General features: G+C 36.4%; 1 protein-coding gene across 1 annotated transcript; it reads left to right on the top strand.

The window, feature by feature from the left end:
• The first annotated feature begins 35,128 nt into the window (after nt 1-35,128).
• Nucleotides 35,129-43,743, top strand: LOC131616820 (DNA repair RAD52-like protein 1, mitochondrial). The gene is made up of 4 exons (XM_058888265.1): nt 35,129-35,436; nt 35,534-35,571; nt 36,458-36,552; nt 43,253-43,743. The coding sequence occupies exons 1-4, from the start codon at nt 35,159-35,161 to the stop codon at nt 43,394-43,396; spliced, it is 555 nt and encodes a 184-aa protein (XP_058744248.1). The 5' UTR covers nt 35,129-35,158; the 3' UTR covers nt 43,397-43,743.
• The last annotated feature ends 28,346 nt before the right edge of the window (nt 43,744-72,089 follow it).

The following is a 72,089-nucleotide window of genomic DNA, read 5'->3' as shown; positions in this document are numbered from 1 at the left end:
TCCTCCAACGTAGGCATGAGCTGATAATCTGGAAAGGTGAAGCAGTGATACGTTGGATCGTAAAACTGTACCAAGGTGGGAAGGATCCCATCCACAATGTTGGTATTGAGCAAAGGCAGAAGTTTTCCATACTTCTCCTTGAAAGCCTGGGGGTTGACCACCAGTTTTCCGAGCTTTTCCAATTCCTCAACCTTAGGAATTTTGAAGGTGTATTTCCTAGCTCTCTTTCTCCCATAATCCGTGGTATAGATCCTTAAGTCCTTTCTCCGTTTCTCTCTTTCTATGAAGTTCAAAACGTTCGTTATTTAGTTTCCTTGAAAAACGACTCGAAAAAGACTCTTTTTGGTTTTAGTTGTTATTAATGAATGATGCATGAATGCATGAATGCACACACAAGAGTTTTAAACAAACATGGCGTTGAAGGGTATAGTGGTCATGAAGTCAAAACGCAAACCTCGCCCCAATGGTAAACTAAGGTTAAGGATTTTTGTACCTGTAGAACGGGTTCTAGGGGTCTCAGAGTTTTTGCTCAACCTTAAAGATACGTTGATTGGTATCTATAAGAGAGTTTTCTCTGAGTGTAGTATCTGCGTGACAATTACTTCCGTAATCACCGCTCTACATCCTAAAAAGGCTTTAAGTGGGGTTAATGTGTTTCTAGGTCCTCCTGGTACAAATCAGTCTCGGAATGCAGTGGCGCAGTTAATCACAACCAGCCAGGCAAATCCCAAGAGTAGAATTGTGAACCAAGATTAGAGGGTCTTCACCGGGAAGACATCCTCCATCCTATCTTATGTTGCACTCAAATCCGGGTATAGGATTTCTCACCACAAGGGGGAATCAAGCCCTTTCCCGATACAGAATAAACAAAATAAACAAATATAAATGCAGCAAACACATGAAATGACATAGAGGTTAGGCAGAACCTCTCTGGTTTGAGGGGGAATTTGGCATCCCTAATTCCTCATTGGGGCTGGACCAGCAACAGGTCAACCATTGGTTTGGATGAAAAACCAAGGTTTTGAACACTTATATCCCCAGCAGAGTCGCCATTTTTCTGTGGTTGTCGTTTTTTTTACCTCCCCGTTTCACTTGGGAGGACGGCACGCTAGACCCTTCACGCGAAATTTGGAAGGAGAATGCGCCCGTGGTGGGATGAATTTTGTTTCAGTTCTTCCTACGATATCACACGAACTTTCTTATTTGTCCTACGAGTAGGAAAGGGGAAAAAAGATCTCAACTAAACCCTAGGAGTTTGCTAAGTGTGGGGATTCACCTAGACTAGAAATTCTGGAGTCCGGGAGGTCGGTTATACATAGGGAAGTGTTTAAACACCCTACATATCTGTAGTACTCTACAGGAACCTTCTCTGTGTCTAAATGTGTTTGTGCTGCTAATGATTATTGGGAAAGTTTCTCCTTTGTATTAGGAGAAGGAATTGAATTGAATAAAAGAAAGACAGACAGACTGACTGACTATTTTTGGTATTTTATTAGCTCGCTGAGATTCCTTGTGAACCTCATGCCTACATATCCCTAATGGAAGTCAGAGCTTAATGTAGTTCGGGGAACTAATTAATTATTAATTATTTTTGGGTGCCTTGCTTGAAGCTCAAGGTTGAAGCTTGAATTAAATCTCTGTTTATAGTAAAGAGACATGAAGTCATCTTTATAGAGAAGTATTTCTACTATTCCACCACAAACATTAAAAGAGTGACAGAATAACTGAATTCATTTCATTCAAGAGGGGGACCTTACTTGTGTATGTGCAAGTATACCAGTCAAATGCCTCTTAAATGAAAGAAAGATGCTCATCCAAATTAGGGAAAGTTACCACATGTCTGGGTTTTACTGCCAGCTCATGCCTTTCAAAATCCTAAATGGGAGACTTGATAATTAAAATGAAATGATGTAATGTTTGTTTGTTTGAATGTGGTGAGATAGAAGAAAATCTCTCTATAGAGATAAGCTATGTCTATCTACTGTATAAAAGATTTGATTTTTAACTGGCTTGTATGAGGCTCAAGCTTGAGGCTTTTTGATTGATGGATTATTATTATGACTCTGGGAGAAAACTCCACTGGGGATTAATTTACAAGGGATTTTTATGTTCTGTACAAAGCCCAGAATTGAGGCTGACTCTACTTAGGGAAAAACTATTTTGATGGGTTTTATTTGGTGTTCTGTACAAAGCCCAGAATTGAGGCTGACTCTAACTAGGGGAAATATTATTTTCTGCCTTGTATGAAGCCCGAGGTTGTGGCGGACTCTTAAATAAATTGAGTATGGATGACTCTATGGGAAAAGATCCTAGATGTTAGGAATCTTTGACACACGACATATGGTTTATCTGCCTTGTACAAAGCCCAAGGTTGTGGCTACTGAACAATGAAGGACTTACTAGGGGAGACTCTATTATCTGCCTTGTACAATGCCCAAGGTTGAGGCTGACTATTAATAGGGGAATTTATTGTTTTTTTTGGTGCCTTGTATGAAGCCCAAGGTTGAGGCTAACTGTTTTTTATTGGATTTTGACTCTACTGGAGAATTTATCTATTAAAAGACTGATTTTTTTGGAAGCTAACCCTTTCCAGGGAATTTGACTCAGCTGGAGAAATTGTCTGTTAAAAGACTGATTTTTGTCATGTTTTTGGAGGCTGACCCTTTCCAGGGGTTTTGACTCTTTTGGGGAAATTATCTCCTAAGAGAAATGAATCTTTGGTTTTTGAAGAAGTGATTTTGGAGGCTAACCCTTTCCAGGGGTTTTTATTAAGATGATTGGCAGAAAGATTATCTAGTGAGACTTCTTGTTTAAAGCCCAAGATGAAGGCTGACACTGACTGAGGATAAGCAAACATGGATCCTAGACTCTGCTAAGGAAGATTAATGAAGATAAGGGTGACAAAGACTGTCCATGTCTCTCATTCCAAAAGGTGTACTCAATGTAAAATTGAGACAAACTTAGCTTGTTTAAAGTCTGGTTTAAATTGGAAGAAACTCACCAGGGTATGTTAAAAGGTGACTAAAGACCTGTTCCTATGTTTATAAGAAACCTGATGGGTCCTTGTATAAAAGCTCAAGAGGAAGCTGGAAATGCTTTTAAGAAGCCTGTGGGTCCTTGTACAAAGCCCAAGAGGAGGCTAATCGAGGGTCATCGAGGGTCCTTGTTATAGCACAAGAGAAAGCTATGTAGTTTTGAACTTATTTTGGCTTTAAGCAAATGGGTAAGAGGTTTCACCGGGAATAATTCCTCTTTGGGTGGATGTGTCCTATTTTTTTGGATTCTAAGGTTTTTGCCAAGATGTTTCACCGGGAATAATTCATCTTGGGGGTTTGAACTACAGATCTCTAATTAGGAAAGAGCCTTCACCGGGAAGACATTCTCAATCCTAGGTCATATTCCTATAATATATATATATATATATAGTTTAACTGTCCTAAGGTTTATGCTCAAACGTAGTTCTAAACTAATATATATGCACAGTTTATATTTGACAGTAATTTAAATAAAAACTGTAAATGGAAAGCTTGTAAAGCCTAACCTGGATGGAGTGGAGGCCTTTGAAGAAGTATGTACAAAGCCTTACCAGTAATTGGTGGATAACAGTTGAATATATATATGATAAACAGTTAATGGTTTTTGAAAACAGAAGAAGTGAAGATGGACATAGGTCACATAGGTATCTGAAGAGTTTCACCGGGAATAATGCCCTTCAAATACCAGAAGAATGTTTTGAAAACAGAAAGAAGATTTTGAAAATACAGTTTTGAAAACAAGCTAAGAAGAGAAGAAGGTGTTGGGACTTACACTCTATTAGAGGCCCATTTAAAAATGATTTACTGTTTATGAGAAACAGTTGAAAAAGATTGAAATGATATAAGGTTTTGTTGTTTGAAAACCTTAATCATCTGTTTAATCAGAGATTGAAAACAGTTTTGAATATTGACAAAAGTCAACTTAATTAAGGCAAAGATGAAATCTATACCTAATTAAGACCTAAATAATTAGGGTTTTATCATAAAATTATTCACAAAGTAATTAGGTTAAAACAAAATGAAAATATATATTTTAAAGTATTTAAGAAAACACTTAAAACATACTACTTTAAACCTAATTAAAATACATGAAATAAATAATATTTTTATGATTTTTTTTATTATTCATAAAATAGGTATATTAAATAACAAGTGTGTGAAAAATGAAGTGAAAATGGATTAATTTGATAGGTTAAATAATTATGTGAAGTTTGTGAATAAAACAAAGGAAAATAGTGATAAAAAATTTGGGTTTGTCTCCTTCAAGGCTTGAACCCACGCCCTATAGATTACCAAACAAAACAAATACCAACTGGGCCACGCGCGTGGCTTGTTTAAGAAGGGAGCCCATATGATTATATGTAGAACAAAAGCAATGAATGAGCTAAAAAAGAAAATAAATGAACAAAAGGTCTGAGGGGGGGATCGAACCCCAGACCTAAGGCAAGGCAAGGCTTTTGGACGCGCGCTGTAACCATTGGGACACTACGATGAATTCGTAGATAACACACCCATCACTCAAAATAAAATAAACTCGTTTCTGGGAAATTCAAAAAATGGCGCCACCATCTTCATCTTCAACCTCAAGCTTCAAATTTTTGAATTTGCTATCTCCTTCGTTTCTCAACCAAACTTAAAGATGTAAACATGGATTTTGCTCGTTTTTGAACGAGGATCATGATGGTGTCCTTTAATTTTATTTATTTTCAGTATAACATAAAATTCGCAAGCATGAACACTAAGAACCCTAAAACTGAAATTAAACATGAAATACTATATATGCATGATTTGATGCAATTGATTGAGGGCTAATGATCTATGAAGGTGCAGAAACCAACTGGTAACTTCATTTTAAATTTATCATGCGTGAATCATAGAGTTTGAAGCTTTTGAAACTTACCTGAAAAATGAAGATTTGGCTCTGATCAAAAGGTGTTACAGAGCTGTTGTAACGATCCAGATAGCTTCAATGACTCCTTTGGAAGGTGTTGAGATGCCTGGCTTGGACTGAAAGTGCCCAGAACTTCTTGCTCGACCCCAACTGCAACAGCTCCCACAATGCCCTCAAAAACCCTAATTCCCGACTTTTTGCTCCTTGATGATTCTTCTTGAATTTCTTTAGTCAAATGACTTTGATATCCATATATTGATGATATTGATCTTTGAAAGTAATGGTTTACCAAAAATCTTAAAAGTCAAAGGTGATCCCATACAGTTGACTTTTTCCAGATAAGGTGAGATTTTGGACTTTTGTGTGGAATTAAGATCTTCTCCTCAAATGAGTGATGTAAATGGGTTATATTGAGGTAGTAGAGGTTCTTGAATCATGTCTTGAGTTTTGGATCCATGCCCTGATTAAAAGTCAACTATCCAGATGAATTAGGTTAAAAACCCTAATTGTCGACCAGATGAAATTGGTGACTGTGGATCTTGAATTGAGGCGTGATGTCCAGTGGATCTTATTGTATGGATCATTTGAAGATGATTGAAGTCTTTAATAGATGTCCTGGAGCTTTTTAGGGTTTCCCAAAGGTGATCCCTGATTTCAGTCCTTGATAGGCTCAAAAACCCTAGTCTGGTGACCTGAGTAAACCTGTACTCAGATGACTGAGTGTCTAATCAATCATAGGTGAATATAAAAGTGAAGCTTTTGAGTCCTATGATTGTGTTAGAGACCAATCCTTCTATTGATTGATCCTTTGCCTGAGTTTTCTTGTCTTTGAACATCCTTGATTAAATGCCAAATGAAGAAGTGACTGCTCTGGGTACTTGCTTTGACCTGATGAAAATCCTGAAGATATGTCATCTCAGGGGGGTAAAAAATTAGGGTATGACACCATGGACGTTATCGAACTCGATCACTAACCCTCAACACAAGAATGATTATGTGTAATTGTGTTGGAGATGATGAAGAACGAAGATGAGAAGCCTTTGTGTATCTTTCAGTTGTTGGTGTTGATCAGCAATAATGAACCTTGGACAATATATATGAGAGCTTATCAGTTGGAGCAGAGAAAACCAGAAATTTTGGCATTTTTGATCAAATAGGTCGACCTCTTGTAGGCTTAGGTCGACCTAACAGAGCTGCATATCCTTTGGATGTCATTTGTTCCCAGTTAGGTCGACCTGTTAAAGAAGTAGGTCGACCAGAATCCACTTCAGATGCGTTTTGGGGACCTTTCCTCAGATTAGGTCGACCTAGTTGTTGTGTAGGTCGACCTAGCAGAATGATATATAAATTTCTTCATTTTAGGTCGACCTGGGTTAGGAGTAGGTCGACCTGACTGCTATTTTTCTGAGTTGCTCTTATTTTGCTTGTGTTGAGTCGACCTATATGCATAGTAGGTCGACCTGCTCTGTCATGAGTGACCAATGCTTGCTTTTCTTTGAGTTCTTCTGCTTGTGCCTTGTTGCTTGTATGCTTGTTGAGTTTGCCATGAATCATAAACATCTTTGTGAGTGTGATCTTGTATTTACAATTACTTGTGGTGAAATTGGGTATTTGGGCAGAGAAGCCAGTATTTTGTGCACTTCGACCCACTGAACCAACATTTGGCGAAAACGTCGCATTGTTAGTTGTAGCATATGTAGGTCCTGCCCCTCATACGCCTGTTCCATATGGATATGGCATTCCGTATGGGTAGTTTGGCCTCCATTCGAACGCAGAGTTCGACCCTGGGTTGAATAAGTTATTTGCAGCATTTGTCGAGAAAAGTGGTATCTCGTTTGCGCTTGTGGATGAAGGTGCGGTAGTCGACACTGAAACTGGAATAGTCCCTGATGGTTCTGTATTATTCTCAGGTATAACCTGGGAACTATCCGTGGGTCTCGATCCATTTGGACCCGGTGTATCCCGCGCTCCTTGAGTAGAAGTCGAAACATGCGCAGAATTTGCCGCTCCTGATCCTGAGCCTTGTGGGGGATCTTGGTTATACACGTAAATATAACTTCAGCGAAAGGTAAGTCAAGATAAAACATAAGATAAATACTGTAAAAGTGCAAGAATCTTAAAGTGCAGAAATGTTAAATACTTCAAAGATAAATGACATGAAAATAAAGAGTGCAGGAATGTAAATGGAAAGAAGTAAATGAAATGCAATAATATCGAAAGATACTTGAAAATAAAGGAAAATACACATGTATTAAAATGGTGGTGGTGTCATACGTACATTTCTCAGCGAACTCTTTCTCTTAACACTTGATACTTGAGTAAGATGTGAGTGATTTGTACAAAATGAACACACGGAATCCTAACATTAGAACCCTTATTTATACTAGTTTCGACCCTAACGGTCCTACGCTAATCTAATGCCACATTTCTCATGAGAATCCCCGAAAAGCCATCTGTCTCTGGACAGTTATGCAAACTTCTTCGAATTTCAAATCCTCCCGCCTGAATCCTCCTCCGACGCGTGGCAATATAACTTAACATTAAAATACCACGAAAACACGCTAAGCATCAGTACTTAACATATTTCGTAAAATTTGTCTAAGTCTCGAAGATATACACTCCTACTAGCTTCAGCATTCACTATCTTCGTTATGACTTAAAATTCTTCATCCTCGAAACATGGCCATCAGGAGCCATTTTATCTTCAAAGACAGTCATCAGCAACCATCCTCCTTCGAGTCCTCACCCTTCGAAGGATCATATTTGCAAAATGAAATCTTCAGCTAACAGTACCCCGACTATAATTTGGAGGAGGAGGAATCAAAGATTAAAAACTCATAAATAAGAAGAAGCACCTTGGGTCAAATAAGGCGTAAATTAAGGGATAGAAAGTCCTCTCTCTCCCTCTAAAGGCACAACCAATATCAAGTCAACAACAAGCATCGAATGATGCCCCCTTCCATCTTCCTCAAACACCCTCAATGACATGCATGAAGACTAGAAACTAATGATAGAGATGCATAGGAGGACACACTCAAAGCTCTTCAAACTCATCAAGAAGCTAGAAAAAAATCATCTCTCATATCTCCAATTGTGTTTAGTGAGGATGATGATGAAATGATGAATTAGTCTCTTACCTATTTTCTCTTGTTGTGTTACTTTTGTGTGTTTTTCCTTTTTTGTTGCAATTTCCCTCCTGTATTCCAATATGCTTTGAATGAAATAAAATGTTTGTTTTTCCATTTCTAAATGCTTATATGACAATGTGTTTGCATATTTAAGTTTGTGCTTTGCATCTTTACCCTCCTTTTTTATTATGACAAAATAGGAGAAATATACTCTCAAGGGCGTAGAGTATACTCTCTACTCATGTGAGGGGGAGTTTAAACACTCTAATTTATTGATATGTATTTTAATTTACCACCTCCTTGAAAGATATGTTGTCATCGTCAAAAAGGGGGATAATATGGAACTATGTGCTTGCAAGATTAATCACGAATAGATCAGAGATAAACAAGACATGCATAGACCTGTCAACATCTTGGTTTGATCGTGACAAAGGTGAAAAATGACTTTGATGATAACTCATAAATATGTAACTTAAATTTTATGGAAACAAATTATAAGGACAAACAGATGCTAAAATTGTTTCAAGCAATTAAAGATGCACAAGATAGTTTAATTAAGCTCTTTCTTAGAATAAAGTCGAAGATTTAGGGTTTAATGATCAGTGTGATATCCTTTGATGATGGAGTCAAACTAGAAGATATATCAATCCAATCTCCAAGAAGACTCAAGAAAAGTGCTTGTGTGATTGGTATATTCAGAAAAAGACTTAAAGCTTCATAGAGTAAAAAAGAGAAAGTGTGAAAATTCGTCTGATCGTGTATGAGTGATTAGTGTTTTGTAAAATCACAAGGGTATTTTTGTAAAGTAATAAGGATAAATCATACACTCAATAAATGTAACACCCATTTAAATTATTTAATTCATAGAGTATTATGTTATTATTATTGTATGTTTTATGGTTGTGTGAGAGGAAAGACCTTTGGGCGTAAGGTAGTTCCCTTAAATTAATCGAGTTCCATAAGGTTAGGATTTAATTAAGTGTAGAGTGATATAATTAAAGTGTTAGAATCTGAGGAGTGGGGGTGTGAAAGAAAATATTGAGAGACATGGGGTCTAAAAGAAGAGGAGAAATTAATAGTAATAATAATATAGTTTTATAAGATATAATAATAGTAAAGTTTGACATTATTTGTATTTAAAAATATTATATTATATTTGTAGCTATAATAATAGATATTGTAATTATTATTTAATATTAGATTTTGTTGTTATTAGAATAATAATAATAATAATAATAATAATAATAATAATAATAATAATAATAATAATAATAATAATAATAATAATAATAATAATAAAATATTAGATTTAGTGGGGAGGTTATAAGAAGAGAATAGAGAGAAAAGAGAGGATTTTTTTTCCAGCTACGTGAAAAAGAAAGGAGAAAGAGAAGAACCAAGGGAATAGGGAGCTAGGACAAAGGAGTCTTGCAAGAGAATCACCATTGTTGCAAAAGCTAAGGAAAACCAAAGGTAGGGGATTTCTATTCTAGTAAAATTTTGACATTAGAGGGTAGTGAGGGTCCTTCCCTCTTAGGTTTTGTAAATTGTATGATTTTGGATTGAATTGATGTTTGTTTGTGTGAAATTGAATTTGTTGATGTTTATTGATGATTAGTGATGTTATAATGATTGATTGTGCAAATTGCAATGGTTGGGTATGCTGGTTTTTTTTAAGGTGAAATTTGTTCATGATGAACATGGTATGAAAGTTGCAATATGTTATTGAATGATTGTGATTATGAAGGGAGTATTATATGATGATTATGAGTGTTTAGAGAACACTACAATGCAGTGTTTCTATTTTTAAGGGGAATTTTTTGGGCATTTGCAATTGGTTAATTCGTGTTGAATTTTTTTATAAAATAGTTGTTTTTCAGAATTGCGGGCCTGTACGATTTTTAGCATAACTTTTGATTTGTATAATATTTTTGAGTGGGGTTTGAAGTTTGATTCAACTTACTCAGTAAGCTATAACTTTGTTTTTGGAAGTTTTTTGTTTTGTCAGTTTTATCTAACATTGGTTTCAAATGGGAAAGAAGGGTTTCCTGAAATGCTTTATAAGTAAGATTTTTTATGATGATGGGATTGATGTGTATGATTTCTCAAACCAATGTATTTGTCGATGTTGATGGTTGTGCAGAAGGGTGGAATACCGAGTGCATGATTATACTCGGGTGATCGATTGTGGATTACATATTATTATTATAACGACTTGTGTCGGTTGCATAAAACATGTTATGCATTCATGTGCTGTTTTGGTGGAGATAAGGTCTATCTGGAACTTCAGAGGGGAACATAAGGTCTATCCGGAACTTCAAAGGAGAAGTTCAGGATTCCGAAGGGGGAATCAGATTCTTATAAAGAATCATAGATGATAAAATGGTACCACATGCATTGAGTCAAGTAATAGTGTCTCATTGCATCATAATTAGGTGTTAGCATATTGTGGTGTGAATTATCATAGTGTGATTTGTGATAATTAATTATGATACTACTTCTTAGCATGTTATAACACTGATTATTATTTACATATGAATCTCAACCCTCTTGTGTTAATGTGTTTGTGCTCTTCGGAGTATAGATAAGCAGGTATTTGAGTAATTGGAGAGGCACCACTATGAAGCCCAAATTCATACCAGATGTTTGCTTTAAATAGAAGATAACAAACCTAATTGAAGAGTAGAACTTACGGTGTTTTAGGCTAGGGTTTGTGTGTTAATTGTGAGCCTATCTAATATCATTCTTGATAGAAACGTAGGATTGTTTTCATGGTGTTGTAAGTTCTGTCATTCATTCATAAACTATTAATTATTGAATGTTTGTATGTCACTTAGGAATCATTGATACATAGTTCTAAGTGTGTGTTTCTTGGTTCTCAAGCTATTATTCTTGATCGAAGCTTTTAAACAAGATCAAGTATTTTTCTAGATTAAGAAGTTCTTAATCTAGCATCGTTTGTAATTGAAGATGGAGGTAAAGGACGGTCAATATCAGTAATTGGGATTGTTATTGTGAGACATCACTGGAGTGATTAGAAGTGAGAGGAGTTTCTCATATCTAAGAGGTTTCTAGGTAGAAGTTGCACTGGGTAGGGATTAAGTGAAAAGTTGTAACCGAAGGTTGTTTAATTTTGAATTGATACTACTAATAGTGGATTTCCTTCCTGTCTTAGTAGCCCCCAGAGTAGGTGTTGTTGTAACACTCTTCTAAACCCCGCGGTAATTAAATAAATATTTAAGAGTAACATGAAAACAAGGGTGCCACAATTCATATTTAAAACCAATACCATATATCATTGTCATGCATTCAGCGAGGAATCCATCATAATACATAATAGTTCATGCTAACACAGCGGAAATTAAATCATACGGATAAGTTCAACATCTTTTAAAACTTTATCCTTCAAACTCAAACAAACAATTAGAGTTATAAAACATAAACTCAAAACATCACGTTCCCCAGTGTTACACTATATCAGAGCATGACACTTGACGCTAAACTAAAACGCACTGACTCATGAGCTAATCCTCACCAAGTCGGAAAGCCGCTACCTCAATCTAAAAATAACAACATGTAAGGGTGAGTCTCATCACAATTAACAAATATTATTGCATCATAAATAATAACACCTCATAGTTATATCATTCACCCAATAGTATTATATTCAGACAATTTCAACAAACACACGAGTAGCACATCATCAATTCATAACACTGAAACACATTCAATCATGTTATGAAAATCATGCATATGTAATGACTGACACTATGCATGTGGTACCAAACATCATCAATGGGAATAACCCACCGACCGATCCAACATCTTCAAGATACGGCTCTGCCAGCACAAATTCCACACAATGGGAATTATGCCCTTCACTGAATCCCCACATCATTAGGATTCAGCCCTCAACAAATGCTTATGAATGAATGCATCATATATAACATACTTATACCATCATCATCATCATCAAGTATGTTTAAATATATATTAGCATCATTCAAATATCATCCAATTATCATCATCATACAATTCATAAGTCATCACACGAATATTACTTCAAACATAGCATGTCATTAACATATCGCATCACATATATGTATAGTCAAGAAATAAATCATGTTTCAAAATAATTCGAGTTACACCTCATTTCATCATTTATACACATAGGTTATCCCATGAGGTTCACCGTATTCGAAACGACACTAAAAATAGACCAACGGTTCAAAAGATACGTCATTTTCAAGTTTGGACAATTTTCTACACAGCAAGGTCCGCTCAGCGGGCCACTAGCGACGTTAGACAGAAGCGAACTTCCTTCAGACCTCCGCTTAGCGGACCACTAGCGACCCTGAACAGAAACTAGCTAGGTCAGGTCCTCCGCTTAGCAGACCCCCCTCCGCTTAGCGGACCTGCGATTTTACCAATTCTCAGGCCTGCGACAGACCCTACGATTTCACACATTTTGAGTCCAAAATCGATTCTAACATCATATACAGCCAATTAATCGTCAATTACATCATCATACATCATTATACATCAAAACAACACATTATTAACCATTAATCTATGCAATTTCATCAATCATAACCTCCCTAAACCTAACATACAATCCAATTGACACAAACAACATCCCTAATCACTATCATTATCTAAGAATGCGATAATAAATGCTAACCGGAGAGTCCCCCCTTACCTTAGCAAAATTCTTGATTTTGGTTTCTTCCTCTTCCGTTCCTCTTTACGTTCTTCAGCTCTTCCCTTCAACTTCTTCTTTTTCACGTTCTGCTCTTTCTTTCCCAATTCCTTATTATTTTATGAAAAATAATATTTTAATTTAGTAACGGACTTTACTACACAACACCACCTCACTTGCTAATCTCTCACATGGCCCAATGCCATAAACCATCCTTCTCCAATTATTTTCATAAAACTCATAATACTTCTAATTTTTAATTAAATTTCCAAATTAAAATAAAAATAAAAATATACGGGTGTTACAACTCTCCCCCACTAAAAGAAGTAAAGAGTTCCGGATATGAGTCTTTCATTTGGCCTTCTAGCTCCCAGGTGACATTCCCATCAGCCGGTCCTCCCCAGGCTACTCTGACCAAAGCTATCTCCTTGCCACGCAATTGTTTCAGCTTTCGATCTTCAATCCTCACAGGTAACGCCGAGCTGCTAGAGTTTTTGCTGTTTGTAGAAGTACCTGCTCATGTGGAGGTACCTGATGTTATGAAGGTACCTGTGTCGGATGAGCAGGTTCTTGTTGCTACTATGGAGGTACCTGAGCTAGTTGAGCAGGTTCATGTTGATGTTAAGGAGGTACCTGTCCCGATTGAGCAAGTTCCTGTTGCTGTTGGGGAGGTGCATGTGTTGGCTGAGCAGGTTCTTATTGCTGATGAGGAGGTTCCTATGTTGGCTGAATACGTTTCAATTGTCGATGATGATGCTACTCCTACTGATACATAGGTCATGACTCATGCTTCCATAGAGGTATCTATTCATATATATATGAATCCTTCCCGAGAGGACCTAGTGACCGATCTGTGCTCACAGGGTAGTCTGACCATGTCGCATATAGAGTATGACAGGGGGAGGTATATATGTTATATTTTTTATTTGCAAAATATTTATTATGATTCGATGATGTGTTGAAAGGTTACAAGTAATTTTTAAAACTTGTTTCCTACAGGAGAGTCTAACGCTGAAGGTCGCATCCCATTATTCAAATTTCAAGGATTTCCCCTAAGTCCGATGCCTGCACAGGTCAGGGGTATTGTTTTTTATTTCAGTCTCATGGATTTTGCAAACTGCTCATTAACCATGCTCGACGCCTCCCTTTTGTATGCTTTTGTTGAGCGGTGGCCCTCAGAGACATTTTCCTTTCATCTTCCATTTAGGGAGATGACTATCACTTTGGATGATGTCTCCTCGTTGTTTCATCTTTCCATTGCCGGTAGATTCTTTACTAGTCCTGTCATTAACCAGAAGATAACATTACTCTAGGTTGTAGAGGATTTACAATTCACTGAGGATGTCGTGCTAGTAGAGTTTGATTTTAACAAGGGACTTCAACTTCATATATCTTGGCTGTGGGACAGGTACCACGAGCTTTTGGAGGCAGAGAGGTATGAGGCTGCCATTAAGGCGTACATGATACATCTTATGGCATGTACTCTATTGGCAGATAAGTCAGGTGTTTATATTGATGTTCGGTACCTGTGGCTACTCAGTAACTTAGAGACTTCATGATGTGCTTAAGCAGTAGCTACGTTGACCATGATTTGTATGACACTTGGAGTTGTGACTGTCCTTGAGACAAGACAACTTACTGGTTATTTGAGTCTATTCCAGGTATACGAGCATTTCTTTATTGTTTTTATTTAATTTTTGTTTGTGACATTAATTAGTTTTTATTTCTCTAGTGCTAGATATACGAGCATTTCCTCAGCATCTGTGATAGAAGAGTGCAGCATGCTGTAGCAGACGCTCCACAGGCAAGGAGATGGAAGGCAAGGAAAGCAGTTCATAGTGGTGTTGTGGAGTACATGTGGAGGCTTAATGCTCTAACAATAGATGATATCGTCTAGACACCATACACAGCTCACCGAGCCCATCGTGCATTTGATGATGCTTCCTTATATTCATGGCATATGAGGTGGGAGACCTCGGCGGGTAGACACTTGCTTGAGAGGTGTCTGCGACAATTTTGTCATGTCTAGGGAATCCCTCGACTAGTTCTAGAGGCTCTAGAATGGGGCATTAAGAGATGGTTTCAGAGCCACATGATCAGCTCTGCCCGTGACATTAGTCTAGGGCAGTGAAGGTTTAACACCCTTCGTAGTGTGAGAATAGTTAGCTGAAGTGGTATCTCACTATATCACACCCTCGCCTCATGCCACCTGCTGTAGGATCTTCCGATGCTGGGGGGGCATTATAATGCTGAGGTACAGGCTCACGACATGCCACCACCACCACCACCAGGAACAGATAACCAAGAGCGCCTCAAGTTGATCGTTGTTATTGTGGATAACCTTATGGGTTTGGTAAACCCGGATGATAAGGTTTTTATAGGATTATCTCAGCTACCACACATAGCCCGTGGAGGACCTATTTAGATTTTTAATTTGATAATTGTATTTTTTTATATTTTGTGACTCAAACTACTTCTCACAGTACTTTTATTGCATAATCTTTTGGCGATTACATGTTTTGATTCGAAGATAAACATAACATAAGACAATGCAATAATCATAAATTAAAAATAACTAAACATGAAAACATAGGTACTACTAGATGATTCTGGATATTTCAGCATCTTGATTATGTCTTCGACAGACCTTAAAATCTACGTATCAAACTCGATCGGCCCCTTAGTTATCCTACGACGAAATGATTTCTACATGGCCGACACATCTTCATCGGTCTTCAGCTCAATCAGGTTGTATTTAACCCTTTCATTAATATCAATCCAATCTTTATGAAACTCGATCTTTCTCACACTTTTGTTATCGGTATCAGGCAATAATTCATTCAACTTGTCTGTCAAGTTGGCGAGAGATGTGGCGCCATCCGGAAGCTTGAATTCAACAAGAGGATTGTCTCCGTTGAAATACACTTTTGCCTTAATTAGAAAAAAACCAAACCAACCGAACCAATTCAAACCACATTGGTTTGGTTTAGTTTGGTTCGGTTTTATTTCTAAAAGCCAACCGAACCAAACCGAACCACACACTTTTTTCTAGGGGTGTTCATAGTGCGGTTTGGGTAACTTTGATGTAAAAAATCTCCGATAAAGAATGGTATATTTTGAAATTTTCGAAAAAGTGTAATTTATCAAAAATTTCAAATAAATTACCGGAAATTTTGTACATACAGTAAATTTTCAACATGGTACCAGAAATTTTGTTCAGAAAAATTGTTTATTTTTTAATAAGGAGTATTTTTGGTATTAAGAAAAGGGTTAAATACATTTTTGGTCCCTATAAATATATCAAGTTTTGAGTTTTAGTCTCTATAAAAAAAGTCATGTTTTAGTCCTTATAAAATTGATTTTGCATGACATTTTAGTCCTTCTACATGGACTAGAACTACATGCATAACTAATTTTGTAGGGACTAAAACATGACTTTATTTTATAAGGACTAAAATTCAAAATTGATAATTTTGAAGATACCAAAAATAGGGGTGTTCAAAATCAAAACGACCTAATAGAAATTCGCAAAACCAAACCAAACCAAACCGAAACTACAAAAACCGCATTTGGTTCGGATGTGTTTGGGCCATTTTTAACAAACGACGCGGTTCGGTTTGCGATTTGTACTTTACAAACCAAACCAAACCAAACCAAACCAAACCAAACCAAACCGCATTATGTTACAACCCCCCAAACTTCAATTAACTTATATCCAACCCAATCTCAAACCTATTATGCCTTAGCCTTACGATTACAAATGATTTTCTCTTCTTCACACTTAAGGTTTCAGTTTAAGTCTTCTCAAATCTCTCCTAGCAGTATTGCACCTTCTTCTCATATTCTTTTCTACTATTTCATCTCTTAAGTACTTTCTTTTTCATCTTATTATTTTTATTCCACTGTTCTCTCTTCCAATTACGTTTTTAATGTTCCTCTTCTTATCTAATCGCATCTCTCCTATTCTTTCTTTTTCATCTTCTCTAATATTTCATCTCCTCTTTTTTTCTATTTCATTATATGTTTTTGATATTATTTATGCTACTATTTGTCATACCCCAATTTTTGACCCTAAGATCACGCATCATTTGCATACCAATCATCAATCAAGAAGTTTTAACCTAGATCTCTACTTGCAATGCTGTGCTCAATTCATCTGCAAAGGAATCATCGAGCACCCATGTTTTAGTTTGTATATATATTCCTTTACTAACCAAAATACCAAAAACATTGCCTTGTGCTCTTGTATGTTTGTGTTTTGTAGGTACCAAGTCAAAATACCCATCAAAGGAGCATTTTTCAACATTTTCACTGTGCAAATCGATTTGCATAAGGTGTAAATCGATTTACACAACTGTTTATGCACCAGATTTGCTTCTGCCATCAGTGCAAATCGATTTGCATAAGACAGCAATCGATTTGCATAACTGTTTTTGCCCCAGATTTTGCCTTTTTTCAGCCATGTAAATAGATTTGCATAATGTGCAAATCGATTGCACCAGCACGAATTTGGAAAAATAAAGGCAAATTTCAGCTTTTTGAAGTGTTGACATCATTTGCAAGCATGGGAAGCATGACTTGGTTCTTACATTTGATTTCCTACATCATCTAATCATGTACCCTCATGTGATTGCATCAAGACCATTGGATTTCATTTTTGGCTCCAAATCACTTTTCCAAGCCTAGTTCTATTTTCCAATCCTAACTCCAAGCCACAAAATTTCCCAAGCCTAAGTGCTATAAATTAAGGCACTCCCCTCTTCATTTTTCAAGCTTTGATAGCCAAGAAACTTATTGCAAATTCTCTCCTCACCTCTTCCAAACCCATCACTCAAAGCTCTTTCTCTTCCACACAAATTAGTGAGTCACATCTTGAACCTCACTAATTTAGAGCTAAACCTCAACATAAACACTACTTTTCTTCATCAATTGTGAGAGATCAAGGCTTGTGGTTGTGTGTTCTTGAAGAAGACTCAAAGTTTGTGAAGATTTGGTAAAATTCTAGATCCTTTCCATGATCCAAGATGTGATCCTTTGTTGTTTATGCTTGAGGCACCTTTGGTGCTACATTGATGAGATTTGCTTGCTTAATTGATACATTTTCGTGCACAAATTGATCCAAGATCACAAGGTGTTTGGTTTTATGTTTAAACAAAGTTTCTTCTCTTTATTTGCTGTTTTTTTGAAAACTGTGTTGTGCAAATCGATTTACATCTTGTGCAAATCGATTTACATAACTGAAAACTGCGCAGATTTTGAAAACAGAGTTATGCAAATCGATTTACACTCTGTGCAAATCGATTTACACTGGGCAGAATGCTGATTTTTGTGGTTTTTGACTTGTTCTTGGTTCTAACTCATCTTCTACTCCATTCTTTTGATATTTTCTTTGAATCACAAGTTAGAGGCCTAATTTCTCTCTAATTTCAATGGACTTAGGGCGTCGATAGGATGAGAATCCAAATCCGCAAAATTAAGTGATTGAAATTATAGATGAAAGGAGCTTTAATGTGGTTCCATCTTTTACTTCTTTTTATTTTGGTCGATGAAAGTCTTAATGCCTTGAGAATTCTTATGGATTCTTGGTGAAGACTAGATCACTCACCTATTTTCTTTTCGTGCGGTATTGCTTTCGGAAGGCGATCTACATATCGCTCTTCTCGCATGCATTAGCACATAAAGTTTTGACCGGCCTCGTTGTAGGGTGATTTCTATATAAATCACTTGGCGATCTGCTTAACATAGCGCAATATTTCGTGTCCCGAATAAAAAAGATCAAATATGGAAGAGAATTGTATGCGGTTGATTTAAGACTTGTGGAGGTTTTTATCGTGTAGTCGCTATGATTTTATCAAGCTTCTGATAAACCCCATTGAATTTAAATCCGAGTACATCATTCACTCACCATCGATCTCCTACTAACTTTGATAACATACTTGACAAGTTTCAAGATGGTTATCTTTAACATTTAACAACTAACTTTAATTTCCGCACCTTTACTATACCGCTCTTTATATCTCTAGCTTTATCGCTTTATTTTATCATTTCATCATATTTACTTTCCGCCGTTTTTTTTCTTTGTCCACTTGGACATATGTTTATGCTTCCGTTATTTTTCTTTTGTCCACTTGGACCATACTTTATTTTTTCGCTAAAAACACTAATAAACAATCGAAAATCTAAAAAATACATAAGGTTCTCTTTGGACTATCGGTTACTATCCCTAGCGCTTTGGAGATTCGGACTTATGGACTTAGTACCTTTGGACTCATTCTATTACTATCATGTGATTGTTCTGTCTGTCGGGCATTGTTCTGTTGTATGTTTATGTGTGCAGGTATTTCCTTGAAAGCCCTTGATGGTTAATTCCAAGGCATTGAGATAAGGATTTTACCCAAAAACAGCCGTTACTCTGCCCAATTTTTGTCAGAATCTTAATGTGCTTAGTGAAAAATGGTGCTAAGACAATAAGTTCATCTGGATCCCCAAGTATTAATGTGTTGGTATTGATAAATCCAAAGGATGGGAAAACTACCTTGGCTCTTAATGTCAAGTGTTGGCTTCTTATTCGGTTAGACCGTTTCTTTCCTTAGCTTTTATTTTATGCACTAGGTTAGCCTCTTCATCTCCTCCCATTCTTAAATTTTCAAAATCTTCTCCCTTTTTCCAAAATATTCTTATGTTTGCAAACCTTTTCAAAACCTTTTTTTCATAAAAAATATCTTTCGCCCTTAGTGGCTTTTCTTCAAAAGTTTAGACACCGTTAATTGTCGAAATGAGTGGTTATACCCCACGATTTTGAAATTGATTGATAATAACGAGATCTTTTCCGCGTGAGAGAGCTAGTGGCATACTCGTTGATTTTATCCGAGTTGGAGCCCTTCTTTCATTTGCGATGCAAAGAACTTGTTTGTTCTCATGCTCAAGATCAATGGCTGAGTATTTCTCTCTAACGACAACAAAGTGTTTATTCGTTTTAAAAACGTTTTTCCCAAAAGCGGAACTACATTAGCTCTGACTTCTCCATTGCACCAAGGAGGTATGTAGGCCCAAAGCTTAACGCTTTGCCGAGCTTATTTTGAAAATAAAACAAACCGTTTTTTAGCACACACACAACACAGATTTTCAAAAAGGTTCCCGTGGAGTACCACGGATATGAGGGGTGCTTTAAACCTTCCCCTCATATAATCAACACCCGAACCTGAGTTCTCTTTCTTGTTTTTTAAAAAACAAAACTTTGGGTTTTACGTTCTTTTCCCTTTTCCTTTGAAAAAATAAAGCGCGGTGGCGATTTCAAAACGGAATATTGATTCGAGTCAATCCCATGGCTTCGATATCAGATTTTCCCCGCTACAGAAAAATGGCGACTTCACTGGGGACCCAGTTTTAAGTGTGTTAAGCCTATTTTTGTTTATCTGTGTGTTTTTACCTGTATATATTGTTGTGTGCTTTGTTTGTTTATCTTCTTTTTTTTTTCTTTTTGGTGCTCGATGGTTCCTTTGTGATGAGATAAAGTTCTAACCCGAACTTTGGTGAGTAACTTGAGATAGGAGGTGGTAAGACCAATAGTCGCATGTCAGGAGCAATCCTTACCATGAGCGTCATATGGTGGAACCCCAATCAGTGGAGGCCTCATGGAAGGTAGTAGAGGTTGTTACGAACCATCGTGATAACGCTATTACTTTCAATAGTGAGTGTCCGTAGAAGCTGAATGACCTAGAACCTTTTTAACCCATCTAAGCCTTTTTAGGATGTAGTGCAGAAACAAGATCAAGTACCAATTTGAGCTTGTTGTCATGCGATACTACGCTCAGACGAGGTCTTTTTAGGCATATTATTGGCGCCCATGAGCAATTGTGCGTGCCGGTAATATCCGATAGAAGATTGAAAACTCTGGGAACCTTTGTAGAACCCGTTTGGCAGGTACAAACTTCCCTAGATCACACCTTGTGGGATGGGTAGACCCATGGCTCCATGCTCGTGACGTCGAACCTTTGAACCTAGACTGTGTGATTTTGTGTGATTTGATGTGATCTTGTGTGCTCTTGATTGTGATTGGTGCATAAACCATGCATTCATGCATTCATAAAAAATAACATTCACAAATGGTTTTCAAGGAACTTAGAGACATTTTTTGTAAACATCACAGGTACTATGGATCAAAAGAGAAGCATCAAGAAGTACACTTTCAGAAATTCAAGTGCAAAGGAATTGAAAGAGCTAGCAACTTTGGTTCCTAATCTTGACAACTTCAAAAGTCGTTATGGGAAATTGATTTCTATTTTGAAGACTAAAGTGGAAAAGGGGATTCTTGAGACTCTTGTGCAGTTTTATGACCCGGTTTATCATTGTTTCACCTTTCCTGATTATCAGCTTATGCCCACTTTGGAGGAGTATTCTTATTGGATTGGTTTGCCCGTTACGAATGACATACCGTTTAGTGGTCTGGAGAAAGAGCCTCAGGTTGATGAGATAGCAGAGCTTCTTCATTTGAAGATATCAGATGTAAAAGCAAATATGACCAAAAAAGGAGGAATTTGGGGGTTGACTTCTAAGTTCTTGATTGGAAAGGCTTCTATGTTGGCTAGTAAAGGAAGTATGATTGCTTTTGAGACATTTCTGGCCTTGCTCATCTATGGTTTGATACTCTTTCCCAACATTGACCATTTTGTCGATGTTAATGCTATTCGGATTTTCATGATTGGGAATCCTGTGCCTACTTTGCTTGGGGATACTTACCATTCCATTCACCATAGGAATGATAAGAAAGGTGGACTTATCAATTGTTGTACTCCTTTGCTCTATAAGTGGTTTATTTCGCACTTACCTCAAGCTAAGAGTTTCTTGAACAATCCTGATGGTCTCTCATGGTCTCAGAAGATCATGCCTCTTACTAATGGGAATATCCATTGGTACAATCCTGCTTATGACATTGGTGAGATTATTGATAGTTGTGGAGAATTCCCTAATGTACCTCTTCTTGGTATACAAGGAGGAATTACCTACAACCCTATTCTTGCAAGGCGTCAATTTTGCTACCCCATGAAGGAGCGACCTGCTAGCATCCTTGTGTCAGGAATCTTCTATCTTAATCAAGATGGAAATTCGGATATGAGAAATCGGTTTGTGCGTGCTTGGCACCATGTTGATAGGAGGAAACATTTGGGAAAGAAACAATGTGTTGCTCTCAAAGACTACACTGATTGGGTTCAAGCTAGAGCTCATACTTTTCAGATGCCTTATTTACTCGAGGAGCCTTCTCTACTCGTTACTCCACCATTGTCTCTCACTACTCCTGTTGAAAGTAGTGAAGAACATCTAGAGCTCGTAGCTAAGTTGAGAGCGGAAAGAGATGCTTTGGAGTCTGAGAACAAAGAGTTGAAGATACACTTGAAAGAAAAAGATGAAATGCTTGATATCCAAGATGGTTGGTTGATGGAAAAGGAAGATCAAATTCGTCATCAAGAAGAGTTGCTTCAACAACATGGTGAAAAGCGAAAGAGACCACAAGAAGATTCAGTCGCATGGAAAGAAGTTGCTGATAAGCTGATGGTCGAGAATGCTCATTTGAAGGCCTTCTATGAAGATGAATTGGAGAAGCTCCGTAGGAAGCTGCAGAGAGGAGTGGGATCTTCATCAGAAGTGTTCCCTTCTAGTTTTTAGCTTTTTCCTTTGTTTTGTAATTTTGGATCTTTGAATCCTTTTGTATGCTTTTCCATGACTAATGAAAGAATATTGTTATGTTTTATGATGTTTTTGCTAATGTTTACAATTAATGTCTTAAAAGTTCCTGGAAAACCAAAATAAAGATCATTTGCATTGCATTTCATGCATCATTCTGCATTTTGGTCCTGCTTCCGAAAGTATTCCCGAGGTCTTATTCAGTGTTCTTCATACAGAATCAAGCTGTCTCACCGGTATAATACTCGAGCTAACTGCAAGAAGAAGATGGAAGGTCTTGAACAAGAGAATCGTGAGCTACGTGAAGAGGTTGTTACTTTGAGATCTGGTGTGGATCGTCTCACTGCTCTGGTTGAGACATTGATGGCTGCTCAGAATCAGACTCAGAATCAGAATCAGGTTCCTCCTCCCAATGCCCAAGCTCAGGGTCAGACCACTGTGATTTCTGAAATTGCTGCTACAACCATTCCTGCTATTCCTGTTGGTGCTACTCAGCAACGAATGCCTAATGGATACCCCTGGGGCATGCCTGAAGGTTATTTGTCTGTTCCTGAGATGACTCGTCCTTTGACTCCTGTTATGGTCAACACATCTCCTATTGTTCATACTGGTCCTTTTGTCCCAGAACCCATTTATGATGCTGCTCCAAGTGAAATTCATGACAGAATGGATGGTTTCCAAGATCAGTTTGAAGAACTGCAGAAAGAGATGAAAGCCTTGCGTGGGAAAGAACTATTTGGAAAAAATGTGCATGATCTCTGCCTTGTTCCCAATATGCAAAGCAATCCATTGCCGACTCATGAAGCGTCTGCTGTCAATATGGTTGAACATAGTTTGAGACGCTGTCGTGTGCCTAGTATTTGTGCTCTACGTAGATCTTTGAAGGAGATACATGCGAGGTTTGTTAGAAAAGGAGTGATCGAGTTTAGTCATGATGGCTGTCCTTTGTGTGATGAAGATCCTATGGGATGTGCTGCCCTCCAAGATGATGTTCAAACACTGATAGGTTTGGAGTTATTGGATGATGAGATAGACAACATTTATGTAGATCACAAGTTGCATTTGAAGCAGTTTAATGGGGTTGTGAGTAGTATCACTGCGTGTAATAATTTGAGCATCAGTGATGAAGACTTGCCTGAGGAAGGAAGAAATCATAATTTGGCTTTGCATATCTCTGTCAATTGCAAAGAGGACTCAATGTCTAATGTGTTGATCGATACTGGATCATCTCTGAATGTCATGCCGAAGTCCACTCTTGCTAAGCTGTCTTATGGTGGCACACCAATGAGATTTAGCAATGTGATTGTCAAGGCTTTTGATGGATCGAAGAAATCAGTGGTTGGAGAGGTTGATTTGCCTATTGGTATTGGACCAGTTGTCTTCAAGATTACTTTTCAAGTGATGGACATTTTCCCTGCATACAGTTGCCTATTGGGACGCCCGTGGATCCATGAGGCTGGGGCAGTCACTTCAACTCTTCACCAAAAGTTGAAATTTGTGAAAGATGGAAAGATGGTCGTTGTGAATGGAGAACAAGCTTTGCTGATTAGTCATCTCTCTTCGTTCCATACCATAGAAGCTGATGAAGTGGTCATTGGAACTGCATTCCAAGCCCTGTCCGTTAATGATGAATTCAAAAAGGATGAAGCTTCCATTGCCTCCTTCAAAGATGCTCAACTGGTGGTTCAGAATGGACATTCAGGAGTATGGGGACAAGTGGTGAGTCTACAAGAGAACAAGAATAGAGCTGGTCTGGGATTTTCTGCCTCAGACAAGTCTGTGATGAAGCCTGAATCTGCTTTTCGTCCTTATCAAGAGATGTTTCATAGTGCTGGGTTCCTATACCCAACTCTTCCAGAGGTGGATGCTATTGTTGGAGACGAACCAGAGCCAGAAGTGCCAAACTTTGTGACCCATGGAAAGATGATTAAGAAGTGGATCACCATTGACATTCCTGAGTGTACTCATGTCTCAAAGTAATTTGCTTTTATGTTTTTCAAAATCCTTTCATTCTGCCCAAGATGAAAGTGAAGTTGTTGGGGTTTTTTTTTTAAACATTAAAATCATCAATAAAAGTCATTTTGTTTCTGCATATAAATGCTTTTTATCTTTTTGCTTTTTCTGGAAAGTGGTAACACAAAAAGCCTTAAAAAATGTTTTCATTCTCCATAATCTGCACGTTTACATGTTTGCATATATCTTTCCTTTTTTCTGAAATAATAATCATTTGTGCAGATTAATCAATAAAACCATTGAAAGTAATGACCTTGCGCCCTCTCCTAACTTCGAGTGTCCTGTGTATGAGGCGGAAGAAGAAAGTGATGAATGTATTCCTGATGAGATTTCCCGACTGCTTGAGCACGAGGAAGACACCATTCAGCCGTATAAAGAGCCGTTAGAAGTCATCAACTTGGGTTCTGAAGAGGATAAAAAGGAAGTCAAGATTGGGGCACTGCTTGGTCAAGATGTTAAGAAGAGGATGGTAGAGCTTCTTAAAGAGTATGTTGACATTTTTGCGTGGTCCTACCAAGATATGCTTGGGTTGGACACGGATATTGTGGAGCATCGCTTACCGTTGAAACCAGAATGTCCTCCTGTCAAGCAAAAGTTGAGGAGAAGTCATCCTGATATGGCAGAAAAGATTAAGAATGAGGTCTTGAAACAGATAGATGCAGGTTTCCTTGTCACTTCTGTATATCCTCAATGGATTGCCAATATCGTGCCCGTTCCGAAGAAAGACGGAAAAGTTCGCATGTGTGTTGATTATAGAGATTTAAATAAAGCCAGTCCGAAAGATGATTTTCCTCTACCTCACATTGATATGTTGGTAGATAGCACTGCAAAGTTTGAGGTTTTCTCCTTCATGGATGGTTTTTCAGGATACAACCAGATTAAGATGGCACCTGAAGACATGGAAAAGACAACTTTTATTACACCATGGGGGACATTCTGTTACAAAGTGATGCCTTTTGGGTTGAAGAATGCTGGTGCGACATATCAGAGGGCCATGACTACTCTTTTCCATGATATGATGCACAAAGAAATTGAGGTCTATGTGGATGACATGATTGCCAAGTCCCAGTCAGAGGAGGGGCACATGGAAGATCTGTTGAAGTTGTTTCAGCGTTTGAGAAAGTATCGTCTCCGCTTGAATCCAAACAAATGCACTTTTGGTGTCCGTTCTGGAAAGTTATTGGGTTTCGTTGTCAGTCAGAAAGGAATTGAAGTAGATCCTGATAAAGTCAAAGCAATTCAGGAAATGCCAGCACCAAAGACTGAAAAACAAGTGAGAGGGTTCCTCGGACGTCTGAATTATATCTCCAGGTTTATTTCCAATATGACTGCTACCTGTGAGCCAATCTTCAAGTTGTTAAAGAAAAATCAGGGATGTGTGTGGAATGAAGATTGTCAGAAAGCTTTTGACAACATCAAAGAATATCTGCTTGAACCTCCCATTTTGCTCCCTCCAGTTGAGGGAAGACCTCTGGTTATGTACCTCACAGTGCTTGAGAACTCTATGGGATGTGTGTTGGGTCAGCATGACGAGTCTGGTCGAAAAGAGTATGCGATATACTACCTTAGCAAAAAGTTTACCGAGTGCGAAACAAGATACTCGCTGCTTGAGAAAACTTGCTGTGCTTTGGTGTGGGCTGCTCGCCGACTAAGACAGTATATGTTGAACCACACCACCCTATTGATTTCCAAAATGGATCCAATTAAGTATGTATTTGAGAAACCTGCATTAACTGGAAGGATTGCTCACTGGCAAATGTTGTTATCAGAATATGATATTGAATATCGAGCTCAGAAAGCTGTGAAAGGAAGTGTGTTGGCAGAGTACCTCGCTCACCAACCAATTGATGATCGTCAATCTATCAGAATGGATTTCCCAGATGAAGATATAATGTATTTGAGATCTCAAGATTGGGATGAACCATTGCCAGAAGAAGGACCAGATCCTGAATCCAAGTGGGGTTTAGTTTTTGATGGAGCTTCTAATGTTCATGGCCATGGAATTGGCGCCATTATCATCACTCCGCATGGATCACATGTACCTTTCACTGCAAGGATATGTTTTGATTGTACGAATAATATTGCTGAGTATGAAGCTTGCATCATGGGACTTGAAGAGGCCATTAATCTGAGAATTAAGATTCTTGATGTTTATGGAGATTCTGCGCTTGTGATTAATCAGATTAAAGGAGAATGGGAAACTCGTCATCCTGGTTTAATTCCTTACAAAGATTACGCCAGAAGGTTATTGACATTCTTCAACAAAGTTGAATTCCACCACATCCCTCGAGATGAGAATCAGATGGCCGATGCTTTAGCCACATTGTCTTCCATGTACAAAGTGAATTTCCATAATGAGGAGCCTCGGATAACAATCAGGCGTCTTGATAGACCTGCTCATGTATTTGCAGTTGAGGAAGAAAGAGATGAAAAGCCTTGGTATTTCGATATTAAGCGCTTCCTCCAGACTCAAGAGTACCCACTTGGGGCATCAAATAAAGATAAGAAAACTTTGAGGAGATTGGCTGGCAGTTTCTTCATCAATGCTGATGTTTTGTATAAAAGAAATTATGACATGGTTTTGCTCAGATGCGTGGATAGACACGAAGCAGACATGTTGATGCATGAAATTCATGAAGGTTCTTTTGGTACTCATGCCAATGGACATTCGATGGCTAAAAAGATGCTTAGAGCAGGTTACTATTGGTTGACAATGGAATCTGATTGCTACAAGTTTGTAAAGAAGTGTCACAAGTGTCAGGTGTATGCTGACAAGATTCATGTGCCTCCGACACTTCTCAATGTAATTTCTTCCCCATGGCCTTTCTCTATGTGGGCCATTGATATGATTGGCATGATTGAACCCAAGGCTTCGAATGGACATCGATTCATCCTGGTAGCAATCGATTACTTTACCAAGTGGGTAGAAGCTGCTTCATATGCTAATGTAACAAAGCAAGTTGTGGTCAGACTTATCAAAAATAACATCATCTGCAGATATGGTGTACCGAGCAAGATCATTACTGATAATGGCTCGAATCTGAACAATAGCATGATGAGAGAACTGTGTGAAAGTTTCAAAATTGAACATCACAACTCTTCGCCTTATAGGCCAAAGATGAATGGAGCTGTTGAAGCAGCAAATAAGAATATTAAGAAGATTGTACAAAAGATGGTTGTTACGTACAAGGACTGGCATGAGATGCTCCCATTTGCTTTGCATGGGTACCGTACATCTGTTCGTACTTCAACAGGGGCAACTCCCTTTTCTTTGGTTTATGGTATGGAAGCAGTGCTCCCCGTCGAGGTTGAGATTCCATCGTTGAGAATTTTAATGGAAACCAAGTTATCTGAGGCTGAATGGTGTCAGAGCAGGTTTGATCAATTGAATTTGATAGAAGAAAAGAGAATGACGGCTTTATGCCATGGTCAGTTATACCAGAAAAGAATGAAGAAAGCATTTGATAAGAAGGTTCGACCTCGTGTATTCAGAGAAGGCGACCTCGTGCTCAAAAGGATCTTGTCTTTCACCTCCGATTCAAGGGGCAAGTGGACTCCTAATTTTGAAGGACCATATGTTGTTAAGAAAGCCTTCTCTGGCGGTGCATTAATTCTTGCAACTATGGATGGAGAAGAGTTCCCACGTCCCGTGAATGCTGATGTAGTCAAGAAATACTTCGCCTAAATAATAAAAGAACAGCTCGCTAAGTTGAAAACCCGAAAGGGCGGCTTAGGCAAAAAAGAGCGTCTCGGTGGATTGAAAACCCGAAAGGGCGGTCCAGGCAAAAATTAGAGACATAAACAGAATAAAATACCCGGTGGACTGAAAACCCGAAAGGGCGGTCCAGGCAAAAGTTAGGGATTTATGGCAAGTAACTACATCAGACAAGACTTGATCATCAGCAGTCATCTGTTTATCATGAAGAAGTTCAACACTTTTCAACGGAAGCCTTGGCTCAGGAATTCCCAGTTGAGAGAGAGGATGGGGTCATTACATTTCAATGTACCTTTTCCACAAAATTACCACTTTCCAAACTTTGTAATAATCCATGGGGTCTTGCCTTTTGCAGGCTACCATTCTATTAAGAAAGTTTGAGCCTTTACCTTTCATTTGGCAATCTTATTTCTTTCATATCTCTCAAAATGTCATTTATTGTTGATAGTAATTTTTGAAACAAAGAGAAAATTGATTTCAACAAAATCCTTTTGAAAATTATAAAAGAATTTTTACTTTGATTCATGAGTGCATTACAAGGAATGAATATGTTGATGTATTCATATGCAGAAGAATGTATTTCACTCAATGCACCTTTGGCCTGGTTCGAATATGGTTTAGAACTCAGTTACTGCGTTCTCTCAACTTCAATATTCCCTAGCCATCAAAAGATTGATAGCAGTTTCTGCTATGATGTTCAGTTTGGGACATGCTTGATTATGTCATCTTTGAACACCATCTCCTTTTATATCATCAGTGGTACGGTGGTATATATCTTTTCATGCCTTCAGTGGAACGTTGGTATGTGTTATCGTCAGTGGTACGGCGGTACATCTCTTTCATCGTCAGTGGTACGTCGATGAATCATCTCCTTTTATATCATCAGTGGTACGGTGGTATATATCTCTTCATGCCTTCAGTGGAACGTTGGTATGTGTTATCGTCAGTGGTACGGCGGTACATCTCTTTCATCGTCAGTGGTACGTCGATGAATCATCTCCTTTTATATCATCAGTGGTACGGTGGTATATATCTCTTCACGCCTTCAGTGGAACGTTGGTATGTGTTATCGTCAGTGGTACGGCGGTACATCTCTTTCATCGTCAGTGGTACGTCGATGAATCATCTCCTTTTATATCATCAGTGGTACGGTGGTATATATCTCTTCATGCCTTCAGTGGAACGTTGGTATGTGTTATCGTCAGTGGTACGGCGGTACATCTCTTTCATCGTCAGTGGTACGTCGATGAATCATCTCCTTTTATATCATCAGTGGTACGGTGGTATATATCTCTTCATGCCTTCAGTGGAACGTTGGTATGTGTTATCGTCAGTGGTACGGCGGTACATCTCTTTCATCGTCAGTGGTACGTCGATGAATTATCTCCTTTTATATCATCAGTGGTACGGTGGTATATCTCTCTTCACACCTTCAGTAGGACGTTGGTACGTGTTATCGTCAGTGGTACGGCGGTACATCTCTTCATATCATCAGTGGTACGATGGTGTGATTAGCATTCTGATTCAGGATGCATACTTTCTCATCCCCAGTGAAAGAGGATGATCCCCTTTTCTCATCCCCAGTGAAAGAGGATGCTATAACCTCTCTGACGCGAAGTGTTTTCCCCAGAGAAGTTTCTTTCTCCACCAAAGTTCCGTCTCTCCAACAAAGTCTTGCTTTCCCCAATGGAGTTTCTAAGACATTTGTTTCCCCAGCGGAGTTATAGCAAGACATTTGTTTTCCCCAGTGGATCACCAGTTACTCCCCAGTGTTGTCATGACATGCATTCATTGCATCTTAGGATCAAAAATTGTGTTTTATATATTTAAGTCTCTTCGATTTTTGTCAAAACGAAGATTTCCAATCATCGTATCTCCAAATCGAAGAAACTTAAATAGGGGCATCTGTCATACCCCAATTTTTGACCCTAAGATCACGCATCATTTGCATACCAATCATCAATCAAGAAGTTTTAACCTAGATCTCTACTTGCAATGCTGTGCTCAATTCATCTGCAAAGGAATCATCGAGCACCCATGTTTTAGTTTGTATATATATTCCTTTACTAACCAAAATACCAAAAACATTGCCTTGTGCTCTTGTATGTTTGTGTTTTGTAGGTACCAAGTCAAAATACCCATCAAAGGAGCATTTTTCAACATTTTCACTGTGCAAATCGATTTGCATAAGGTGTAAATCGATTTACACAACTGTTTCTGCACCAGATTTGCTTCTGCCATCAGTGCAAATCGATTTGCATAAGACAGCAATCGATTTGCATAACTGTTTTTGCCCCAGATTTTGCCTTTTTTCAGCCATGTAAATAGATTTGCATAATGTGCAAATCGATTGCACCAGCACGAATTTGGAAAAATAAAGGCAAATTTCAGCTTTTTGAAGTGTTGACATCATTTGCAAGCATGGGAAGCATGACTTGGTTCTTACATTTGATTTCCTACATCATCTAATCATGTACCCTCATGTGATTGCATCAAGACCATTGGATTTCATTTTTGGCTCCAAATCACTTTTCCAAGCCTAATTCTATTTTCCAATCCTAACTCCAAGCCACAAAATTTCCCAAGCCTAAGTGCTATAAATTAAGGCACTCCCCTCTTCATTTTTCAAGCTTTGATAGCCAAGAAACTTATTGCAAATTCTCTCCTCACCTCTTCCAAACCCATCACTCAAAGCTCTTTCTCTTCCACACAAATTAGTGAGTCACATCTTGAACCTCACTAATTTAGAGCTAAACCTCAACATAAACACTACTTTTCTTCATCAATTGTGAGAGATCAAGGCTTGTGGTTGTGTGTTCTTGAAGAAGACTCAAAGTTTGTGAAGATTTGGTAAAATTCTAGATCCTTTCCATGATCCAAGATGTGATCCTTTGTTGTTTATGCTTGAGGCACCTTTGGTGCTACATTGATGAGATTTGCTTGCTTAATTGATACATTTTCGTGCACAAATTGATCCAAGATCACAAGGTGTTTGGTTTTATGTTTAAACAAAGTTTCTTCTCTTTATTTGCTGTTTTTTTGAAAACTGTGTTGTGCAAATCGATTTACATCTTGTGCAAATCGATTTACATAACTGAAAACTGCGCAGATTTTGAAAACAGAGTTATGCAAATCGATTTACACTCTGTGCAAATCGATTTACACTGGGCAGAATGCTGATTTTTGTGGTTTTTGACTTGTTCTTGGTTCTAACTCATCTTCTACTCCATTCTTTTGATATTTTCTTTGAATCACAAGTTAGAGGCCTAATTTCTCTCTAATTTCAATGGACTTAGGGCGTCGATAGGATGAGAATCCAAATCCGCAAAATTAAGTGATTGAAATTATAGATGAAAGGAGCTTTAATGTGGTTCCATCTTTTACTTCTTTTTATTTTGGTCGATGAAAGTCTTAATGCCTTGAGAATTCTTATGGATTCTTGGTGAAGACTAGATCACTCACCTATTTTCTTTTCGTGCGGTATTGCTTTCGGAAGGCGATCTACATATCGCTCTTCTCGCATGCATTAGCACATAAAGTTTTGACCGGCCTCGTTGTAGGGTGATTTCTATATAAATCACTTGGCGATCTGCTTAACATAGCGCAATATTTCGTGTCCCGAATAAAAAAGATCAAATATGGAAGAGAATTGTATGCGGTTGATTTAAGACTTGTGGAGGTTTTTATCGTGTAGTCGCTATGATTTTATCAAGCTTCTGATAAACCCCATTGAATTTAAATCCGAGTACATCATTCACTCACCATCGATCTCCTACTAACTTTGATAACATACTTGACAAGTTTCAAGATGGCTATCTTTAACATTTAACAACTAACTTTAATTTCCGCACCTTTACTATACCGCTCTTTATATCTCTAGCTTTATCGCTTTATTTTATCATTTCATCATATTTACTTTCCGCCGTTTTTTTTCTTTGTCCACTTGGACATATGTTTATGCTTCCGTTATTTTTCTTTTGTCCACTTGGACCATACTTTATTTTTTCGCTAAAAACACTAATAAACAATCGAAAATCTAAAAAATACATAAGGTTCTCTTTGGACTATCGGTTACTATCCCTAGCGCTTTGGAGATTCGGACTTATGGACTTAGTACCTTTGGACTCATTCTATTACTATCATGTGATTGTTCTGTCTGTCTGGCATTGTTCTGTTGTATGTTTATGTGTGCAGGTATTTCCTTGAAAGCCCTTGATGGTTAATTCCAAGGCATTGAGATAAGGATTTTACCCAAAAACAGCCGTTACTCTGCCCAATTTTTGTCAGAATCTTAATGTGCTTAGTGAAAAATGGTGCTAAGACAATAAGTTCATCTGGATCCCCAAGTATTAATGTGTTGGTATTGATAAATCCAAAGGATGGGAAAACTACCTTGGCTCTTAATGTCAAGTGTTGGCTTCTTATTCGGTTAGACCGTTTCTTTCCTTAGCTTTTATTTTATGCACTAGGTTAGCCTCTTCATCTCCTCCCATTCTTAAATTTTCAAAATCTTCTCCCTTTTTCCAAAATATTCTTATGTTTGCAAACCTTTTCAAAACCTTTTTTTCATAAAAAAATATCTTTCGCCCTTAGTGGCTTTTCTTCAAAAGTTTAGACACCGTTAATTGTCGAAACGAGTGGTTATACCCCACGATTTTGAAATTGATTGATAATAACGAGATCTTTTCCGCGTGAGAGAGCTAGTGGCATACTCGTTGATTTTATCCGAGTTGGAGCCCTTCTTTCATTTGCGATGCAAAGAACTTGTTTGTTCTCATGCTCAAGATCAATGGCTGAGTATTTCTCTCTAACGACAACAAAGTGTTTATTCGTTTTAAAAACGTTTTTCCCAAAAGCGGAACTACATTAGCTCTGACTTCTCCATTGCACCAAGGAGGTATGTAGGCCCAAAGCTTAACGCTTTGCCGAGCTTATTTTGAAAATAAAACAAACCGTTTTTTAGCACACACACAACACAGATTTTCAAAAAGGTTCCCGTGGAGTACCACGGATATGAGGGGTGCTTTAAACCTTCCCCTCATATAATCAACACCCGAACCTGAGTTCTCTTTCTTGTTTTTTAAAAAACAAAACTTTGGGTTTTACGTTCTTTTCCCTTTTCCTTTGAAAAAATAAAGCGCGGTGGCGATTTCAAAACGGAATATTGATTCGAGTCAATCCCATGGCTTCGATATCAGATTTTCCCCGCTACACTATTTTATGTTTTTTATTCCACTTTTATCTAATATTATTTTTGTATATTAAATGGAAAGTTGTTATCCAAATATGATGAATTTTGTTGTTATTTGATAACGTGACTAAATACAAAGTTATGTTGTCATCAATATGTGTATGTATGGCTCAATAAATTTTTGTAAAAAAAACCGAACCAATTCAAACCACATTGGTTTGGTTTAGTTTGGTTCGGTTTTATTTCTAAAAGCCAACCAAACCAAACCGAACCGCACACTTTTTTCTAGGGGTGTTCGCAGTGCGATTTGGGCGACTTTGACGTAAAAAATCATCTGAACCGTAAAAATAATCAAAATCGCCTAAAGCGCACCGCGAACACCCTTAACCAAAAATATATTTAACCCTTAAAAAAATATATGGGTGTCAGATATAATATAATTTCTTTATAGACCCCCAACCTTCTTGGAAACCCGCGGCGAAATTCCAAAAATGTCTCTATATTTCGGAAGTGCATCTCTGAAGTCACTTTTTATGAAAAAAATGTGATTTCGGAGATGCACTTCCGAAAACACTTTTTTTTTGTTGAAAAAAAGGTGATTTCGGAGATGCACTTCCAGAAACACCATTTTTTTGGGAAAATGAGGTGTTTTCGGAGATGCATATCCGAAATATTCCAATTTTTGGTTTTGGAATTTTTCAAATATGTATATCCGAAAAAAATCAATAATAATTAAAAAATTAAAATCAAGGTGAATCAATACAATTAATTGTATTAATTAAAATATATTATTAAAAATATATCATTATATTATAACGAATGACGTGGTTGATATCCTGGCCGTTTAACATCCACCAACATAGGTGTATTCAATTAAACACACAAATTGCATTTTATAATAACAAGCCAAATCAGCTTTCGTGTGTTTCGTCGGTAAATATTGTCGTACCAAATAGCAGTTCTCATAATAATAATATTAGTCAAGTAAATATTTAAATCAACACATTATTTTTATATATAAAATTAATAATTATAATAATAATAATAAATTTCATGATACATAAAAAATTATTTTATGAATTAATTTTCAAAAACAATTTATAGTTAAAAAATTCATCTTATAAACAAAATTTTCAAATTAATTTTAGAGTTAAAAATTATTTTAGTAACTTATATAAATGAAAAATATTTTTATTATATTTCATAAGTAAACTTTGAATTATATAAAATTAAATATATAATTTATTCACCAAATGAAATTAAGACAAAATCTTCTTGTAATTTTTTTAAATTAAATAAAAAATAAGTGATAATTATTATATTTATTTTTTAATTTATAATTGGAATTAGAATAGAAATATCTCCCGTATAATTATCATTATTATTATTCATAACTTATAAATTATATCAATTTTATGATATTTGAATTAATCAATATCCCAAAATTTTTAATTTTTTGGAATTTTGATTATTTCGGATATGCATATCCGAAAAAACCTTTGACAAATTTTAGGGGATTTTCAAATATGCATATCCGAACTAATCAAAATTTCAAATTTTTTTTTTGGTGTTTTTGGGAGATGCATATCCGAATTAACCAAAATATATCTTCGAAGAATATTTTCGCGTTTCTAGCATATGTTTTCACCGCTGGAGTCCGTAAAGAAATTTTCAAAATTCTTTAGCGAGAACTATGGAAAAATAGGCCCAATTCTCAAAAAAGAAAATAGGCCCGTTAGATTACAACGGTATTTAACCCCAATTGACATCAAAATTGAAATCAAAAGACCGTTTGACTCATTTCAATGGCGTCATCATCACTCTCTTCTTCTTCCTCCCTAAAATTGAATCACCTAAGAACAACACTCTGTTACCATTTGAAGCAAAATCGATGCTATTCAAAGCTGAACCACGCATCAACATCATCACCACCAGACTTCGAGAAAGTAGCAGACGATGTACCAACTTCAGGAATCTGTAGACCTCTGTCCGAAATACTGAAGGAGCTGAACAAGAAGGTTCCCGATTCTCTCATCAAAACTCGCATTGAGAAAGATGGGTTTCCCATTAGATACATTCCTTGGTATTTATTTCCCCTAACCCTAACCCTAATAAACTGAAACTTCATTATGTTATACTCATATTGTTATTTATTGTTGTTGTTGCTGCTGCTTTTGCAGGCATGTTGTGAACCGTGTTTTGAACTTACACGCTCCTGGTATATATATTCATGTTCCCTTTTAATTCTAGTCAATACTTAGTGCTTGAAATTGTAGTGCTATATCAACATTGTAGGACTATATCAACTCAATCCTTTGTATTATCAATGAGTTGTAATTTATGAATCTCAGATTGACACGGACACCGAGACACACATCACTAACACTTCGACAATGCTAATGACAAAAATAAAGGACACCGACACTGCGACATATACGATAGTAGTTGACCTTCATTTATCCATCTAGTAGTTAAAAGGTTAAAAGTATTTTAATCAATATATGTTTAAAAAGGCGTGTTGAAACAAAGAAAACACGTTTTTTTTTGAAATATTTGTCAGAATTGTCTGATTTTTTATTTTTGTTGAATGAATGTCATATGAGTGTGAGACATTGATTTAAAATGTGTCTAAGCAAAGAAAAAACTATTTTTTTGGGAACACTTGTCTGATTTTGCGACACTTGTTGTACAAGTGAAATACATGTGTCAGACACCGATGCGAGTCAGACACCATGACATACCTACTCATAGCGGTGTCCGTGTTGTGTTTTTTAGTTTTAAATGCATCCTTGATATTACTAACTTTAGGATGAATTTGATTAACATTTTGCAATTTTAAGAATTTTTTATGAAATAATATTGTTATTGTAGAGGCAATGGTGGAGCTAGACTCTCATCATTGAGGAGACAAGCCAATGCAGAGATTTTATGTAGTTATTGTTTTCTTAAGTTATCGATCTTGAGTAGAGCCGGAGTCTTGTCACATTGCATACTGACCTAGGAGACTAGGTTGATATAGTTGTACAATTTCAAGGACCAAGTTCAGTATTTGTGTATTGATGTTTAATAGTTCATTTATTTTTTATTTGTTTGTTTTATGCTAGAGTGGTCTGGTGAGGTTCGGAATATCACCTATTCTGCTGATGCCAAGTCTGTTTCTGTTGTTTACCGAGTTACTCTTTATGGGACTGATGCTGAGGTAGGTACTTGCATTTTGTTTATTGGTCTTTAAATATTGAAAGCATAGTTAGTGTATTAACTATTGAGTTGCTGAACAAATTTAGCATTTTTACTGTGATGTTTCGCTGGCATATGAACAATTTAGCTCTTTGATATTATATTATAATAGAGTAATTTCCATTTTTATATTTTACATCGATGTACCCATATCTTGGTTTTCAAAAAGTGTCAATCTTATATGCTACCGGTACCACACAGGCCACATCCATTCCTACTTTCCTTTTCTGTTTTTTTGAGTTCTTTTTCTGTTGTTATTCCTAGACAATATTTTGTTCTTCTACACCGAATTCTACCTCGGTTGCTTCATGTGCTCAAACCTTCAAACCAACCGGTAGTATTATTGACATAGCATGACACTATAATCATTGGATGTATTTAAATAACAAGAAGAAGGTGACATGTGATTTTTGTAATCTAACAAGTAGCGGGGGAATAAGTATAGCAAAAAAGTATCAACTAGGAATAAAGGCTGATGTAGTTTCTTACTTGAAAATACTTGCGGAAGTTAAAGCAATATTACATGCTGATATGGTTGAGAAAGTGAGAATTAAAAAAGGAGTAGAAGAAGTGTTAGTGTAATTAGATGCGAATTATACAAATGATATTGAAGAAATAAGTAGAATTCGAAGCGGAAAGAGGCTGATGGGATCCCAAAATTCCGAAACAGAAAATAAAGAATCAAAGGAGTAAAACTTTAGAAAATAACTGAATTTGATTAATGAAGAAATATAAAATGCAGAAAGGGATGAATTCCAATCTACTCCAAAGCCAAGTTCCTACAGAGAACAATATTCTCTGTCTATAATTAAAACAAATGATTTCTCCCAGATGCCTTTACTCTATCCCTTAGCCCTTTATAACAAACTCCCTCTTTCTCTCCTCCTGTAACTAAATATTCCCTCTAGTTTTCTACTTTTGATTACTCTAAATGGGCCTAAGCCAACATATTTGATACCTAACAATAACCACCCCCTTAAAATGTGCCTTGTCTTCAAGGCAGAGAAAAAAAAAATTCACTTTCTAGTAGCTGCTACCTTGTTACAACCAAATGGTTGCTGCCCAGAGTTGTCATTTCCCGGCCGCAACGGCCGCTATAGCGGCGCCCTGGAGCGGCGCGGCCCCCCACTCGCGTGAGATGCAAGGTGCGGTGGTGGGATGGAAAAGTATAGAACTGGGGAAAATTACCAAATTGCCCCTCATTTTAGAACTGGGGATGCAAGGTACAACCGTGTTCCCAGGTCGCGGGTCGTTCTCGGGCGAAGCGACTTTGATTCATTCTTTTTTTTTTCCACTTCTTTTTGGGGAGAATTACCAGATTACCTCTCATTTTAAAATTTTTAAAACCAGAAAATTTTATTTCTGTCTTTTCATTTATTTCTCTTGCGTGCGTTTCTTTCTTCTTTGTCTTAAATTCCCGCCACTACTCTTCTTCCAAGTGCCAACCGCCACCGTTCCTTCCTCTTCTTCTCCTAGTCCTTCTGTTTTGCCGCCGTCCTCAGCCCTCACACCAGGTAATCTTCTATCTTCTTCTTCTACAGTTGATAGTTCTATACTATTCTTCTTTCTTCCAACTTCTTTTACTGTTTTATTAAGTTTCCACTTCTTCTACTTCATTGTAAAATAACATGGCTAAGTTCTGTCGATTTTTGTCGATTCTAAAACAATATGCCAGCATCATCTTCAACACCGAATTCTACGTCGGTTGCTTCATGTGTTCCAACGTTCAAACCAACCATTAGTAAGGACATATGATGGAAATATAATCATTTGAAGGATTTGAGTAATAAGAAGAAAGTGACATGTGATTTTTGTAATATAATAAGCAGTAGGAGAATAAGTAGAGCAAAAATGCATCAATTAGGAATTCAAGGTGATGTAGTTCCTTGCTTGAAAACACCCGAGGATGTTAAGGCTATATTACGTGTGACATGGCCGTCAAGTTAGACCTCTTCAATGGCCGTCAAGAGGACTAAATGACCATTAGGTTTGGTGTATGATGTGTGATAAAGAAGCGAGGGCAAGAACCATCCAATATATTGGTCTTTTTTTTATACGTGTGGATTTGCTTTTAAAGTAGCAAAGCAAGAGCTTTTAAGTTGATGTTGGAAGCTATGGTCCTCATTTGAAGCTTTAAGTTATCATGAACTTAGGCTTCCACTCCTTCAAAATGAGTTGGAATATACAAAAGGTTTATTGAAGAACTAAGAGGTGCAAATGAACAAATATGGTTGTTCAATTATGTCGGATGGTTGGACAGATAGAAAAGGTAGAACATTGATTAATTTTTTGGTCAATTGCCCGACGGGGGCATGTTTGTGAAGAGTGTGGATGCTTCTAACTATGCCAAGACGGGGTAAAGCTAGCCGATTTGTTGGACGCTTTTATTTAGGAAATGGGTGAAAAAAATGTTCAATTGATCATCGATAATGGAAGTAACTATGTATCGGCAGGTAAAAAATTGTGTTTGAAGAGGCCTCACGTGTTTTGGACTCCATGTGCTACCCATTGTACAGACCTTATATTAGAAGACATAACCAAATTCCAAAAGTTCAAAAGGTTATACAAAAAGGGATTATGGTTGTGGGCTACATTTATAACCATACTTTTGTTTTGAATCTAATGAGAAAGACCACCAGCAATGTTGAATTGGATAAACAAAAAGTGACAAGGTTTGCTATCCATTTCCTTTGTCTACAAAGGATGCAAGAACTAAAAGGCAAGCTTAGGGAGATGTTCCTTTGTGAAGAATGGACAAGTTCCAAGGTGCTAAAGGACAAAGGGCAGCTACTACTATACTTACGGTATCATTTTGGAATGATGTTTTCTACACTTTTAAGTGCATGACGCCTCTTGTAGATGTGCTAAGAATGAAAGGAAACTCGCAATGAGATACATATATGCCGCAATGGGGGTTGCGAAAGAATCAATTGAAAAAGCATTCAATTCAAATTCAAGCAAGTACAAAGTCGTATTTGAAATCATTGATAAAAGATGGGAGTGTCAACTTCATCATCCGCTACATTCTGCAGGTCACTATCTCAATTCTGAATATTATTATTCTAAACCAGAAATTGAGAGCAATGGTAGATTGGCGAGTGGCCTCCGTAAGTGCATTAATACACTTAGTGAAAGTGATGAAGTGGAAGATTTGATTTTAGAACAATTGGCACAATACCGGGGTGTTACAGGTCTCTTTGGTATAAGAGCGGCAATTAGACAAAGGTCGACATTAGCTCCAAGTATGATGAAATGATTTTTTGATTTTTTACATGTGACACACTATGTGTTATGTATATGGAATGATTTTTACAATTACTTGCAGCTGATTGGTGGAAGTCTTATGGAGCCGAAACTCCAGAGTTGCAATTGTTGGCTGTTAAAGTGTTGAGTTTGAGTTGCAGTGCTTCTGGATGTGGGCGTAACTTGAGCATCTTTGAGCATGTGTGTATTAATTTTTTACTAGGATATTAAAGTATCTTACATGCAAGTATTATTAAATTAATACTTCAATTTATTGTATTTTAAAGTATTTTACAATAATTTGAAGTATTAATTTAATAATACTTGCATGTAAGATACTTTAATATCCTAGTAGAAAATTAATACTCACATGCTCAAAGATGCTCCAGTTACGCTCACATCCAGAAGCACTGCAACTCAAACTCAACACTTCCACCACTCAGCTGCAAGTAATTGTAAAAATCATTCCATATACATAACACAAAGTGTATCACATGTAAAAAATCAAAAAATCATTTCATCTTACCAGGAGCTAATGTCGACCTTTGTCTAATTGCCGCTCTTATACCAAAGAGACTTGTAGCACCCCAGTATTGTGTCAATTGTTCTCAAACCAAATTTTTCACTTTATCAATGAAGGCCTCTCACCAATCTACCATTGCTCTCAATTTTTGGTTTAGAATAATATTCAGGATTGAGATAGTGACTTGCAGAATGTAGCGGATGATGAAGTTAACACTCCCTTCTCTTATCAATGATTTCAAATACGGCTTTGTACTTCCTTGAATTTGAATTGAAAGTTTTTTCAATTGATTCATTCGCTACCCCCATTGCAGCATATATGTATCCCACTGCGGGTTTTCTTTTCATTATCAACCATTCTTAGCACATCTACAAGAGGCGTCATGCACTTAAGAGTGTAGAGAACATCATTCCAAAATGATACCGTAAGTATAGTAGTAGCTGCTCTTTGTCCTTTAACATCTTTGGCACACTTGGAACTTGTCCATTCTTCAAAAAGGAACATCTCTCTAAGCTTGCCTTTTAGTTCTTGCATCCTTTGTAGACAAAGGAAATTGGTAGCAAACCTCACTTCTTGTTTAACCAATTCAAAATTGCCGGTAGTCTTTCTCATTAGATCCAAAGCAAAAGTATGGTTATAAATGTAGCCCACAACCTTAATTGCTTTTTGTATAACCTTTGGAATTTTTCTTATGTCTTCTAGCATAAAGTTTATACAATGGGCAGCACATGGAATCCAAAACATGTGGGGCATCTTCAAATACAATTCTTTACCCGCCCCTACATAGTTACTTCCATTATCGGTAATCAATTGAACAACATTTTTTTCACCCATTTTCTTAATAAAAGTGTCCAACAATTCGGCTAACTTTACCCCCGTCTTGGCATAGTTAGAAGCATCCACATACTTCACAAACATGGTCCCCGTCAGACAATTGCCAAGAAATTAATCAATGTTCTACCTTTTCTATCCGTCCAACCATCCGGCATAATTGAATAACCATATTTATTCCTTTGCACCTCTTGGTTCTTCAACAAACCTTTTGTATATTCCAACTCATTTTGAAGGAGTGGAAGCCTAAGTTCATGATAACTTGGCGGCTTCAAATGAAGACCATAGAGTCTTCGATTGAAGACCATTAGCTTCTAACATCAACTTAAAAGCTCTTGCATTTGCTACGTTAAAAGCAACTTCACACGTATAATAAAAGCGACCAATATATTGGATGGTTCTTTCCCTCGCTTCTTTATCACACGCATCATTGATGCTTGTGTCCTTAGTACTCTTGACGACCATTGAAGAGGTCTCATTCTCAGCAAGCCTCTTTCCGGTTCGAATGCTACGTATTTCCTCAATATCAATGGTATCATCCGTATCTAATTGCATTGAAACCTCTTGTATTTCTTTCTTAATTCTCTCTTTCTCAACAATGTCAGCACGTAATATAGCCTTAACATCCACATGTGTTTTCAAGCAAAGAACTACATCATCTTGAATTCCTAGTTGATGCCTTTTTGCGCTACTTATTCCCCCACTGCGTGTTATATTATAAAAATCACATGCCACCACCTTGTTATTCAAATGATTATATTTCTATCATATGTCCTTACTATTGGTTGGTTTGAACGTTGGAGTACATGAAGCAACCGACGCAGAATTCGGTGTTGAAGATGATGCTGCCATATTGTCTAGAATCGACGAAACTCAACCTTGTTATTTTACAAAGAAGTATAGAACTGTCAATTGTAGAAGAAGATAGGAGATTATCTGGTGTGAGGGTTGAAGACGGTGGCAGAACGGAAGGACTGGGAGAAGAAGAGGAAGGAACGGTGGCGGTTGGCACTTGGCAGAAGACTAGCGGCTGGAATTTAGGGCAAAGGAGAAAGAAACGCATGCAGCCGAAACAAATGAAGAGAAAGAAATAAAATTTTCTGGTTTTAGAGAATGATTCAGGGCCGCTCCGCCTAGGAACAATCCGTGACCCGGTAACGCGCGTGTAGCGGCCGGGAATGACAACTCTGAAAACAACCGAGGTAGAATTCGGTGTAGAAGATGATGCCATATTGTCAAGGAATAACAACAGAAAAATACTCAGAAAAGGAAAGTAGAAAGAAAAGAATATAAAGAAGAGAAAAGGTATGAAAGGAAAAAACATAAAAGAAAATAAGGCGGAAGATGAAATAGCCTTTAGGGTTGACGTCCGAAAGAGAAGAAGCGTCGAGAACACAAACAAAGTAAAAAAAACAAACCCAGTCAACCGCTCCACGCGGGTAGCGACCCGCGAACCCGGAGAATCGTCCGCATTCTTGTCTGTGGAGTTAAATTGGGATAAATTAGAGCTTTATAGCATATGTTTGATTTGGTGTTAGATAAACTTTTATCACAAACTTTTATCACGTCCAAATGTGATTTCCACGTGATTTTAAGAAGCAGGAGTTCTTAGATAAACTTTTATCACAAACTTTTATCACGTCCAAATGTGATTTCCACGTGATTTTAAGAAGCAGGAGTTCTTAGCTTCTGCGCCATACGCTCGTCAGCCAGTTTTCCTTCTGCGCCATACGCCTGTCTGCCAGTTTTCCACGGTGGAAACAAACAGATAAATAGAAGTTTTATTGCTCAACAACAAAATTTTCATTTATATGATGACTGTAGATTGCTTTTGCATCTTTTTCTTTTGACTTCATTTACAATCCTGGTTGATTTCAACTTTATGCTAGTGCTTTTGAAGTCTTTGGATTGCTATATTTAAACATGTTTTAGATATAATATTACTATGGTGATTGGGTCAGAAAACGAGACAAACAGACTCCGGTTGTTTGATAGCTCCCCTTCTTCTGTCTAGACTATTTTCAATTCTGCTTTATTCATTTACTAACCCAATTAATTTTTCTAGATATTTAGGGAATCAACTGGTACTGCTTCAATAGATGATACAAGCTATGGAGATCCTGTACAGAAGGCAGAAGCAATGGCTTTTCGAAGAGCTTGTGCACGCTTTGGGTTGGGGCTTCACCTTTATCATGAAGAGTCCTCATAATCAAGCGGTTCTGCTCACCTTCTCAGGTTAATTGCCATTGTTTCTTGTTGGATTTTAACGTTATGATCATTTGAAACAAGATTATATGGTTTGTTATTACTGATTAAAGGGGAGCATTTTTTGTCCTGTTAACCATATGTTCTATCTGGTTCATGATAGACATTAGTATAGTTGATCCATGTGGATACTGTAGTGCTTACTCCATCTAGTAGGAAAAGACTTTGGTTGTTGTAGTTATCTGATTTTATGGTTCCATCATATGATGTTTTGGGGAAAATTGATGCACTGTTGTACTTTTGATATAAAACAGGAAAAGTATGTTTATAATTTACTTGCATCATAGTTTATTACTTGAGCCATATAATATGGATCATACCCTTGTGTTACTTGTGTCACATCTGTTAGTATGTGCAGTTGTGCATGATAAATCAGCAACACTGATTAGGTGATTGACTTATATAAACTGATTCAAATCCAACCAATCCAGAATCGGTGGCAAGAATATGTTTAAATTGAGGTCATCTTTGTATTTTATGTTAGCTTATTAAAAGTTCTTAAATTTTTCGAAAGAATCTTTTTGAGAGCTTTTGCTGTGATACAGAGAAGCGACATTATATAAAATACGTTAATGTTGGATTCTTGTGTCTAAAAAACATATATGAATCTTTTAGGTAGTGTATGTTAATAATTTGAACATATAGAGAGGGGGAAAATTGAAAAAATTTCATTAAATAAAGGATACAATTTAATTGCATCATATGTTCTTCATAATGCCTCCAAAAATATTCTCTACCTATATTTTTTTGGTTACTTTCATTTTTCATGGTTATGTCCTTGCACCTCTAAGAAACACGACATAGGTCTAATCCATGTATCATTGTGGGATACTTTTTATTTCAATTCCCTCACATCAGCCATAAAATATGCCAATGTAGATTGGCTCGGTTGGTAAGGATTGACTCACACAAGAGGTCATGGGTTCAAGTAGATGTGAGGCTTTTGGTAGGTGGTCTGCAAGCACTTTATGAATGTTAAGGAGGTCTGTCTTGCAACTCACATAAACTTTTTATTACCCAGAAAAGAGACTCCACTTTAAATTTCATTTAAACTTTGCTCTATTTTCATTTAGACTTTATTTGAGAGTGAGGAGGGCTTCAATTTTATTTATTTTTATAAGAAGAATTGAGAAATTTTTAATATTTTTTGTTAATTTCTTTTGTGTTGAATGATAAAATAATTTATATTATTAACATATTTTTTATTTTTGAAATACTATAATAACAAAAAATATATTTAAACAAATTGTCTAAGCCTTCAAAATCCTTTAAAATTCTCCTTCAATATAAATTTTGAGTTCTCTCAAATTACGAGGTTTTCGATGGTATAAAGAAAAACAAGCCTTCAAAACCATCCCAACAAAAAGATTTCTATTCTTTTCACTCCATTCTTCTAATTTTTTTAAATCCTACCCTTTCTCCTAACTCACAATATTTATTTAAGAAAGATATAATAGTGATTAGTAATTTAATAAATGGACTCTAGTCTCCACTAATTTTCATATGTTAATTTTCATATGTGATTACTTCTCATAATTTAGTAGATAGGAGATAAATGAAATAAAGTCAAATTGGATGAAACTTTATCCTTTAAAGCTATAAGAGATGTCTTAAACTCCAAAGCTTTTGCATGACAACATCAGAGAAAATCGAGAATTTCTTTACACACCCATACACTTTTTTAGAGGTCTTTAGCGAAAATCCCAAAATACCTTTAGAATTCGCATGTGTATATTCGAACTCACTTTTTTTTATATAAAAAAAGTGACTTAACATATGTATGTCCGAAGTCATTTTTTTTTTCCAAAAAAAAGTGACTTCAGATATGCAATCTGAAGTTATTAAACTTAGTCCAGCGCCAACAAGCTCTCCCCCCCACTCTTCATTTGTATGTTCAAAGACACCCAAAACTCATTTCTTCTCAAAAATCACATTTTTACACATTTGAAGTAATACTTCACTGAGATTGAAGTATCAAAAACTCCTTTGAAGAATGTCCAACTCATTTCAAGTCTTCTTAAAAGCTCCTTCCAAACTCCAACATAGTGTAAGATTTTAAAAATATCATTTCATTGCTGAAATTGATTTTTAAGTTAGTTATAATCAATAAAATTGTATTTGTTGATGTTATAGTAGTAAAATTTTGGTGTTTTGGTGTGAAAATCAATTTTTGGGAGGACTTAGGGCAAGAAGAGTATTTCTGCAAAAAATGACCGATCGCATGTTATTTCGCAAGTTCATCTTCGAAATCCACTCTAACCAGTTTCAGATATGCACTTGCAAAATCTTTCCTAAGTTGTTTTTTATTTATTTTCAAATTTTTCTTATTGCTTGTTTCAGGAAAATGACTGACAATCAAGCACCGACTAATCGACTAGGACATGGCAGGCCAAGTCTGACAGCCTCTGCTCGGTGTGAGAGAGCTGCACAATAAGGAATGACTCGGGTACATGGTCGAGTCTTCCAGGAGGAAGCGTCTACATGGTCCTCATCTACACCGAGGAGTCACCTGTCTCAAACGTCATCCTTTTATGCCCATGAGCAAGTTGAGGTTACTCAGGAGGAGGAGGTATCAAAACAGGGCGAGGTACTTGAGGAGGAGGTTCACCCCGAGCATGACGAGGTTGCTCAGGAGGATGTTCATGATGCTGCTCGGATCGACGCAACAATGGAAAGGGCAAACATCAGCTACCCAAGAGGGCCTTCTGACACTTCCATATTGATTTACTATCATGACCGTTGTATTGTATTTTTTGTATTTTGGAATATTTTACGTAGTTGTTATTTTCAAATCATTTTACCGGATAAATGGTATCAACTTTAGTTAGTCCGATTCTCCGATTATATGTAATGAAGTTTTTTACAAAAATGACTGATTCAGAGCAAAATTCGCATGTGCATATCTGAAATATTTGTTTTAGGTGGTTTCGGATATGTATATACGAAAAAACCTCTCATATTTTAATTCCAACTTTTAAATAATAAATTATTAGAAAAAAGGTCATTTCACCCTATACATATCTGAAACATCTTAAAAATGTAAAAAAAGATGCTTTCGAATATGCATACACAAAAGGTATTTTGATATTTTCATGAGTGTTTTTCACCCAATATTAGAGCTGTCAAAATGGGCTAGCCCATATGGGCCGGCCCGCCAGGCCCGAAAAATCATAGGGCTTGGACCTTAAAATTAGAGCCCATATTTTTCATGGTCTTTTTAGCCCAGCCCTGAAAAGTCCGCTACCCATTAGGGCTAGCCCATATGGGCCGTGGATAGCCCATCAGGCCCGCATAATTATAAATTAAAAAATATATATTAATATTTATATTATCTTACTCCAAAATAGCATATTGATTTTTTCCCACTTCACTAAATTTTATCTCTATTTTATTCAATCTTTCTCTTTTAAATATTATACATTAATATAATCAACATTTTTTCATCATATTATATTAGTTTTTCTCTTATAATAAATATTCAAGTTTGTCAAAAAATAAAAATTCAAGTATTATTTTATACATTTTAGACATATATTGTATTTAGAAACACATTATAGTATTTATGAGATAATATAATACTTAAAAATGTATTATATTTAAAATAACATAATTTTTTAATTTTATTTATAATAAATATTATGGAGTTTTTATTTTAACTTTTTTTAAATAAAAAAGTCCATTTAGGACCGGGTAGCCCGAAGCCCATCTAGGGCCGGACTCGGGTATTAAATCTCGAGCCCATATTATACAGGGCCTTTTTGGTTCAGCCCTAAAAAGCCCAGGGCCCGCTAGGGCCGGCCCATTTAGGGTCGGGTAGCCCATATTGACAACTCTACCTAGGGATGGCAAAAATATCCATACCCGCGGATATCCGTGGATAAAATCTGTCACGGATATGGGACGGGTAATTTAATAGATATTCACGGATAAAATAAATGAATATTTAAATATTCGTTTATTAATGGATATGGATATGAGTTTAATGTTACCGTGCCCGCGAATATCCATATTCGTTAATAAATTATAAAATTACTTAAATATTATTAGTTTATTATACACTATCTTTTCATCTTCTAAAAAACTAGTCTCCTCATATATATATATATATATATATATATATATATATATATATATATATATATATATATATATATATATATATATATATAAAAGTTTTCTTTGAAGAAAATATTTATTTTTTATACAAATTTTATTGATCATTTCATATTTAAGCTTTTTCTATATTCCATACCTCAGTTCAACAATTTCACCGTCCAATAAATCAGTATCGATCTTTTTTCTTTCAATCAGTGTCATCATTTCTACTCCTCCATCGTCCGCTCTTCCATCATAACTCACAATCACAATATCATTCTTTTTTTTTGTTAAAAATAAAATGTATGGGATATTATACTTTGGTGAAAATGAAGGAAACTAATTTGATAAAATTTTGTTGTTAAAATATGAGAGATTTGTTTGAATGTTATGTGATAATAACGTCTTGTGTCTTTAAAATAAGCTGAAAAATATTTTTTTCAAAATATAATTTTAGAAAAATAGTATTATCCATGGATATCTGTGAATATCCGCGGATACCTTAAAACCCGCGGATTACCCGTTTAGCAGATATCCGCACGAATATGAGGTGGATATGGATATCATATTTATACAACGAAGCGGACATGGATATCATACTACCCGTCCCCATGGATATTCATTTACATCCCTAACTCTACCCTATATGAATGTACAAAGAGATTTTTGAAAAAAATATTGTAATTCAAATTTGTAAACCATTCACACTGGAGTCCTTGCAACTCACATAAATATTCCAAACTTAAATGTACTTTTAATCTACTTATTTTAACATTCTTAACTTTTAGCACTTCTTTTAAAAAAAAAAAAATCAGCTTTTTAGTTTCCATTTTTTCACATGTTATAATTTAATTTAATTCCACATCATTATTAATTATTAATTTAAATTTAATAAATATTTTTAATAATGTAAATATATTAATTTAATTAATATTTTTTAATTTTTATTAATATGTAAATACAACTTGTTCTCTCGCATATGAGAATTTTACGTTCTTAATTTTACCTCTTAATTTTACCTGACACTCTCATTTTTCATTATTTTAAAAATGATCATGAATAAACTTGGAGTGATCAAGAACGAAATTTATGGTAACATATCAAAATTTCGATAATTTACTTATAAATTTCGTATATAATTTTTTCAATTATTTTTTGTTTTACCAAAATTTTTGAAATATATTGAAATTTCGTGTGCTATACGAGAAATTTAGTAATTTTTTTTTTAATTTAAAAAATGCATTGTCGGATTTTTCAAAAAATCCAGTAAATTTTCGAAAATTCTAATAATTTTTTATATAAATTTCAAAAAAATTCAATATTTATTTAAAATTTCTGATAAACGCATAATATTTTTTCAATTTTTATTTATTTATAAAAACATAAGAATAATAACACTATCATTAAATAGTGTCTGATATAAGTGTGAGGTGACATGTAAGTTCTCCTCGTACATACTAGATCACCTCTCCACCTAATTCACAATTTGAATTCAAGTCTAAAAAACTCAATTTTGATTGAGAAAATGATAAAAAGTGTTGTTTTAAAAATGACAAAATGTTGTATTTTTTGGTAAACACTAAAACTGAGTATTAACTACCTTTTGACAAAAACAAGGTCTTCACTTTAATATCTATTAAATACTACTTACTAAATTGATAAGTATAGTAATAAAGAGAGACACAGAGGATAGCAAAATATGAAATATAATCATAAATACTTTTAGACTAAACAGTCATTAAAGTATTTTTACACTAAACATTTGAGCTTCAGTTTAGTATATGAAAATATAAGTCCTTCAAGAGTCACTAATTAATCAAACGATTTTGACTAAAGTTTTATTCTTCTTCTATATTTTACAAAAACAATAAGTTTTAGTTTTTTTTATATAAAAAGAGGGCTTAAGCCTAAAAAAGAAAACTAACAACACACCATCTTAAGAGTAGTTACACCGCGAATATTATTTTCTAAGAAATTTGCTAGAAAGTTCGGCAACAAATTAAATCGAATAAATTTTGAATCTAAGAAACCACCAACATTCACTAGAACATCTGCATATTTATATGCTCCCCGAAAAAGAGTGCACCACCTTCTCTTCATCCAAATTCTCAATTAATCTCCGGATTTGGTTAAGCAAGGCTAAATCTTATCGATTATCGATTAAGGCTGGTTATCATCTCCCATCTAACTGCATTCGTTTTCTTCATGTTAGCTGTATCACCCCAAATGAAATTTCTTTGCAACCTTTGAATTTCATTTATACACGTATTAGGCAACATGTTTGTCATCATTGTATAAATCAGAATAACTTCTATGAAAATTTTAGCCAAAGTAACTCAACCTGCAAAAGATAAATGGTTAGCTTTCTAGCTCGCAAGCTTGAGAGAGATTTTCTCCACAATGTAGTTATAATCTGATCTCTTAACATTTTTTCAACTCAGAGGCACGCCTAAATACTTTCCTAAAAATTGGTCTCCCTGAACCTAGAAATTTGCGTTAACTTCAGCTTCATAATTATTGTGGCATTACTTGAAAACAAAATACTTGTCTTTTTATTACTAAATTTTTGGCCTGACATATTATAAAATGTTTGAAGAGTTTACATAACACATCTCATTTGTCTCTTAGAGGAAAAATTATGGAATAACAGACCTAGATGTCTTGAAGGATGTCGAGACATTCGATCTGTCAAGAAATATTAGCAAGGTATATACACAGATTTATGCCAAACTGAAAGATAAATGACACCAGTAATTGTTGACCCAGTTCGGGGACAAACACACATACTATTGGGGCATACCAAGCCAAGAATGAAGTCCACTATCAGCAGTATTAATTCAGAGCTAAACTCCTTCGTTTACAACCCTTCACTTAATCCCTACCCAACGAACCTGCTACCTAGATCCTCTCTAGATATGGAATATCCTCATCCCACTTCCTATCACCGCAGTGATGTTGTACAGTTCTCCATCCCCAGGAGCTGTAACAACGACCTAATCACCAATATTCTGATTACACAAACAAACAGTTTGGAAGATACACTTCCATGACAATACCTAGCCAAGACTCTTTACTATGAACAACAACTTGGAGTTACTTCAAAGCTTCCTCCAAGAACAATACGTACTCATCTTACCTACAGGCTTCGAGGATTACGGTGACCTTCCCACAACCCGGGAGGTTCACTTAACCTAGCCCTAATGATTACATATTTTGTATTCTAGGCTGACTTATTACCTAGGTTACAAAGCTTCTATTTATAATCTATACCCAACTGGATTTGGGCCTTCAATCACAGGTCATCAGCTGTTACAAATCTGCAGAAGATTCTGCATAGAAATAGGAACAATATCATGTGTTTTCTAGAAAGTCTCAACATCTTCCATGCTAGAATCCATGCTAGAAACGCTCCAAAATATTCTCCTTAAAGTTAGGACTTCAATCATTTGTTTCCTAAAATGCCTCCACAATTTTAGCTGCCAGAAACACTCCAGGATATTCTCTACAAAGATAGGACTAGCTGCTAAAAGCACTCCAAAATATTCCCCACAATCTTCTCCATGAAAATAGTGCTTCAAATATTTGATTCTTAAATATTCTCCATATTTAGTAACTAATCAAATATCTTGAAATCATAGATAACAAATAAATACTTTTATCCTTTACTTGAGCGCCACATAAGATTGTATAATATTTCCATAATATTCTGCATTCTGTTAATTGTTGAGTCTTATCCAATTAACAGTCAAGTTCAGGCGCGATGTCGAATGGCTTTCATAGGACATCTTCTTTGACATGTTGACCAGATGTTGAAACATTTCAACTCAACATGTTCCTTTGTCAAATAGAATTTCCACCTGCTTTCTCTTACTAGTTACAAATCCTATCTAACTAATTGCTACTATATTAGTTTTACCAAACATGATGCCAATTCAAATTATAGAGAAACAACAAGAGGCTTATCTAAAATGCAACAGGTCATCTGCAAACATAAGGTGAGAAACATTTGGACCTTGTCTACCCATGTGGATGATGCTTCATTTCTTACTCTCTACTTCTTGAGCAATAAGATGCGATAGCTTGTCCATGCACAAGACAAAGATATACAGATGTTAGAACAAGATTTGTTCTGATCAATATTCTTAGTTTTGATGATAACAATGTATATGAATTTTGCTTGAGATAATGTGGTACTCTAATCCTATGCAATTTCCATTTCAGGAAATATATAAAGAGTATGCACAAAATCAGCGCAAGAAGCACTGACTCAGAAGGTTCAAGTATGCAACATCAGAACATGCTCTCGCAAGACATCAGAAGATGGTCAAGCAGAATCAGAACATGGTCTATTGAAGCATCAGAAGAACTTGAGATCAGAAGCAGAAGCACTGAAGTTCGCATGGTATCACGCTAGAAGCACTTCAAGGTCAGAAGACAAGAAGATGCTCTGCACCAAGCTGTTTGACTCTAATGATATTCAAACGTTGTTTATACAAACATCATATCAGAAGCAAGTACAAGATGGCAGGCTACGCTGACTGACAAAAGGAACGTTAGAAGCTATTAAAGGCAAAGTCAGTTAAAGCAGGAAAAGCAAGGCTCGAGGTAGTTGACAAAAGAGTGAAACATTAAATGCAATGCTGTATGGATCACGCAACGCATTAAATGCTCCCAACGGTCATCTTCTCAAACGCCTATAAATAGAAGTTCTGATGAGAAGCTGAATACAACACTCTGCACAAACATACAGAAACGCTGTCAAATTCAAAAGCTCTCAAACTTCATCTTCAACCTCACTTCATTACTGTTGTAATATCTTAGTGAGATTAAGCTTAAACTTTAAGAGAAAAATCACAGTTGTGATTATAGCTTTTAAGAAGCATTGTATAACTCTTGTAAGAATTTGTTTACATTCATTTGTAAAGAACTAGAGGAGATAAAGTTGTGATCGGATTCTCTAGAAAGTCTTAGAGGGTATCTAAGCACTGTGTTCCTAGAGTGATCAGGTTGTGATCAGAATACTCTAAAAGACTTAGAGGGTATCTAAGTGGAAAACCATTGTAATCTTGTGTGATTAGTGGATTAAATCCTCAGGTGAGGTAAATCACTCTAAGGGGGTGGACTGGAGTAGTTTCGTTAACAACGAACCAGGATAAAAATATTGTGTTCATTGTTTTTATCTTAAGAGTTTTTAAAGTCACACTTATTCAAACCCCCCCTTTCTAAGTGTTTTTCTATCCTTCAATTGGCATCAGAGCGCCGGTTCTAAGGTGCAAGCACTTAACCGTGTTTAGAAAAGATTCAGGAAGAGAAAAACACTAAGTCAAGATGGTTGAAACTCCAACACCTACATCTACATTTGGCTCTGCTAAGCAATACAATGGAAATGGTAACAATGGCTACACTTGACCACCAGTATTCGATGGTGAAAACTTTGAATATTGGAAAGATAAACTCGAAAGTTACTTTCTTGGTTTAGATGGTGACTTATGGGATATTCTGGTGGATGGTTACAAACATCCAGTGAAAGCTAGTGGTGTAAAGCTCTCAAGACAAGAAATGAGTGATGATCAAAAGAAGCAATTCAAAAATCATCACAAATGTAGGAGTGTTTTGCTGAATGCTATCTCTCATGCTGAATATGAGAAGATATCTAACAGGGAAACTGCCTATGATATATATGAGTCACTGAAAATGACTTATGAAGGAAATGCCCAAGTCAAGGAGACCAAAGCTCTTGCCTTGATCCAGAAATATGAAGCCTTCAAGATGGAGGATGATGAAAACATTGAGAAAATGTTCTCAAGATTTCAAATGCTAACTGTTGGATTAAGAGTTCTTGACAAGGGATACACCGAGTCTGATCATGTCAAGAAGATCATCAGAAGCTTGCCAAGAAGATGGGGTCCTATGGTGACTGCTTTCAAAATTGCCAAGAATCTAAATGAAGTCTCTCTTGAAGAATTGATCAGTGCCCTGAGGAGTCATGAAATAGAGCTGGATGCTAATGAACCTCAGAAGAAAGGTAAGTCTATTGCATTAAAATCCAATTATAAAAAATGCACTAACGCTTTTCAGGCAGAAGAACAAGATTCTAAAGAATCAGAATCAGAAGAAGAAGATGAACTGTCCATGATCTCCATAAGGGTAAACCAACTCTGGAAAAGCAAGCATAGGAAGTTCAAGAACTTCAGAAGTTCTAAGAAGCTTGAAAAAGGAGAATCTTCTGGAAGCAGAAGATCTGACAAGAAGAAGGTCACATGCTATGAATGCAATGAGCCTGGTCACTACAAGAATGAGTGTCCAAAACTTCAGAAGGAGAATCCCAAGAAGAAGTTTCACAAGAAGAAAGGTCTTATGGCAACGTGGGATGATTCAGATTCAGAATCAGAATCAGACTCTGAAGGCGAGCAGGCAAACATTGCACTGATGGCCACAGTTGATGATGGATCAGAATCTACATCAGAATCAGATTCTGAAGAGGTATTTTCTGAACTATCTAGAGAAGAGTTAGTTTCCAGTTTAACAGAACTTCTGGAACTCAAGGCTCATCTTAGTATCAAATATAAAAAGCTGAAAAAGCTATTTGAGTCTGAAACTAAGAAGCTGGAAGTGGAAAATTCTGAACTGAAGGAAAAAGTTTTAAAATTATCCAAAGATATTGGATCTCCTTCTGAATCAGAAAAATCCATTCCTAGTCTCAATCATATTCTGAAAGAATATGACTCGAGCTTCAGAAAGTTTTTTATCTAGAAGTATTGGCAGAAGTCATCTTGCTTCTATGATATATGGTGTTTCTGGAAACAAAAGGATTGGCGTTGGCTATGAGGGTGATACCCCACACAAATTTGAACCTGTAGATGATATGAAAATCACATACAAGCCATTGTATGATCAGTTTAAATATGGCCACTCACATGATATTAGGCTCACTTCACATGCGAAAAGCTTTCATGTTACACACACTAAGAAGCATGTGACACAACCTAGAAAATATCATGCTGCTAAACCTAAGGAATATCATGCTGTACCTCCTGTTGTTTATTATGTTAAACCCAAGTTCAATCAGAACCTGAGGAAAACTAACAAGAAAGGACCCAAGAAGTTGTGGGTACCTAAGGAGAAGATAATTTCTGTTGCAGATATCCTTTGCAGCAAAGAAGACAAAGCACAACATGTCATGGTACCTGGACTCTGGGTGCTCGCGACACATGACGGGAAAAGGTCTATGTTCCAAGACCTGGTGCTTAAGTCTGGTGGAGAAGTCAAGTTTGGAGGAGATCAGAAGGGCAAGATTATTGACTCTGGAACCATAAGTACTGGTAACTCTCCTTCCATCTCTAATGTACTTCTTGTAGAAGGATTAGCGCATAACTTATTGTCCATAAGTCAATTAAGTGACAATGGTTATGACATAATCTTCAATCAAAAGTCTTGCAAGGCTGTAAGTCAGAAGGATGGCTCAATCCTATTTACAGGCAAGAGAAAGAACAACATTTATAAGATTGATATTTCTGATCTTGAGAAGCAGAAGGTGGCTTGCCTTATGTCTGTTTCTAAAGAGCAATGGGTCTGGCACAAAAGATTAGGCCATGCTAGTTTGAGAAAGATTTCTCAGATTAACAAACTAAATCTGGTCAGAGGACTCCCAAATCTGAAATACAAATCAAATGCTCTTTGCGAAGCATGTCAGAAGGGAAAGTTCTCCAAACCTGCATCTAAGAATGTTGTCTCTTCCTCTAGGCCGCTAGAACTTCTGCACATTGATCTGTTTGGACCAATCAAAACAGCATCTGTCAGAGGGAAGAAATATGGATTAGTCATCGTAGATGATTATAGCCGTTGGACATGGGTAAAGTTCCTAAAACACAAGGATGAGTCTCATTTAGTGTTCTTTGAATTCTGCACTCAGATTCAATCTGAGAAGGAGTGCAAAATCATAAAGGTCAGAAGTGATCAAGGTGGCGAATTTGAGAACAGATTCTTTGAGGAGTTCTTCAAAGAAAATGGTATTGTCCATGATTTCTCTTGCCCTAGAACTCCACAGCAAAATGGAGTTATAGAGCGAAAGAATAAGACTCTACAAGAAATGGCCAGAACCATGATCAATGAAACCAATATGGCTAAGCATTTCTGGGCAGAAGCAATAAATACTGCATGTTATATTCAGAATAGAATCTCTATAAGTCCTATTCTAAATAAGACTCCTTATGAATTGTGGAAGAACAGAAAGCCCAACATTTCATATTTTCATCCTTTTGGATGTGTCTGTTTTATTCTGAATACTAAAGATCATCTTGGTAAGTTTGATTCTAAGGCACAATAGTGTTTCCTTCTTGGATATTCTAAACGCTCTAAAGGCTACAGAGTATACAATACTGAAACATTGGTTGTAGAAGAATCAATTAATATCATATTTGATGATAAGCTTGGTCTTGAAAAGCCAAAGCAGTTTGAGAATTTTGCAGATTTAGATATTGATATATCAGAAGCTGAAGAACCAAGAAGCAAAGTATCAGAAGATGAAGATCTCAGAAGCAAAGGATCAGAAGATCAAGTTGTTGTGTCTTTAGAGAATCTCATAATTTCTGAAGAGCCAATAGTCAGAAGATCTTCTAGACTCACCTCTGCTCACTCAGAAGATGTCATTCTTGGAAAGAAGGATGATCCTATCAGAACCAGATCATTCCTGAAGAACACTGCAGAAGGTCAATTAGGTCTTGTTTCTTTGATCGAGCCAACTTCTGTTGATCAAGCTCTTGAAGATCTAGACTGGATAATTGCCATGCAAGAAGAGCTAAATCAGTTTACAAGGAATGATGTATGGGATCTGGTTCCTAGACCAAAAGGATTCAACATCATTGGAACCAAGTGGGTCTTCAGAAACAAGTTAAGCGAAAAAGGAGAAGTTGTAAGAAACAAAGCCAGACTGGTTGCTCAGGGCTATAGTCAGCAAGAAGGGATTGACTATACAGAAACCTTTGCACCAGTGGCCAGGTTAGAATCTATTCACTTATTGATTTCTTTTGCCACTCAACATAACATCACTCTATATCAGATGGATGTTAAAAGTGCCTTCTTAAATGGTTATATAGATGAAGAAGTTTATGTCCACCAACCTCCTGGTTTTGAAGACTCTAAGTCTCCAGAACATGTTTTCAAATTAAAGAAATCATTGTATGGATTGAAGCAAGATCCTAGAGCTTGGTATGAAAGATTAAGTTCTTTCCTTCTGAACAATGGTTTCACTAGAGGACAAGTGGATACTACTCTCTTTTGTAAAACATTTAAGAAAGATATTTTAATTTTTCAAATTTATGTTGATGATATTATCTTTGGAACATCTAATGCTACACTTGGAAAGGAGTTGGTAAGTCTATGCAGGCTGAGTTCGAGATGAGTATGATGGGAGAACTCAAGTACTTCCTTGGGATTCAAATCAATCAAACTTCTGATGGAACATATGTTCATCAAACGAAGTATGTGAAAGAACTTCTGAAGAAGTTTAATCTTTCTGAAAGCAAAGAAGCCAAAACTCTGATGCATCCAACATGTGTCCTAGGTAAGGATGAGGTAAGTAAGAAGGTTGATCAGAAGTTGTACAGAGGTATGATTGGATCTCTTCTATACTTGACTGCTTCTAGGCCTAACATTTTATTCAGTGTTTGTTTGTGTGCAAGATTTCAATCAGATCCTAGAGAATCTCACTTAACAGCTGTTAAGAGAATTCTGAGGTATCTGAAAGGTACTACTAATGTTGGTTTAGTCTACAGAAGATCCAAAGAGTACAACTTAGTAGGATTTTGTGATGCTGACTATGCTGGAGATAGAGTTGAAAGGAAAATCACTTCTGGAGGTTGTCAATTTCTTAGAAGTCACCTGATCTCCTGGTACAGCAAGAAGAAAGCTACCATTGCCCTCTCAACAACAAAAGCAGAATATGTTGCTGCTGCTGGTTGTAGCACACAGATGCTCTGGATGAAGAGTCAGGTAGAAGATTATCAGATTTATGAGAGTAACATTCCTATCTTTTGTGATAATACTTCTGCTATATGTTTATCTAAGAATCCAATCTTACATTCCAAAGCTAAACATATTGAGATTAAACATTGTCATACCCCAATTTTTGACCCATACATTTCGTTCCACTAGATCATTTGCATATCATTCATCTATTCATTCACCAAAGCATGATTTCAAATGAACGACATTTGTGCAATTTAGGGTTTCACGGTGGTTTAGAGACTTTTTCACCAAATAAGACAGAATCATCTGGCTCTTTGCTCGAGCAATGGTCCACGTGAATTATGGGTACTAGAGACTTCTTCGTCATCAAGCTACAAGGCTATTCTCCTCTTCTCAGCATCAGGGTGCAATATTTTTGAATTAGAGTGTTTAAGGTTACACCAAGACAACTGAGGATCGTTGAATCGAGGCTTTCATTTTGTGATGATACTTGTTAATTGGTGGAAATCTGTTTTGAAATTTCATGGAATTAAAGTTGTTTCTTCATCGTTGAGCATCCAAAGTTAGGGGATTAAGGTTCATTGATTATGAATCGCCAAGAAAGATATGGTTACGATTTCTTTGACAAGGTTTTGTTGCCTATTTCACTTATTTGTTTGCAAGTCGTTTTGGATTTGAATTGAAGATTTAAAGAATGTGATTCAAATTAAAATACGAAGATTCGTTTACATGAATGTCTTGGAATACAAGTTACTTGGAGTTCATAACCTTCATCGAGATATCAAAATGAAGTCCTAAGATTCAAATTCATTATTTTAAGATTCAAAGGCCAAATTCCACACAAGGTTACATTCCATTCAATTTCCAATATCTTTACATCTTACAAGAAGAAGAGAGATCACATTTTAATTCCATTTTGAACATTTCAAGAACAATTGGTATTCAAGTGCAATTACTTCTCACAAAAAGCTGTTACAGAAAATCAGTCCATAAGCCTAAACTCATAATGCCCAAATACAAGGCCCACCCAAGAATTTGATGACCACAAAAAAAATCTGTCCAAGTTTGCTTCACACAGCCACGGTTTGGCTTGCCTCTTGTCTACCAAAGATTACCTAAAATGGCCAAAACAGAAAGCTGTAACATAAAGAGAAAAATCAGATACCACATTAGAGAAAAGGCTTGCAACAAAGGGACAAATTTTTCATTAAATTGTTGAGAAAAAAGAAAGCAGTGATGAATCAGAAAAAAGCATTATGCAGAGTTATCCAGTTTAAGGTATTTGTTCAAACCTCTTTTCCCTCCAATCCTTGGAGACTCTCTAGTATAAATACTGATAAACCCTAGAAGAAAGGGGAGGATCGGCAGCCACCACAGAAACCCTACGAATTTCTCCCTTCCACAAAGCTCACAAAAGCTCAAGAGAACACCCTCATTCTCACTCACACCATAAACCTGTATATATTCATGACCCAAAAACACTTGGCCGAAACCTCCATTCAAGAGCTTCCAACCTACACATCAAAACTTCTATTTCTAAACCTATATCAGTACTTACAAATACTACCACAACCACCCTCAACAAAAGTATCAACGCAAGAAACTCCTCACAGAGCCAACTGACTGAGTATTTCCGACGCAACAAGCTCACACAATTTACGCACAAGTCGTAAAGAACCACAGAAACAATAACGACGCTCTCCAACAACAAACCCGTCAGAAGCAACAACAACGCAATCCAGATTTCAGAAAGAAGAAGAGGAGATTGAAAGAAATAAAGAGCTAAGGAGGGAGTCAAAGAGAACCTACCTGAACCTGTTCGGACGCTCGCCGACGTCAAAGCTCTCCGGATTAATTCCGGTGTTGTAAGCATTCCTCATTTGTTCCACAAAATCTTTATACTATGATGTTCACCATGTATTCCTGATAAATAACCCCATGAATATTGCTCAAATCCATGCTTGTGTAGCGTTTCATTTCACTTTCAAAACTTTAGGGTTTGGCTTTAAATTTGAAATTAAATCGTGGTGTTAATGTTTCTACAAATTTGAGGTTCGGATTTGGGTTGAGGTTTGCTTGAATGTTTGTTTTCTGTGTGTTCGGTGGGAGGGAGAACGAGTGAGACCGAGAGAGAAGAGAATCGATTTGCTTTTGGTGTTCTTGTTTGATTTTGGATCGAAAGAGAAGTGAACGTGAGCGAGAGGGAATAGGATTCAGTAACTTTGAAGGGGTGTGACTTTGGTGACTAGAGAGAGAGTATCAGTTTTACTTTTTTTTTTAATCAATTGATTTCATTTGGATTAATAAATAAGTAAAAAAATCACTAATAGGGTCTTGGAATAGCCATGTGCCGTCCCATTTCTTGCTAGGGATTTGTTCCTTCGTTGGAACTTATGAGGAGGCCATCTGGGCCTTAATATTACACAACCTGATCCAATACTTGCACTCCCAGCGCCTTTGAAGCCCATTTAAGCTCCTTATTTCACTTTTTTTTCTTCTAATTCCTTTGTTTTTTTGTTTTAGTTTTTCTAGATATTAATTTCCAATTTATAAAGATCCAAAAGAAAAATCTTTTTATCTGTTTCTTTGTAATATAAATTAAAAGAATCACCTTCTCTTTTTTTTTTTAACCATTCCAGAAATCTAAGAAAAAACAATTAGTAATTAGAGTTGGTTTCAATTTTTCTTGTTTAGGTTTGAATTCTTGTTATTATATCTTGGTTAGTGTTTTTAATCTTGATCTCTATTTTATTATGTTGCATGATAGTTAGAATAATTTCAAAACCTCAAAAACTTTTTTTACTTCAAATAATTTCTCGATCCAACATCGAGTTTCTTCTTTTCGAAAACCATTTTCTTAATCACACCTAAAGATCGAGTGATAAGGGGTGAACACCTCTTAAATACCTTGATCTTTTGGACTAAAACGCGTTAATTAAGTTTTTAAATCTTTCTTAATTAAATCAAAGTGATTGAGTGACAAGGGGTGCACACCACTTGAATACCTTTGATCCTTTGAATCAAACAATTAAAAAAAATCTTTCTTAATCAAATCAAAGTGATTGAGTGACAAGGGGTGCACACCTCTTGAATACCTTTGATCCTTTGAATCAAACAATTAAAAAAAATCTTTCTTAATCAAATCAAAGTGATTAAGTGACAAGGGGTGCACACCTCTTGAATACCTTTGATCCTTTGAATCAAATATTAAAAATCTTTCTTAATTAAATCAAAGTGATTAAGTGACAAGGGGTGTACACCTCTTGAATACCTTTGATCCTTTGAATCAAATATTAAAAATCTTTCTTAATTAAATCAAAGTGATTAAGTGATAAGGGGTGTACACCTCTTGAATACCTTTGATCCTTTTAACCAAAATAATAAGCATCCTTCATAAAATTAACCAACAAAATCGTAGTTTTTTTTTCCCGAACTACGGTCGCTCTGACTTTCGCATTGCACGAGGGAATACGTAGGCACAAGATACAAATGTCTTGGCGATCATAATAATAAAAAATCTTTCCTTTCCCTTTCACAATAATAAAAAATAAAAACCCCTTTTCTTTTCTTGATTAATAAATTAAAGAACGCAAACATCACGCAAACACTCATTCATAAAACTAATTAAATGGGTCCCATCGAGTACGATGGAGGTGAGGGGTGCTAATACCTTCCCTTTGCTTAACCGACTCCCGAACCCTAATTTGGTTGCGATGACCATCTTATCCATTTGTTTTTATTCATGGGTTTTATTCGACATTTTCCCTTTCCTCTTTGGAATAAATAAAGATCGGTGGCGACTCTGTTCTATTTCGAGTTTATAAACACCTCGAGTATTTTTTAGCGCTACAAACATCATTTCATTATGGACTATGTTCAGAAGGGTGTTCTTTCTTTAAACTCTGTGGATACAGACCATCAATGAGTTGATATCTTTACAAAACCCCTTGCTGAAGATAGGTTTAAGTTCATTCTGAAAAATATCAGTATGGATTTATGTCCAGAATGAGAAGATGAGAAGTTCTGATGTATGGATTAGTTCTGAAATGATCGTGTTTTATCTTCATTATAAGAAGTTCTGATGATGATCAATTAGAAGTTCTGATTCTGTTATCACTGACGTTTCATTATCTAAGTTGATTCAGAAGTTCTTTTAAAGCAAAGCAGCTGGCACCAGCTTTCTAGATGATGAACACGTGTTCACTCTATTTGGACAAGCATGCGTGTAGTTGAGGAGACACCGCCCTTGGTAACTGTGCAAATTATTTCAAATGTTACATCATCTCTCCTAACGTTATTTCTCATTAAATGCAATTGATTTTTTTTAATCATATTCACTCAAACACATTGCATTTCATTTCAAATCCGTTCCTATATAAACTCATCTTCACAACAATTCATCTCTTTACATTCTTCATTCATAGTCTCTTTCGTTCATCTCTCTCTCTCTCTCTCTCTCTCTCTCTTTGTTGCATAAACCCTAGTTCTAAACCATAACTCAGAATCTCTTCATGCTTTCATCTTCAAGTTCTGAATCTGAGATGACTTCAGCACATCTTGTTCATCGCAAATTTGGGTATTGTCCTCTGAAGACTTGTTCCATTCCGTATGGAGAACTGGAAGTTATGGCTGAAACAATGGTAGACTTTGAAAGTTTGATGGAACATGGTTTCAATCTTAAAGATACAATGATGGTTCAAGGATGGAAAAACTACTTTGAGAGACTGGTTGGACCAGTTTATCCTCACTTGGTGTTAGATTTCTGGACACATGCAACTGTTACTCCAACTGCTATCATCTCTTTTGTTCTAGGGCATGAAGTTGTTGTAACAGAGAAACTGATTAGGAAGCTTTATGATCTTGATGATTCAGAAGGAATCACATGTGCTATCCCTGGTAGAGTTGCTTGGGAGAAAGTTGATGAAGAACTGTCTGCTTTCAAAACTTCACCAAATCAAACTACTTTGCTGAAGCCGTTCTACAGAGTATGGGCTGAAATTCTTCTGGAAACCTTTTATCATAGAAAGAGATCTATTGCTGCTAAATATGTGAGTCAGGATCACAAGTATGCTCTCTTCTGCATTGGGAAAGGTACTAAGGTCTCTCTCTCAACTATTCTATTTCAACAGTTAAAAACGAATATTGAAGAATCTAGAGATGAGGAGCGCAAGAAGTTTCCTGATTTCAAGAAGAACACTATTCCTCTTGCTAGAATGATTTCAGATATTCTGGTAGAGAGTGGATAGATGGATACTCTGAGAACTGTTGGCAAGCCAAAGTTCTTCACTGTTATTCAAGGACATGTTCTGAATGCCCTTGATCTCCAAAGGATGCTTCTGATTGAGGAGGTAACTTCTGCTCCAAGAATAATTCCAGATATTCTGACCAGAAGATCTCCTGTTGAGAACTTCTCACAACTGTTCAGAGAAGAGATACACAAGTCTGTTAAGCGCTAATTGAAGACATGTGTCATTGCTCAATCTTCTGTTGATCCTGCATGGATTCGCGGAAGAGTTCTTCCTTCTCTAGCTGAGTTGAAGAAGAAGGAACATAAGAAGAAAGAAAAGAGACTAAAAAGAAAAGCTTTAGAAGCATGTTGAATGCAGTATAGGGCAAGCAACAAAAAAGATTTGGAAATATTGATCCGGGAATTATCGTCCTCAGAGATGGAGAGATGCCATTCAACAATTTCGACGGTTTCGAACTTTGGATTGAATGAGCAAAAAGTAAACAAAGATATAGACAAAAAAAGAATAAACACATTCTTAGAAGAGAAATAACTTATCAGGAATGTAAATATATTCACTCTTCACAAACATACACTTACCAACCCGTTATACTCAACCTACGATACTCATCTAAGTCATCATGTATCTCTCACATAAGCGTCAATCTCTGGAGCACAAACGAGATCATCTCACAACTAAGGTCATCTCTAACGCGAAGTCGCGAGAACATCCATATTCTCGCGTCGGCGATCTCTCGCGCGCCGCTCAAACACGAAAGCATTAAATACAAATACCCACAGTGAATGCTAGCTCTAAATCTATCTCTAGAGTTCAGAACCAACAGATTATCATCCTAGATAAGGATTCAAGAAGTTTATCTCTAAAGCAACCCAAATCCCCAGCATAGAGCAAAAATCCAGAACAACATCAACACAGATTTGTAAAGCAAGTTAAACATAACATTATAATCGGTAAATATACATAAGATTCAAGTAAATATACAAACAAAACCCAACCAAAGAGAAATACACAAAGAAGAAGAGAAATGAACCGAAAATCTCCCGGTTTGTCAGCTCCGTTCGACGCTCAATCCACCCCCAATCATCCAAATGCAACCTCCGAAGTTGTTTTCTAAGCTAATCTACCCTAAGAATGAAGGTTTGATGATTTTGGAACAATTACCCCAAAACATAACCTAAAAATTGTGTTTTTGGCCCCTTTTAACGAGCTGCTGTCTTAGCAAGTCCGCTTAGCGGAGGGATCCCGCTTAGCGGCTGACAGCAAAAGTGAATTTTTGTTTTCGCCGTAACTTGAGAACCGTAACTCCGAATTGCGCCCGGTTCGAAGCGTTGGAAAGCTTATTCATTGCTCTATCCAATAATGAATGAATGGAAACCAAAATTATGATTTTGGTCATCCTTATTTTGACCTATGGAAGTCCGCTTGACGGTGGCTAAGCGGGCTTGCACCAAAACTGCGAAATCGAAGCCGTGTCTTTGACACCTTATTCCTCAAGGCTCCAATAAGCATGAATACCTATAAAAACAAAGGAAAAACTATCAAATGGTATAAATGTATATGAAAATACAACTATTCACAAAGTATACGTATTTATACACAAAACGGGGATTTACTCAAACGGTATTAACAAAAGTATCGATAAGTGCCACTATTTACATACACAAAATAAGTACATTTTGGCACTTATCAAACTCTCCCAACTTGAAACTTTGTTTGTCCTCAAACAATGTCAAATAAATCAAAGAATTGAAAGTAATAAACCAAAGAATTGTGGATCAACAAGTTTTGAAAACCAAAAACAAATGGATGGCTCAATACAAAAACGTATAAACAAAGTAAATACTTACCACTATCCTACAACGACAACATGTAAATGAAACTAATACTAAGTACAAAAATCATGCAAAACATTCTAAACCAATACATGCTATCTCATGAATCACACCTAGCAAAATTTCATCAATGGATGAAGAACACACAAAGGTGAAGGACTTTTAACACTCATCCAACAATCTTGCAAACAAAAGATTAAATTATGCATTCATCCAAAAATGATATTGAAGATACAAAAGCAAGAATCACAAGTTCTTTTCAAGGTTGTAATGTGGCTTGGTTAACAAACAAGGGATAAGTCCTAACGCTAATCGAAACAAAAACTTGCCTAAACCTAAGGGAGTGATCAATCCACCAAAGTCCTAAGCAACAAAATCTCGATTAAACTTCTTCCTTAACCACAAGTTTCTCAAACCAATCACAATACTTATTAGCACAATTATTAGCTTCTCTTTTCTTTTTGTTTTTCAAAACTTTTTCATTTTTTTTCTTTCTTTTTCTTTTCTTTTCTTTTCACATTTTTTTTCTTTTCTTTTCAATTCATAGCAACAACCAAATAAGTGCACAATCATTTTTCTCCCCAACTTGAATTCAACCACATCATCATGTGAATACTCCCAACTTTCTAAGGCAAGGTAAAAATTCAAACCAAAAATCATAGTTGATGGTTCAAGAAAATAAAGAATCAATCATCCATGCAAAAATGAGAACTAAACACTCAAAGATAAGCATTTAGCAAAAACAACATGGACATTGACAAAAAAGCTCAAAAGGGTTAACAAATGATCACACATTCACAAGGCGAATTGACTATTTGGTTATGGTGGTTGTGCTCAAAATGAAACAAAATGCCTTGATCCTTTTCATGCTTTCATAAAATCAACATAAACAAAAAATTAAGCATAATAAAATCCAGTTAAAACAAAGATTGTGGCCTCCAACATATGTAAACAATGGAAAGCTTCCTCACATTTATGGTTTGGGAACTAAAGTGATTCAATCAACAAGCAAGTAATGCACAAGAATGAATGGTATGATAATTGTACAAATGAAAAGTTTCCTAAACATGTTATGATATAGAAAACGATAAATGAGTACCTTGAATGATATGACTTCAAAAACAATATCCTACCATACATCCGCAAGTTGAAACACTCAAGCTTTGGAAAATAACCTCAAAAATCTTCGAATTACCGAACAAAATTTGAATCCAAACAACCAACAAAATAATTAGAAAAACAAAAATAATATATACTACTAATTAGCCTTGGTGAAAGTGGGAAAAATGAGTGAACCAAGTGGAATAGGAACCCCACTAGTACAAAGCAGAAAAACAAAATTCTGGTATGCTCGCTTAGCGGAGCTGAGCTCGCTTAGCGGGCACATCTGAACTCAGAAAAATCAGAATTGCACCAGCTGTTCCAATCACACACCACTTCACCTAAATTCCTCTTAAACATAAAAATAAACAAAACTTTACAACCGTTGGGGTGCCTCCCAACAAGCGCTTGTTTTACGTTGTTAGCTCGACGCCTTTATTGTTTCGGTGTTTGGAAAGTAGCTTTCTTCTGTCATGCCATGGTGACGTCTCACCGCACAAGCCTAAAGAAAGTGTCCTAACCAACCACTCAACAAACGTTATGGGTACAAATATATACAATGATTAAACGAACATAAAAACGAAAGTATACAACTATATACACAAACAAACACATATGTACAAGTATGGAACAAATACAATTATTATCATACAAAAAGAGAAAATTGGTGAATGTTGGATTCACAAGTTGAAAAGTGAAGATTTTGAATAACGAACTGGTCCGATCTCAATGTGTTTCACCAACATTCACCAATAAAGTATACTTGTATGCAAACATATACAAGTAACTATCTGGTGAACATAAACAAGTAAACATGTACAAGTAAATATATACACGTGAAACTATACAATATATACGTTATATACAAAGCTCAAGACCACGAAAACTATTGCGATGCAATTCAAGCAACCATCCCCGGCAACGGCGCCATTTTGTTGAATGCAGTATAGGGAAAGCAACAAAAAAGATTTGGAAATATTGATCCGGGAATTATCGTCCTCAGAGATGGAGAGATGCCATTCAACAATTTTGACGGTTTCGAACTTTGGATTGAATGAGCAAAAAGTAAACAAAGATATAGACAAAAAAAGAATAAACACATTCTTAGAAGAGAAATAACTTATCAGGAATGTAAATATATTCACTCTTCACAAACATACACTTACCAACCCGTTATACTCAACCTACGATACTCATCTATGTCATCATGTATCTCTCACATAAGAGTCCATCTCTGGAGCACAAACGAGATCATCTCACAACTAAGGTCATCTCTAACGCGAAGTCGCGAGAACATCCGTATTCTCGCGTCGGCGATCTCTCGCGCGCCGCTCAAACACGAAAGCATTAAATACAAATACCCATAGTGAATGCTAGCTCTAAATCTATCTCTAGAGTTCAGAACCAACAGATTATCATCCTAGATAAGGATTCAAGAAGTTTATCTCTAAAGCAACCCAAATCCCCAACATAGAGCAAAAATCCAGAACAACATCAACACAGATTTGTAAAGCAAGTTAAACATAACATTATAATCGGTAAATATACATAAGATTCAAGTAAATATACAAACAAAACCCAACCAAAGAGAAATACACAAAGAAGAAGAGAAATGAACCGAAAATCTCCCGGTTTGTCAGCTCCGTTCGACGCTCAATCCATCCCCAATCATCCAAATGCAACCTCCGAAGTTGTTTTCTAAGCTAATCTACCCTAAGAATGAAGGTTTGATGATTTGGGAACAATTACCCCAAAACATAACCTAAAAATTGTGTTTTTGGCCCCTTTTAACGAGCTGCTGTCTTAGCAGGTCCGCTTAGCGGAGGGATCCCGCTTAGCGGCTGACAGCAAAAGTGAATTTTTGTTTTCGCCGTAACTTGAGAACCGTAACTCCGAATTGCGCCCGGTTCGAAGCGTTGGAAAGCTTATTCATTGCTCTATCCAATAATGAATGAATGGAAACCAAAATTATGATTTTGGTCATCCTTATTTTGACCTATGGAAGTCCGCTTGACGGTGGCTAAGCGGACTTGCACCAAAACTGCGAAATCGAAGCCGTGCCTTTGACACCTTATTCCTCAAGGCTCCAATAAGCATGAATACCTATAAAAACAAAGGAAAAACTATCAAATGGTATAAAGGTATATGAAAATACAACTATTCACAAAGTATACGTATTTATACACAAAACGGGGATTTACTCAAACGGTATTAACAAAAGTATCGATAATTGCCACTATTTACATACACAAAATAAGTACATTTTGGCACTTATCAAAGCATAATCAAATCCAGCAAAGAAGCCAAAGCTGTCCTATGATCCTTACAAGGTGAACTCCAAAGAATTTCAAGAGAAGCGCATTAGGGATTCTTTCCGTGCTTTGAGAGCTGCTCAATCCTCTCAGAATCAGCCCCTATCTTCTGAACCCCACAATACCTTCTCCATCCCAAACTGTTCTCAGCCACCTTCTTCTACACAAGTTCTGAACCATGAACCACTAAATATCATTCCCCCAACACCTTCTGATATTCCATCTTCCTCAACCTCCACCACTGATTCTACACTTTCTCTATCTCATCCCTTACCCTCCAGAAAATCCAAACCCTATTGCCTTCTGTACCCTGACTACAAATTCACCTTCAATCCTCCTGAACCACCTATTGATATAGACTTTGAGCTGTTTAAGCTTAGTTTCAACAAGAGGATGGAAATCCTGAAAGCAACATATAACTCCAAGCTGGATCAAACTGCTACTAAGAGATTATGGAGACTCTTTAGAAGGGATTTTCAGTTGGATGCTATGAACATCCAGAGAAGATGTGTTGCTGAAGCTTCTGGATCTTCTGGTTACTGCTTGGATCTTGATGATGGCAAGTACTATCATCCCATCAGAAACTGGAGAGCTCTTGAGGAGAAGAAGTTTGTGGATGAGTTGGAAAATGAACCATGTCTAACTATGGTTGTATGGAAGCCTCTGTATCCGGTTCTGACTGGAGATTTTCAATGGCTATTCAACTGGCTAAGGATGAATCCTTCTGAGGAAGCGCCAAATTTGGTCATTCCTGAAGTTGTCTACCCTTCAGAAGTTGCTGCTCCCATTCCTCCAAAGAATCTTGCTGAGATTCTTCAAGCTCTGGAGAATGAAGATTCTGAGTTCCCTGATCCAGAATATGCTGAAGATGCTTCTGAGTCAGGCTCAGATGTTGAGATGGAAGATGCTGAGAATCATCCTGCTGAAGATGATATTCTCATTTTGGATGCTGCTGCTGGTAATGCTATCCCTCTGAATGATAGTCGTGCATCTTCTTCTGCTGAACCCTCCGTTATGGTGAACGTTATCAAGGCTCTTCAACAGAATCAAGATGTTCTTGCTTCTCGCCTGGATAAGCATGATGAAGCACATGAAGAGTTCAGAGCTTTCATGAAGAAACAGAATGAAAGCACTGCTGGGATTCACGACATGCTGGCCAAGATCATGTCTAAGCTAGGCTAGTCGTAGTCTTTTGAGTCTTAGTTTTCTCTTTGTTCTTGCATCTGTTTTCTCTGCATCTCCTTTTGTATCTTCTGATAATTTTCTGATGAAATCAATGAATATTATCTTCTTCTCTCATATTGTTTGTTTTTCATCTGAATCTTTAATGTTTTTTGATGTTATGACAAAAAGGGAGAGAAAATGTGATAAATGATCTGATTTATATTATTAGTTGCTGGGAGTAAGTCTCCACATTTCTAACAGAATTTGCAAGTTCTATGTCCTTGAGTTTTTGCAGGATTGAAGACATTCTGAAAAAGCTCAACATGAGAAGCAAAGACATGGGGAAAAGCAATTCTATATAGAAACATGCTCATGGAAATTGAAGCAAGCTGAGTGTTGTGAAGCTTCAAGATCAGAAGCAAGAAGGAAGAATGTTCTGATACTCTTGTGATAGAATATGCTCCAACACATTCTTATCCCTTATATGTTCTGATACAATTTTTTTTGTGCTCTGATACATACTATATGCTCTGATACATATTTTATGTTCTGATTCATTCATGCCTTGACTTTTGTCGTTTAGTTTGTTCTGAAACATTTTAGGATGTAGAGATGCTCTGATGATGCTCTGGTACATTCAACAATGTTCTGATACAATCTAGCATGCAATGATTCAAGAAGAAATTCAAAGCTCTAAAGTTGTCCTATGGAAGCAAGAAGCCGAAGCTCTGAATGTTCTGAAGTTCTAAGCATATGTGATCGTCTCAAGTGAAATGGAAAATACTCAGGGAAGTCCTTTATTTATAAATTTCTTCCAGTATTTATTTCAGGGGGAGATTATTTATCTCAGGGGGAGATTGTTAATCTCAGGGGGAGACATATTCACACACTATGTTTATATGCTTATGCTATAACTGTGTAATTGTCTTTAGCTGTCTGATATTCTGATTGCAAATTCATATCATTTATATATGTTTTTGTCATCATCAAAAAGGGGGAGATTGTTAGAACAAGATTTGTTCTGATCAATATTCTTAGTTTTGATGATAACAATGTATATGAATTTTGCTTGAGATAATGTGGTACTCTAATCCTATGCAATTTCCATTTCAGGAAATATATAAAGAGTATGCACAAAATCAGCGCAAGAAGCACTGGCTCAGAAGGTTCAAGTATGCAACATCAGAACATGCTCTCGCAAGACATCAGAAGATGGTCAAGCAGAATCAGAACATGGTCTATTGAAGCATCAGAAGAACTTGAGATCAGAAGCAGAAGCACTGAAGTTCTCATGGTATCACGCTAGAAGCACTTCAAGGTCAGAAGACAAGAAGATGCTCTGCACCAAGCTGTTTGACTCTGATGATATTCAAACGTTGTTTATACAAACATCATATCAGAAGCAAGTACAAGATGGCAGGCTACGCTGACTGACAAAAGGAACGTTAGAAGCTATTAAAGGCAAAGTCAGTTAAAGCAGGAAAAGCAAGGCTCGAGGTAGTTGACAAAAGAGTGAAACATTAAATGCAATGCTGTATGGATCACGCAACGCATTAAATGCTCCCAACGGTCATCTTCTCAAACGCCTATAAATAGAAGTTCTGATGAGAAGCTGAATACAACACTCTGCACAAACATACAGAAACGCTGTCAAATTCAAAAGCTCTCAAACTTCATCTTCAACCTCACTTCATTACTGTTGTAATATCTTAGTGAGATTAAGCTTAAACTTTAAGAGAAAAATCAAAGTTGTGATTATAGCTTTTAAGAAGCATTGTATAACTCTTGTAAGAATTTGTTTACATTCATTTGTAAAGAACTAGAGGAGATCAAGTTGTGATCGGATTCTCTAGAAAGTCTTTGAGGATATCTAAGCACTATGTTCCTAGAGTGATCAGGTTGTGATCAGAATACTCTAAAAGACTTAGAGGGTATCTAAGTGGAAAACCATTGTAATCTTGTGTGATTAGTGGATTAAATCCTCAGGTGAGGTAAATCACTCTAAGGGGGTGGACTGGAGTAGTTTCGTTAACAACGAACCAGGATAAAAATATTGTGTTCATTGTTTTTATCTTAAGAGTTTTTAAAGTCACACTTATTCAAACCCCCCTTTCTAAGTGTTTTTCTATCCTTCAACAGAGACATTGGGTCCCCTTTCCAAATGCCATGTTGTGGTAAAAAAAATTCACTTCTAGCTCCATTCCAATTAACATTCGTTTCCATACTAGATATTGCATGCATGATAACATTTATCATGGCATCAGGAAAATTAATCTCTCTCAAGATTTGCCAAATAAACTCCCGACTGATTTTGTGATCTTGGAAAGATCAAATTTGATGGCAAAGTAACCTTTCTTCCCTCTCTTCTTATTCATGATGTGCATCACTTCCTTAGCTATAAAAACAATCTCATGTATTGATCTACCTAGCTCCATTCCAATTAACATTCGTTTCCATACTAGATATTGCATGCATGATAACATTTATCATGGCATCAGGAAAATTAATCTCTCTCAAGATTTGCCAAATAAACTCCCGACTGATTTTGTGATCTTGGAAAGATCAAATTTGATGGCAAAGTAACCTTTCTTCCCTCTCTTCTTATTCATGATGTGCATCACTTCCTTAGCTATAAAAACAATCTCATGTATTGATCTACCTAGCACAAAGCCAATTTATTACGAGGACACCAACTTAGGAATGCAACTCTTCAATCTCTCTACTATAACCTTACTTATCACTTTGTATATAGTATTACACAATGATATGAGACATAATTGAGCAATAAATTTGGGTCGATCAACTTTAGGGATCAAGTAGATTTCCGTTTGTTTAACCTCTGCAATTTCTCTAGTATTCGTCCAAACTTTTTTAAACAAAATTACACAATTTCCTCCCTACAACTTCCCAAGAATTTT

This window comes from Vicia villosa, linkage group LG7 (assembly GCF_029867415.1).
Source record: "Vicia villosa cultivar HV-30 ecotype Madison, WI linkage group LG7, Vvil1.0, whole genome shotgun sequence".
Classification (NCBI taxonomy): Eukaryota; Viridiplantae; Streptophyta; class Magnoliopsida; order Fabales; family Fabaceae; genus Vicia; species Vicia villosa.
Note: the sequence above shows the minus strand (reverse complement) of the source record. Positions and strands in the feature narration are given on the sequence as shown.

Bases quoted from the DNA above. Each gene is read 5' to 3' on its own strand.
- LOC131616820 (XM_058888265.1), top strand. From the start codon at position 35,159: ATGGCGTCATCATCACTCTCTTCTTCTTCCTCCCTAAAATTGAATCAC. The intron at 35,572-36,457 runs GTATATATATTC...GTTTTATGCTAG, and splicing joins TTTGAACTTACACGCTCCTG to AGTGGTCTGGTGAGGTTCGG. The intron at 36,553-43,252 runs GTAGGTACTTGC...TAATTTTTCTAG, and splicing joins TTTATGGGACTGATGCTGAG to ATATTTAGGGAATCAACTGG.